Source organism: Ixodes scapularis, unplaced genomic scaffold, assembly GCF_016920785.2.
Source record: "Ixodes scapularis isolate PalLabHiFi unplaced genomic scaffold, ASM1692078v2 PGA_scaffold8__174_contigs__length_109621045, whole genome shotgun sequence".
Taxonomy (NCBI): domain Eukaryota; kingdom Metazoa; phylum Arthropoda; class Arachnida; order Ixodida; family Ixodidae; genus Ixodes; species Ixodes scapularis.
Window position 1 is genome coordinate 6,094,665 of NW_024609883.1, and position 66,201 is coordinate 6,160,865.

Sequence of the window (66,201 nt, forward strand, 5' to 3'; positions counted from 1 at the left end):
TGCAGAGAGAAAACCGAAAAGTCATTTTCACTGGACAACAAAGAGTGAGCTGACAAGTTAGTGCAACTGTCTGCTCACCATGCTAGGTTGCCGAGTGCTTCCCGAACCAGTTGGCGGCTTTGGCCCAATGTCAGTGGCAGCAGTGTGTCGTGGTGACTGTTTTGAGAAAAAGGTGGGCAAGCAATTAACAATGTGCAATATAGGGCAAGACGAGGGGCAAGTGCAAAGGTCCGTTCAACACGCTGGGTAGCCGAGTGGTTCTGAAAACAGTTGGTGCACAAGGCCCGACGTTAGTGACAGCAGTGTATGCTGGCAACTGCTGTGCCGAGCAAAAAACCGAAGTCATTTTCACTAGACAACGAAGCGAGCTGTGAAGTAAGTGCAACTGTCTGATTACCACATTGGATAGCTGAATCGTTCCCAAAACAGTTTGTGAACAAGGGCCAACGTTAGTACCAGCCATGGATTCTGGGGCATGCTACGTCATGAGAAAAGTGGGCAGACAATTGACACCATGCAATGGGGGACAAGATGAGAGGCAAGTGGAAAGGTCTGCTTACCACACTGGATAGCCGCGTGGCTGTCAACAGAGTTGGCGGCTGAGGCCCTACATTTGTGGCAGTGCTTGCCAGTGGTTTCTAACAGAGAGTAACAAAAAAACTTATGTTATCCACCATGCTTGAGCATTTGTGCCTTGTACAGGAAGAATTCAAACAGCTCAAATAAATTATTTAGAAGGGTACCTTCCGAGATAAGGACTCAACTTTAATATGTTTGTACTGCAACGTCCATGCACCTTACCTTGACTCCTCCAAAGCCTGAGGACGAAGACCACCGCGAGTTCTGGTCGAGCTTCTACAAAAAAAAAAAAAGTAACATTACGTAATCAAGCCTGTTACGCATACATGCAAGCTCTCGGTAATTGGTACCTGCAACTTGAGCGGTGGTACATACTCTCGTTCAAGCTGTCTTCGGCCTAGGACAACCTGCAGAACATTCCACAGGTGTGATCAAACAACCCAAAGTACTTGATTAAAAAAAAAAAGTCGGTTTGTGTCTTTATTGACAAACGTTCCCTCGAAGCACGCTTCGTCGGCACTGCACTGTTTCAGCAAAATTTGTTACGAGAACCGCACGCTGTTGCGACGTTTCGTCGACAAATCATTAAACTCGCTAGAACTTGATTGGATAAGCATTGAGGTCACTGGCCTCGAATAAATCTAGCGGCATCTAGGGTGCCGGGCTCGTAGGGACGAACTCAATGGAGCAGTGATTGACGATGAGAGTGGGAAGCGGCCGCCGTAGAAGCCGTAATCGTGCCTGTGGGATCGTGGCGACACACTACGCCTCATAACAGACGGTTACGCAATCGGAAAAGACGGAATTAGGAGGCCGGCGGCCGAGGCAACCGCTCGCCGCTCTCAGCGTCACACTGTCAATTGAGTCTCCCCAATGCTACCAGTGACATTAATGCCACCGCAGAGTCAGTATGCAGGGCTATGGCTCGAAAAAGCTGTCGACGAACCGTCGCAAGCTCTGTTGATGAAATGAACAAGAGTTCGTTTCGTTTCGATTTAATGAATTGATGTGAAACCACGACCGACTTTGGCTGAAACACTGCAGCGTAAAACAACCTGTCGATGAAACGCCGCTCGATGAACCGATTGCTTAAAATGTACTTAAACAAATAGCCCATGCCGTGAAACGATGACATACCTTGCGGTGATATCCCAAACGGAGCATCAGCACTGGGTTGGATACGGTCCGCTTGCCGTCAACGAAGTGATCTGAGCACACCCTTGACGATGCGTTTGGGACAAAGCCTTCACGATTGACGTTCGCAATCCACTGTCGTCTTAACTCGGAATCCGTCGGGAACGCGTGAAGAACAAACATGTTGCAGCCACACTCGCATTGCGGCTTCTTGTGCTCATCGCACCACTTGGCACGGCTGCGCTTCCGTTTGGAAAAATTGTTACTACACTCGAACACTACGCAATGGTAGCCCGACGATCGACAATTTTCTGACATCTTTACACGGTAAAGAGAAACTATTCAAAAGTAGCCCACGGACGAAGCCGCATGCCTTCGAGAAACGTGACGCGCTCGACCACACCGTCAGTAAGCCTACTCGCCCATACCCTGCGCGGTTGCATACCCTGTGCCCGAGTGATGCACCGGGTGTTCACTGGGTCGAGGGTGCGAGTAGGTCAGTTGCGCGCTGGGTTTGGGGTTACACGAAAAAGGTCGGCGCGCTCCTCCTCTCCTTTTTCCTGCGGCCGCGCGCTCTATGGCTCCGTCGTCGATGTGCCAGGCTTTCTCCGTATAGAGGAGGCTAAGCCTCTGTTTGCTTGCGAGCTCCCAACCTACATCGCCAACAACAACACACCAATGGAGTACCGTTTCCCACTATTGAGGGCGCTCGGTAAAGGCTTTTCTGCGACCCAAACGTCACGCACAGACTGCATGTGCGCGATACTGCCTGTGACAAGTTTGAGGCGCATGCCCTGCCGTAGCGAGGCGCCAGCAAAAAGAACGAGGTCGTTTTCATTGTCGCTTAAAATAAATGTTTCTATTTTCTTTTTTTAGAAAAGGAAGCGCATGGACAGCTCTTACTGGTAACAGTTATCTTGAGAGTTCGATTTTGGGTTGCTAAACGGTATGTTTGGCTAGTTTGTTGACAAGCATCTTCGGTTTAAAACCGTGACAAGACAGGGACAAAGGCAGCCGTGACAAGCCAGGGGAGAGGCCCTTGCTACGTGCACAGGCACGTAGCCAGGGCCTCCCCCCTGGCTACGTGCCTGTGCACACCACTGTAGTCAAGTGCAGCCTGTCCTAAAACATATACCGGAAGTTCGCTGCCCTGGGCTTGTCTGCACCATGCTACACTTTTCTGTACCATGCTACACTTTTCGGTACCATTGTGCTGAAAAGTGTAGAATTCATCTGCTAACGGCAAATGAATGTAAATGCTATTGTGGGGTACAAGGAAACAATCGAAAGCAGACGGTGACCCTTAAAATGAAGGAACAATTCCATTTCGTGTCGAAAATGGTGTTTAGTATATTTGGATGAAGAAACACTCACAGAAAATATTTTGTTTATAGACAAAAGAAACACACACAAGAGCAAACAGAAGCAGACAGCACCCCGTGCTTCTGATCCAAAAGTTGATTACAGTACCAGTCCTAACGTGGTAGCAGCAATGCTATCAATGAAACATTCAAACTTACTGTACTTCAGTTAGGGCAGCTAAAATACATTGAACATGATGGACAGCCATACTTGGATGCCTGTGACATGTTCAAGCTATGCTTTCATTCTTTTCAACTAAATTGCATCTCTTTCCCGCTTGACTTTATCTGTATCTGTCTCATGTACTGAGTGCCTTTCTACAGCCTTCTGCATTTCGTATTAGTCATTAGGCTGTTACAATTCATTTGTAATAATAGATGCTAATTCCCCAAGTGTCATGTGCATCGAAGCGTTTTTGAACAAATATGGACTGAATGAAGAGTATAAAAGTATATTTGCTTTTCTGTTATTGTGCAGGCTCTGTGGTGTCCGCAGCTCCAAGGCATGACTATGATCATCTGAGAATGGTGGTGTTCCTATCTGTGCACTTCTGCTGTGATTCTCATTTCTGCAAGTACATTAAAAAATATTGGTAACATTTTTACAATCTTTTGAAATATTGTTCATTTCTGTAGAATAAACTCACTTTCCTACTGCATGCCATATCAGGAGCTACTGTAAACTCCCGAGATGCTCCACCCCGGAAAGGTAACCCACCCCTATTTTTCGCTTGATTGGCTATTCTTTTAAATATCGAAAGTAATCGTAGTGTGGGATATATGATGACCTCGGCGTAAATACATCTTGTTAGCTATAGCGAGATATAAGCGAACATTGCTGACTGGAAAATATAGTCATATTTGCTTCATTGTCCCTTGCTTCGATAACAAGTTTGGCAGAAAAACATAATCTAAAAATAGTTTATTATTTTTTTTCAAGCTTTCTTGATTGCATGCTGAAAGTTGACCCACACTTCATTTTTAGCCAATTCTTTCTCGATTTCAGGAGGTCTATTTCTCGGGATTTTGCGGCAATAGACTGTCATAGTCTACGTGCTGCATACTTTTTTTTTTAAACAGGCATTTGTGTGAAGGGAGGAGAGCAGTTGAATTTTTTTGTAAACTCTCCATTCATGCTGAAAACTTGCTTTTTAAGACTGACACAGCAGTTAAAATCGTTTGTTATCACAAACCGAGGATGTCTTAAAAGTTTTGAAGACATGGTGGGTTGCATCTATTTCCCCTTGGGTGTCATAAGCGGTCCGCGTGCCTCAGTTCAGAGCCGTATATTGGGAGAGTCTGGCCAGTGGGTGTGGCAACGAAGGCGCTGGAGAGGAGAAAGGTGAAGGAAAAGGAGGAGAGTGCAAAGGAGCGAAAGAGAAAGAAGGGAGCAAAGAGGAGACGATCGCCATTTTGACGGAACACTATTGACTCGGAGCACTGTGGAGGCTACGCGTCATCTGCTACGGGCTTATTTCTTTTTTGCCTGAATCCAAGTTTGCGTTCAGACATGCAGAAGCTTAATTCGTTTGCTTTTTAAGCCACGAAGGAATAACACTGCATCATTTTCTTGCCAGAGCCTGCCAAATAAAAGGAAAGAATCCAAATTTGGATGTCGATCCCATGCTTCCGCCGGGCGAATTAATGAAAATGGCGGCCCTCCCCACTGGGCTGGGGTCCACGCGCATGCGCTCACGCCTCTCGCTCTGCGCCGCGAGCTGATTGGCTCACTCGGGAGGGGGACGTTACGGCGGCGAGATCATAGACTGACCAATCACTCGGGAGGGGGACGTTACGGCGGCGAGATCATAGACTGACCAAACTTTCCCCATATACGGCTCTGCCTCAGTTTATTTAGCCGTGGTTCAGACAAGTTTTTGTTTAGCGGCACTCGTTTTAATGCAGACATTGTCGAGATATACTATTAAGAAAGCAGTTTTATTAGTATGAAACTCAAACTAATTATGTAATCATATACACAAGTTGAACAGATTTCGGCTGTTTAAAACAAGATGTCAAGGCGACAACATACAAGTCCATCATTGTACAAGTCGAGGTGGTGATGTGATACCTCGAGTTCGGGACCACATTCTGAGAGTTCAAGCACGCACATGTTGCTGAAAGCAGTCTGTTGCAAGCATTTCAAGTAACAAAAACACATCATTATGAGACACATAAATGTTGTGGATCTGTACGAATGTGGGGAGCTCTCCTTTCACTACCACGAGAATGTCGTCTTCTCTGTAATCTCCTGCATCTAGGGAAACACTTTTCGTTTCCAAGAGGCTCACTTTGTGCTCCAAGCTTTGAGCAGCAGCTGGCAAATTATCTCTGTTGACCTCTCTTGCACGCAGCATTCTTGGACTTGATTTTGCTTCAAAGGAATTCATTTCAAAGCTCTGCGGCAACTGGTGCCGTGATGCAAGCGTCTTGCAGATGTTTCTGAAATTTTTTACCTTTGAAGCCATGGCTTTAAAATACTGATGCTTTGCTTCAAAGCGAAGGCACCTGTATTGGCGCAAAGGTCCAAGGGCAGCTGTCATCCTTGCGTAGTGCACAATGTAGTGGATTTTTGGGAGGATCCTTGCCTCAGGGTACATCTCTGTGAATGCTTGGATGAAGTCTTCCACTAGAACTTCGAGGTATGCAAGCCAGTCCTCGGGAATCTCTTTAGAGAGCACCACATCAACAATCTGTGCAGCTGGAGGAGCACATTCCGGTGTCTGTTTCCTTCCGGAATAGATGTTCCGAATATCAGGGGATAGAGTCTGAACAGGCACCGTTTTTGAGAGGCCGTGCCTTTGAGGCTTGCTCCTCCCTGAATAAATGCAGCTGTCAGTGGTTCTGGACGGTTTTTCCTGTCATTGAACCCGGAAGGAAAAGTCTCCACTCTCTTCAGATCCTCCAGGCTCAGAGTGCCTTCGTCCATTAGACTTTTTGTGACATGCTTAATGATAAATGCAACCGCACCTTCAAAAAGATCGTGCATGACGTCAAGGGCCATTTGCATCATGACATCAAAATAGGTCAACTGTGATATTGGGGATGGGCCGACAACACCATACAGCTTGCAATTGACCTGAGGGTTTATCTTAACTGCAGCTGAGTGGCTGTTGTGGTTATCTCTTGTCTTTATTTGGCAGTGCTCTTCACTTGTCACGGTACGAAGGTCGCGACTTGTCACCATACAGTAGCGGCATACACGCCCTTGCGAAAAACACGCCGAAAACCCTCCTAACTTATGTTTGGAGAGATTGTCGCCACACGCTGCCATCACAATAACCTACACATTTTGTGGAACACAATTTATAGCTGCAGTGAGGCCAGTGCTGCTGAGTTCTTCCAAATCGTCAAGTAGTGGTTTCAGGATGGCACAAAGCCCATGTTTTTCGACATCCTTAAATTTTGCTAGAATGACTAAGTAGACAGACCTCAACCTTGATCTGTACCGTGGGTGGATGTTTAGCAGTGTGAAATACACTGTTGTCAGCTTGTGGACTCCACGTTTGGCCCCGAGGGGGTTGGCAATTTCCACCTCGTCCATGTAGAGTAGCACAAAGAGCGTCATTACAGATGCGTCTGTCACAACATCTCGTAACCTTTCATACACGGATCCATCCCTGAAGTCTTTATAGGTCTTGTACCCATCGTCTGTCAAAGTGGGGACATGCTCATCAATTAAGAGTTCTGGAGCTGCCTTCAACTGGAGGATATTTGTAAGCACTTTTCCAATCGATACATATTGAAATGTGTCACCTTCATCTCCGACTTTCATTTCATCTGGACTCACAAACGGAAACATGTTTCTTGCGAACTGCTCTCGTGCATGCTTTGACCTGACACAGCTGAAAATCTGTTCAACAAAGGTGCAATCAAGTGGAGTTGCTAGTTCTCTGGGCAGTGCGTGGTAGCTGAATAGCAAGGCCTGTTTAACCTGTCCAGCAAATTGTTCTAATACAACCTGATGCATGAACCGCATGTCTGCAAACACCAAGTCTGCTGCACTGTGAGGCACCTTGTGCTCTTCTGTCAACTTAAAGAAACACATGCAGACAGTCTTGGTCATGGTGGAAAGAAACTCTTCAAATGTCTGAGGCTTGGTGGTGCTGGTGGATGGTGGATTGTCACGACTTCCACCTGGGAGAACTAGGTCATCCTGCGCACTTTCATCTGGGAGAACTGGGTCATCCTGCGCACTTTCATCTGGGAGAACTGGGTCATTCTGTGCACTTTCACACTCCATGGGGCTTTCTAGTTGCGGAGGTTCAGGTGGCGAAATGGCATCCTTGTGCTTCCGGTATAGATGTTTTCTGCACGACTCGACGTGCCTGTATGACTTTCCACAACTGTCCACAGCACATGTGACAAGGAAGTTGTGCTCTCCACTGTGCACGACACCGAGATGACTAACGACCACAGTCAATTTTTCATCAAAAAATTTGCAACGGGGGCACTGAAAGAAGTAAATTTTCTCCATGTTGTAACCGCCTCTCAACCGGCGTTAAGTGTTCTGACAAAGTTCTGCTTGCTTGCTTCGATCTAATCACGCCAAAAGAGAAAGGGAAACTCCACGTTTTTCTGTGTTTTTCTTTTTAAAAAGACGCCAGCATTTCTCGTGCTAGCATCTATCGCGAGTTCGGTGCCCCTGATTGGCCTATTCAACGTCCTACTCTTTCGGAAGCAGCAGACGGCTCTTTAGAGGACACAGAGCAGTGAACTCTGCCTGTAGTAAAATTGCGCGAATGTGGTGTTGACGCGACGCACCATAACCGAGCACCCTCAACGCGCGTTGAAGCACACGTGAAGATGGCCGGTTCTGATAGAACCCAAAGACAATCTCCGAAGCGGCATATCTTATTGTACGAAGCATATCTCCGAAGCGGCATCCTTTGTATACGAGTCGGCTGTTTACCTAGTTATAGGGCCCCCCTCTCTATCGCGTAAACCTTAAAATTTGGCGCGATGAACGCTACGAGCTGCCCGAGCCAATTCATAGCCCGTGGCATGTCATGTGACTTCTCTGTTCTGGCGTCACTCCCCCTCCCCCAAGAGGACACGTGACACTCTCCGAGCTATGGACTGGCTCTAGTGGCTCGTAGCGTCCTTTGCGATCCATCGTAGAGGAACAAAGTATAGCTGCGCGCAGCCTTGCCAAAGGTACAGGCCTGAAAGTGTAACCAACTGAGCGTTGGGAGCTACGTGCCCACCGGACCAATAGCCAAGCAGGGGCACCGGATTTCCCCATGGTTACTCCATTACGAAATCTTAATACAAGGCCCGGGCGCCCAGGCTTGCCTGCGAGCGTTTTAGTTTCGCCTGCACCTCTTTTTCTGTACGCACAGCAGCAAATCGCTGCTCTAGAGCTGAGAAAAAATGAGCGTTACTTGTATAGTGAAGTACAAGGAGTCCTGCAAAAAGCTGGTTGTAGGCGGCGAGAAGGCTGCGGCGGATGTGAGAACGGCTCTTCTCACAAGCCCCTTTAGAGATAACCATGTTGAATATACCTGAGACTGGGGTAGAAAAACATAAAAGTCGAAGAAACAGAACGGGACAGGACGACGTCTCAAACTCAGCTAACAGGTTTATTCAGTCCTCCTCCTTATATAGTCCACAAACAGCCCACCACCAACACAAAGGGGCAACTCTAACCAGTTCAACCGCCAAACCCTCCAGACAGTCACTACCAACACAAAGGGACAACCTCTAAACAGTCCAAACGCCAAACCCTGTAATTCCAAACTAGCGCTATGGACGGCCTTCATGCCGATTCACAAAGATAACTCAGCAATCTCCCCCAAAATATAACAAAAGGACCATTACCTCTTCCAAAGTAACAAGGATCCTCAAACACATAAAAAAAAAAAAAAAAGAGAGAGAAAAAAAAAAAAAAAAAAAACTTTTTTTTTTTTTCTTTTTTCCTTTTTTTTTTTTTTACTTAAATTGTTTTCCTTTCCTCCTCGACGAAAGGATGACACGCACTTAACCTAAAACGGTGCAAAGTTGAACAGTACAGCTTTCCCTCTGTCCACCCAAAAAAAGAAAAAAAAATATATATACATATATATATACACATAAATATAACTATATTTTTAAAAAACTTTTGGAATTTTTACCGAACTGTAGCGACGCCTGGCTTATGCAATTACCTAAAGACTTTATTCGCACCGTCTCCCTTACTAGCCTTTTTGTATCATTCCTCTCCTTGTGAATGATTTCTGTCTCCGACCAAATAGCAGTGCAGTTGTTACATTCGTTGACATGTTTTGCGATTTCTGAGTTCGGTGCATTGTTCTTCACGTTTCTTTTGTGTTCACTTAATCTGTCGTTGATGCATCGTGATGTTTGTCCTACATACTTAAACCCGCATTCCAGTGGTATCTCATACACCACACCATTCTCGCAATCTACCGATTTTTCTCGATGGTTCTTTCTGCAATTGTTCGCACCTGTCTGAAATGGCGTCAATCTACTAAGTTTAAAATCTGAGCTGAAGACCGTGTCTACTCCAAACTTTTTCGCACAAGCCTTCAAGTTGTGCGAAATTTCATGAAAATAGGGGATCACGGCGAAACCAGTCCTTTTACCCTGTTCCTTTTCTCTCCTTCCTTTAATAACTATTTCTAACTGCCGTTTGATAAAACTGTCTTTATACCCTACATTGATCAACCTTTTGCATTGTCTTTTAACCGAATCCGTGATGAAATGAACACACGATCTGTCCAGCGCGTTTCTGACCAACGACTTTACAACCCCAGCTTTTACGGTCTTGGAATGACAGCTAATCCTTGGCAACACCGGTTTAGAACTTTCTTTTCCGTATTCCCAACATACCCCTTGATTTACATGTATACGTAAGTCCAGGAACTCTAGGACCCCTCTTTCTGGTTTTTCCGTAGTAAACTTCAATTCCGGAGCCGCTGACCTTATCTCACGTTCCAGACTGCCCGTTAAATCATTTGTTACCGTGCAAATTATGATGTCGTCTACATATCTTCTTACTAACGCCATACCAGGGGACTTCTCCTTTAGTCTGTTATGCACTACTCGATCCAAGGAGTTTAAGTACACTTCCGCCAAAATCGGTGCGACCGACGAACCTATACAAACCCCGTCTTTTTGAACATACTTCCTTCCTTCGTACTCGATTACCGTCGACTTCAGGTAAACCTCAAGGATCGTTAGGAAACTCTCTACGGAAATACCTGAACCTGCTTGGAACTTTACGAGATTCAACTCCAATGCCTCTCTCACTCTCTGCATCAACCGACTCTTTTCTAGCGAGTAATAAAGGTCCTTAATATCCATGGACACAACAGAACATTGCTGTCCATGAAATTTTTCCAACATGTCAATCAGTTCATTTGAATTTTTTAGAGACAAAGAATTATCTAGGCATGCATACATCAACCCTCGCTGGAGAAACTTTGAAACTACTTTCTGCCAGGTTCCGTTCTCGTTGATGACCGCACGAAGAGGCATTTCAGGCTTATGGTCCTTGAGAAAGAACTTGATACTTAATGTCGATTTTGTAGCACTCGTGATACTTTTTGCTACATTCTTAAAGTCGTCTTCATTCAGGATTGCACAAATGTTCCCTCTCAACTTTCCTACATTGCCCGCCCACTCAGAAAACAAAGATTCCATTGCAACTTCTGTTTTTTTCTTGAATACTGCCATTGGCAAGACGGCAAACTTTCCAGACTTATCCGTTTCCAATAGTTTTAGGGACTTCGTTTCTAACTCCTTCTTAACCGCGTTAACTTCTCTGAAATTTCTTTTGTCTTTCGGGTACGCCTCTCCCATGACTTTCTCCATCCTACTAATAGCGTGATCTATAAAAGCGACCTTTTCTTCGGGTCGCTTTCGCTTTTATAGATCACGCTATTAGTAGGATGGAGAAAGTCATGGGAGAGGCGTACCCGAAAGACAAAAGAAATTTCAGAGAAGTTAACGCGGTTAAGAAGGAGTTAGAAACGAAGTCCCTAAAACTATTGGAAACGGATAAGTCTGGAAAGTTTGCCGTCTTGCCAATGGCAGTATTCAAGAAAAAAACAGAAGTTGCAATGGAATCTTTGTTTTCTGAGTGGGCGGGCAATGTAGGAAAGTTGAGAGGGAACATTTGTGCAATCCTGAATGAAGACGACTTTAAGAATGTAGCAAAAAGTATCACGAGTGCTACAAAATCGACATTAAGTATCAAGTTCTTTCTCAAGGACCATAAGCCTGAAATGCCTCTTCGTGCGGTCATCAACGAGAACGGAACCTGGCAGAAAGTAGTTTCAAAGTTTCTCCAGCGAGGGTTGATGTATGCATGCCTAGATAATTCTTTGTCTCTAAAAAATTCAAATGAACTGATTGACATGTTGGAAAAATTTCATGGACAGCAATGTTCTGTTGTGTCCATGGATATTAAGGACCTTTATTACTCGCTAGAAAAGACTCGGTTGATGCAGAGAGTGAGAGAGGCATTGGAGTTGAATCTCGTAAAGTTCCAAGCAGGTTCAGGTATATCCGTAGAGAGTTTCCTAACGATCCTTGAGGTTTACCTGAAGTCGACGGTAATCGAGTACGAAGGAAGGAAGTATGTTCAAAAAGACGGGGTTTGTATAGGTTCGTCGGTCGCACCGATTTTGGCGGAAGTGTACTTAAACTCCTTGGATCGAGTAGTGCATAACAGACTAAAGGAGAAGTCCCCTGGTATGGCGTTAGTAAGAAGATATGTAGACGACATCATAATTTGCACGGTAACAAATGATTTAACGGGCAGTCTGGAACGTGAGATAAGGTCAGCGGCTCCGGAATTGAAGTTTACTACGGAAAAACCAGAAAGAGGGGTCCTAGAGTTCCTGGACTTACGTATACATGTAAATCAAGGGGTATGTTGGGAATACGGAAAAGAAAGTTCTAAACCGGTGTTGCCAAGGATTAGCTGTCATTCCAAGACCGTAAAAGCTGGGGTTGTAAAGTCGTTGGTCAGAAACGCGCTGGACAGATCGTGTGTTCATTTCATCACGGATTCGGTTAAAAGACAATGCAAAAGGTTGATCAATGTAGGGTATAAAGACAGTTTTATCAAACGGCAGTTAGAAATAGTTATTAAAGGAAGGAGAGAAAAGGAACAGGGTAAAAGGACTGGTTTCGCCGTGATCCCCTATTTTCATGAAATTTCGCACAACTTGAAGGCTTGTGCGAAAAAGTTTGGAGTAGACACGGTCTTCAGCTCAGATTTTAAACTTAGTAGATTGACGCCATTTCAGACAGGTGCGAACAATTGCAGAAAGAACCATCGAGAAAAATCGGTAGATTGCGAGAATGGTGTGGTGTATGAGATACCACTGGAATGCGGGTTTAAGTATGTAGGACAAACATCACGATGCATCAACGACAGATTAAGTGAACACAAAAGAAACGTGAAGAACAATGCACCGAACTCAGAAATCGCAAAACATGTCAACGAATGTAACAACTGCACTGCTATTTGGTCGGAGACAGAAATCATTCACAAGGAGAGGAATGATACAAAAAGGCTAGTAAGGGAGACGGTGCGAATAAAGTCTTTAGGTAATTGCATAAGCCAGGCGTCGCTACAGTTCGGTAAAAATTCCAAAAGTTTTTTAAAAATATAGTTATATTTATGTGTATATATACATGTATATATATTTTTTTTTTCTTTTTTTGGGTGGACAGAGGGAAAGCTGTACTGTTCAACTTTGCACCGTTTTAGGTTAAGTGCGTGTCATCCTTTCGTCGAGGAGGAAAGGAAAACAATTTAAGTAAAAAAAAAGGGAAAAAAAAAAAAAAAAAAAAAGTTTTTTTTTTTTTTTTTTTTTTTTATGTGTTTGAGGATCCTTGTTACTTTGGAAGAGGTAATGGTCCTTTTGTTATATTTTGGGGGAGATTGCTGAGTTATCTTTGTGAATCGGCATGAAGGCCGTCCATAGCGCTAGTTTGGAATTACAGGGTTTGGCGTTTGGACTGTTTAGAGGTTGTCCCTTTGTGTTGGTAGTGACTGTCTGGAGGGTTTGGCGGTTGAACTGGTTAGAGTTGCCCCTTTGTGTTGGTGGTGGGCTGTTTGTGGACTATATAAGGAGGAGAACTGAATAAACCTGTTAGCTGAGTTTGAGACGTCGTCCTGTCCCGTTCTGTTTCTTCGACTTTTATGTTTTTCTACCCCAGTCTCAGGTATATTCAACATGGTTAACATCCACCAGCTCGCCTGCACCCTTACTATTGTAACCCTTTAGAGATGTCGTGGACAACATGTTGATACAGGTGAGCGATATGCGCGCACACGTTTTGTGTGGTACTTGCAGAGGCGCGAGAGCGGCTTTCAAGGTTAGGTCACAGAGGTTTTCGATTTCGATAAAATAAATTCTGTTCCGCGTCATTCATGAAGAATTTAGGCTATCGGTGACCCTCTGGAGCGAAACACCCGCTCTGAAACGATGTCGGTAGTCGCTGCAGGAGCGGGTGGCGAGTAATTGCGAGCCGATCGGGCACCGATGCACTTTCTCCTGTTCTTCCAATAAAAAAAGACACGTCTCCCCGTGTAGAATTTCTTTTAGAGCGCAGCTCTTAGGGGCCCGTTTCCGGCTTGAGCGGCGTCGGCGTCGCCGTCGGCGTAACCGCGCGGTGCATCATGGGAAATGTCCCATAATGCACCGCGCGAGCCCCCCACCGGGGTCACGAGACCTCGTGGGGGGCACGTGACCCCCCCGAGGCCACGTGACCCCCCGAAGTCACATGACTCCCCTGAGGTCACGTGACCCCCTCCTCGAGGTCACGTGACCCCCCGAGGTCACGTGACAGCCGCCGATGTCGCGTGGCCCCCCGATGACGTCATCGTCACTGATGATGTCACCGGCATCCACATCGTCATCGTCATCATCACTGATGACGTCACCGGCATCCACATCGTCATCGTCATCATCACTGATGACGTCACCGGCATCCACATCGTCATCGTCATCATCACTGATGACGTCACCGGCATCCGCATCGTCATCGTCATCATCACTGATGACGTTACCGACATCCGCATCGTCATCGTCATCATCACTGATGACGTTACCGACATCCGCATCGTCATCGTCATCATCACTGATGACGTCATCAGTGACGTCACTGATGTCGTCACCGGCATCCGCATCGTCATCGTCATCATCACTGATGACGTCATCAGCGACGTCACTGATGACGTCACCGACATTCGCATCGTCATCGTCGTCATCACTGGTGAAGTCATCAATGACGTCACTAATGACGTCATCGGTACCCGCATCGTCATCGTCACTGATGACGTCATCAGTGACGTCAGTGATGACATCATCGGCCTTGAGGGTCACGTGACCCCCCAAGGTCACGTGACCCCCCTGGTTAATTTAACCCCCCCCCCCCAGTGCCCTTCCCTCCTCCTCCTGAAGAGCTGCGCTCTAATTCGGCGTTACAAGGAATTGTAAGCGGCTTCCACTTTTTTTTTTAGTAGGTTTTGTTTTGTTTTGATGACAGGTTGAGTCTACACATCTCTGATTAGGGTGCGTCGAATAAGGCCAACATTTATATTAAAATTGGTGTGGTTTAACTATAAGTTATGTTATTACTTGCCGCTTACGGCCTGCCCCCCCCCCCTTTTTTTAATAATTGTTTTTCATTGAAGCTAGTTAACTAAGCCCATTGCCCTACATGTCTACAAACCTTTAAAAAAAAGTTTATTACTTTAGATGTGATATGCCGCGGGTGTTCGAATAAAGATCGACTTAAAAAAAGATCCTAAAATATGCTGTACTGGATAGACAGAACCTCTTTCTGGGAACAAATTGACAGCCGCAGTGGGCGTCCGTATTCCGAGAAAATATACTAATTAACAAACCAACTTAAAAAAATATAAACATTCTTTTTTAATCGGCGCAGTTTGGTAGCCACTGCGAGTTCGATGCTGCAGACAGAATGATCCCATATCCTTTTTTAAAACAGAAGTTCTCAAAAACTGTAGCGTGAGAAAATCGCGAGCTTTTTCCGAAGGAAACCGAAACAACACGAGAAGCGCAGGAAACCACGTGCAACGGTACCTTCAGCTGGTGACGTGTTGTGACGTCACCTAATCTTCGACGCGCAGTTCAAAACGTCTACGTCATTTTACCGTCGACCTCGGCACGCAGCACGCGCTTTTTGCCGCATCACTCATGGACAAAAAAATAAAATAAAAAGTTTGCTAATGTTGAAGACCATGGAGCACGGAATGTCCCGCACGAACCACTCTGTGCATCGTTCGCGCAATGTGTTTCAATCTTTTTATATATATTTTCATTTGTTTTGAAATATATATATATATTTATTTTAAGTGTTATTTTGTTTTTATTTTGATATATTTTATTGCATTACATTATTTTTGTGATTTTATTTTTATGTTATCGGAATTTTATTGTATATATTTTTTAATCTTTTTTATATTTGTTGTTGTGTATTTTTATTTGTTTTAGTTATTAGTTTTACCCAAAACCTGCTGCTCTCACTGGCACATTTGCTTTTAAATCAAAATTATTAATCCCTCAAGGCCAGCTGTGTGACTATGATATCCAACTGCCGCCGCACCGACCTAGCTTCGAGCCTCGCCGACGCTCAATCTTTATATATCAACTTTATATGAAATCTTAACATCTGTAATGCTTCCATCATGTATTCAAGACGCTCGCTATGACTGCTATTATGGTACCCGTTCATGACAATTTTCTTGTAGGAAATGCCCCATAAAACACATTCTGTGTTAAAAAGAAAAAAAAATTGAACTGCTACTTGAAATAAATCTGTGCAGGTCTATCTCTTTTGCATGGAGTGATGCGGCCAATGCAAGTGGCCGTCGAATGCCGAGCTGGGGAGTAAAATAATGCAGACACTTTGAACCACGTGCCGTAATTGCGTGACGTTTCAACTCGTCAACACTTCTTTGCACATAATTCCCTGTGCTTCTCATTCACTGTTTCGGTTTCCTGCAGAAAAAAAGCTAGAGATTTTGTCGCGCTGCAGTCCTCGTGAGAAGGAATTTTTTCCGTTTTAGAAATGAATATGTGATCATTGTCTGCATCATCAAACTTGCAATTCGTACAGCCCACCAAACTGCACTAATTTACAAATTAATTCGGTAGATATTTAGTATGTTTCCGCAATCCCAGGCATCTACCGTGCTTAGTTGACAATTTGTTTTCAAAAAGAGTTTCTTTTTATCCCGAACAGCATAATATAGAATACCATGCATCTGCCCATTCCGCACTAAGCGCCCACTCCCAAAACTTTAAACATCTAAAAAACGTGCACAGTACATATATATATATGTAAAATTGATGACCTCACATGCGCCCATCCCGTATTTTTTCTTGATTATCTTCAAAGTTTGAGTTGGCACTTGCTCGGTATTTTATGGTATTTCTTGAGATTTTTAAAGTCATTGTAGAAACACTCGGTATTAACTTACCTTTTTACGTGCAGCTAAGCTGATTTATATTTAATATTTGTTTCAGGTGAAGGACAAAGCACTCAATGAGTTCTTTGATATTGATGACACAACTGTTGTCACGAACGGTGACATTATAAGACTGGTCGAAAACCCATTCCTGAACCTATTCGCCAGAAGTGCACCCTTGGAGCTGTTAGTACATTTATGGAACACTTGATCTATTCGCTTGTTGTGTTGAGTGTGTAAACACTTTCACTTTCAACACGTATAAGAGGATGACAATGATATTACCGCATATGTATAATTTGCTTCATAACCGGGACAGAGCTCTAGCATCTTTGATTTTGTCGTGACAGAAATTGATGACACTGCTTTTTGTACATTCCTAAGAAACTTTCTTATGGTGGAAAGGCCAAGGACAGAATACTTCTCCACTGCAGCGATCCTGATTTCGCATTGAGCCCGGAGAGTCCTACTGTTCCCAGCCTTGCATCCGTACAATCAGCACCTGGACCACTATGGTACAAGTTTCCTGACTTCCCGATCAACATTGCTCAGGAAATTGAAAAGACGGAAGTGGGCAAGGTGATGCCGGATTTGAGGAGGAACATCATCAGACAGATTGTCTCATCTTTATGTATAGAGACTATGTGAGTATCAAACTGCATTCAACATTAGTTCTCCATTGTTTAATATTTAATTATTTTCCAGCTAGCAGTCATGATGAGGCATTGGGAGGGCACACTTTCCAAACGCCAGATTGCCCAAGGCAATCTGGCGTTTTTATGTGGAAAATTAGTTCAAGGCATTTGCAACAGATATGCAGTCATGCCTCCACTTTTTGCAGGGTCTTACATAATTTGTAACCAAACATATGACTTTTATATGCACTACCCATATCCTGAGTCCCATAAATGCTGCTCTATCTGATGTGTATCCTGATAGACGTGAACAATTTCTGCGTGATCAATTCTGGTAGTACAGTTTTAATTTGGGGTGAAGGCTCAGTATTTTTTGCTAGTGAGTTTCTTTTGATGAATGTGGCATCACCACAGTCGAGACTGGAAACTCAAACATTAAAAGAGGGGAAACGTTTGTGATTTAAGCTCCACCCTTTACTATCATTAGCATATTAATCTTCCTTTCTCCTTCAAAAAATGCTTTAAAAAAAAGAAAGAAATTACATGTTCTGGTTTATACAGCGTGAGGCTGCTTCAAGACAAATAGAGTCAAAACGTCCTAGTAGGTGCTGCTCTGCTGCTCAGGGAATTTTCGATTAATGTGCTATGAGCTGAGCTAGTTGGTGCATGATACAAGGATAGGGCCAGCTTAAACAAATAAGAGAAGAAAACGTGAAATTACCGATAGAAAAAGAGTGATATAACTGAACTACCAGCTAGACTACATGAGAAATGCTTAAAACTATGGCCATCGAAGAAAACAAAGCAATGCATGTCAGCGTGCCTTTTATCAAGCTAAACACGAAAAAAAATATTTGCGATGTTTTACGTCCCACCGAAATGTGGGTCCATTTCAAACTAAATTCTATCTATATATCTCTTAGAAGAAGAAAAAGAAGCACATACCGTATTTGCCTGACTATAAGTCGCACCCTTGTATAAGTCGCACCTCTTCGCACGGCTCAAGCGATTAGTTCTTCAGTTTACGCGCATAGGTATCGCGAAATCAGAGTATTGCACAATCGGCTAGATCGCATGTACCGTTTGATGTGCAACATTGCCTTTTTGACTCGCAAGAAATGCCCATAGCACGGAGCTGTCTGGCGGGGGCAGTCAAGTGTTTCTCAGCAAAAAGACGTAAAATGCTCAAAAAAAGACGGTAGTCAGTTTTATTCGAGGTAACTCGTGCCGAGCGAACAAAAGTTTAACAAGCTTGACACTAGTGAACCAAGCTTTGGAGCACTAGCCCTAGCCTAGGCCAAGTCCCGGAGACGACGGGACTTGGCCTAGGCTTTCTGCGCAGGCAGAAAGGGAAACCTTGACATACCTTTTTTCGGTACCTCTAAGAGATCGGCTAGGCACAATTCTTCCTGTTACACGTAGCAACACGGATAGAGCATGGCAAAAAGAAACTGCTCATCAAACGGAAACTAAGAGAGACATGAGAAAATAGTCTGTAATACGTGTATTCCAGCCCACTTACCTTACAGCGTTATTGGACTGAATGAAGCAAAAGAATACTGAATGAAGCAAAAGAATGCCATGGCTGAATTAGACAACGTCGATAACATGCTGTAAAAGCTTTATTCTCACTGCATTGCATATCCACATTGAGCCGCTTTGGGAAACCTAAAAATTTCTCGCTTTCTGAGTCAGTTATGAAAAGTGTAGAAGAGTGCGGTGACAGCAGTGCCTCCTGGAGGGGGCAACACCACCTATGACTACGTAGTTAAGGTGCTCTACAAAAAATGGCGTTCGGCGCATTAAAAAAATGGCATCGGACCGTGAAAAAAAACTCTAAAAACTCGTGTAAGTTGCATTGTTGTATAAGATGCACCAAGAAAAATGTTTGGAAAAAACCACAACTTAAACACCGGAAAATACGGTAGCCAAGGTGCACAAAGAGGAATAAGTTTTAAACCATAGTAGACAATCCAGCTACTATATCTCTGTCTCTTCTTGTATTTTTGTACTTTGACACTTTCCTCTATTAATACTTTATTGTGTACATCGAGTATAGTTTTCACATTTTTCAAGTTAGTCTCCCATGTCTGCAAGAAATTACGTTAAGAAATTGAAGACAGGATGCAAAACTTTAATTGTACAATCAACGTATTATTTTATGGCTTAATTATTTCTGTGCCCATAATGACAGTTAAGATCTGCCTAAAATAAATGATGCCAATTGTCAGTCTCATTTGTAAGTAACCAATTGCTCAAATGCTTCTCACCTGAAATATCTCCTAGGTATCCTGGTGAACACTACCTTACAGCTGCCCAAGAACTCGTCAGGAGGTACCCGCAACTGATAGATAAATCACGAACTCGCTGTGTGAGTATGTATTTATACATCAATGACCTGATCGTAACAACTAACTGTGACACCTTTGGTTGCCATTGTACCCAAAGGTGATAACTCTGAGATTTATCACAATCTGTTAGAGGCTGTTTAACTCATTTTGCTTTAGGGATTGAATTTGCAAATATACAAGTCATGAAGGCTCCATAGTCTCCCCTCCCTTTGACTGCCCTGCCTGTGCCGATTCGGATGAGCATTGTACCTGTGTGGGGTCGCATATCGCTACAGCATGATGCACGTTGAAGACCCCGGCTAGCAGTCATACTGCGCTGGCTATACCACATCTAGAGTACGAAGAAGTGTCGCCATACATCAACGGCAGCCTGGCCTTACGCTGTATAAATACAGACGTTTATTTGAATTTGTTTTAATTTGATTGGTGTTATTTAAGTTGCAGATATGGTTGAGCAATTAAATCACAAGAATTGAGCTGATATGAACAATCTGTATAAGCATATTCTCCACCACCAAGGAGCCCATACTACAAGGAGCCCATACTACAGTTTGTTGTACCGCTGTCACAGCTGTGGCACTGATCGGCTGTAATGGTAGAGCATATTCAAGGATAAAACTGTACATTGCCTATTTCATGGGTTGCATGCTGGAAACAAATTTAGGAACGCTCAACCATAAGCTGATAATGTTCACAGGCACTATACTCGGTGACAACTTTTCTTAGCATTTCTGAAGAGACGTGGAGAGTGCGTGCACAGCTCTAATCAGCGCTCAAAAGGGAAGATGGCATGCATGCCCATACTTTTGACAGCATTGCCAAGAGTTGTCTTCGAGTATAGTCACTTATTTGTTTTATGACAATTTTCGTAAAAAATCAATTACATTTGTGTAGACATGAGGCTGCAGGCTATCATTTGACACCCCTGGGCAGTACAGTGTTTGTAAAATCATCAAATTAATCAGTAAATTCAGCAGATAGGCAAAGTGGATCCAATTTTCCCGAACATCACGTATTGACTCTTGCTAGATATTAGTCTACTTTCATATATCCATCCCTGTAGCATGGCACATGCTCCAAACTAGGGACAGTTGGCCACTGAGGAGAATGGCGAAGCCAGCGGCGTAGACTTTCCATTCTCCTGGGGGGGGGGGGGGGCAGGCTGAGAAGTTCTCCGGGGGGGGGGGTGCGCTTTAACTTCTCGCCAGAACTGGAGATTGAAGCTAACGAAAGGCACGCTGGTATTTAATTTCCCATATATTTTGTCAATAAACGCAAAGTGGGCGTTATTTTGTTTACATGCCACTACTAGAAGCTCGTTACATGGCACGTAAGCAGCGTCTCGGTAAGGATCATGGCCCGGGCCGGGGGGAGCTTGGATTTCACCAGGGGGGGGCACAAGCCCCGATGCCACTCCGTAGTCTACGCGTATGGGTGAAGCCATATATTTTTTGGTTTGGATCAATGTATGAATGCATCGGCACTCCAAATACACATTAAAATGTTAAAAGAGAGCTGAGAAAAATAAGACAAAAACTGCTAAAGATTTGTGATGAGAGACTGAGACGACGAAACTATGCTAACAATCTAAACCAAATCTCCAATAGCCAACTAGTTCCCAGAATCCACTGTGTCGCCCCCGCAGGGGGCACCTGTGAAAGCAGGTGTTTGGAGAGTGGCGTCTCCACGGACCCCGAGCTCCGCAGGGGGCGCCTGCACATTAGGTGCTAGGTGCTTGGTGAGTAGCGTCACCACGGACCCCAGCCACTTTGGCGACACCACAGACCCTGAGTAAAAAGTGGCTAAAACTCACCCACGTCTGGCTGTGCGTGGCGAGCCCGTGTCCGGGGAAAAGGGCATCCTGGTGGTTGAGCCGAACCCGGGGTGGTTTTGGACCCTTCAGGGCCCCCCGGGTGAGGCAACACACCACTTTGGCCCCCGCTTCTCGTAGACGGGAGTCCTGGTAAGGCCCGGCCAGGATGATTCAGTCTAGTCGCCTTTCCTTCTACTATCCCCTCCGATCTTTCACTTTTACCTTTCCTGTTTCTCTTTCTTCTCTCTCATTTCTCTTACTCCCTTTCACCCCTCTTTGGCGGCAAGGGCTAACCTTGGGTGGAAACAGGTCCTGTCCCTGCAACCACACTAGGGTATAGTGCCCGGGCAGCACTGGTAGAGTAATTGTGTCAGCCAAGCCCTTCTTGCTATGGCACATTACCTACCCCCTTGTTGGGCTCCGTGGTGGGCGGTGCACCCGGGCACTGAACTCCCTTTCCCATCTTTATGGGTTCCAAGCTAAACAAAAACTCTGATCGGGCTCTGAAAAGGGCCCGCACCGAGGACAAACTTCTTAAAAATCGTACCACGGCGCCGGAAACTTTTCCAAAATTTTTGGTTATGCACTCAGACAACGAGGACAAACCGCTGGCAAAACTTTCTCCTTTCCTAGTCGCAAAGACTTTGGAGATGGTAGTTGGAAAAAATTTCAAAGCAAAGAAGCTTTTTTCTGGTGACCTGCTTGTTGAAGTCCATACTGCAGAGCAGAGTACTGCATTACTTGCCCTCAACGAAATCCAAGACTATGCCGTGTCTGTTACCATTCACCGCTCTCTCAATAGCACGCAGGGCGTCATCTCCGAGGATGATCTACTTGGAAGCCCGAACGAAGAGATCCTTGAAGGTCTTAAAGATCAGGGAGTCATCACTGTTAGACGGATCACTCTTCGTCGTGATGGCCAGGAAAGGGACACTAAACATATAGTTTTAACGTTCAACTCAACAAGTCTCCCCTCCGCAGTCAAGGCTGGCTACCTTAACTGCAAAGTGAGGCCCTACATCCCCAATCCTAGACGTTGCTTCCGCTGCCAACGTTTTGGCCATGGGTCAACCATGTGCAGAGGAAAAACGACATGTGCCAAATGTGCAAGCAACGATCACCCCACAGACAACTGTTCTAGTGACTCACACACCTGCTTGAATTGCCGAGGACCTCACCCGGCATACTCTCGTTTGTGCCCTAAATTCAAACTGGAAAAGGAAATAATAACTCTAAAGACAAAGGAAAACTTGACTTACCAGGAAGCACGTAAGCGTCTCTCCTTCCTGCAAGGAGGCATGTATGCTGAGGCGGCAGCCAGGGGGGCTGCTCCGCCAAAGACCTCTGTGGGTACACAATACTCCGCTCAGGATATTGTGGCCCCATTTAGCCCCCCTTTCCTTGCAAAACCAAGGGTGGATAACACACCCTTACAGACTCCCATGACGCAAACAACCGACACGTCGGTGCATCTCAGTGGTCTCTCGCAACCCCGACGGCGTGCAGAGGAGGCACCTCGGGGCTCCCCATCCTCCTCTTCTCATCACTCTGGGAGCGCTGCCGGCACATCGGCCACTCCCAACGCCAAGGTTCAGGAGAAGGTGAAATCTAACAAATCACCTTCATTTGGACGCTCCCAAAAGGTTGTGTTCAACCTTCCCATACTACATAAAAAACAACATAGTACACCTCAATCAAATGCTCTGGATGCATCCGAGTGTAATCGTGGTGCATCCTGCTCGCATCATGAAGCCCCATGTGTACAAGGAGGGATGGCTGAATCCTGCACTGATCATGCAGATCAGGCTACCCCTATGGAAGTTGACAAGCAACCAAAAAAGAAACAGCCCTCGCATAACAGGACCGCCCTAGCATAATGCCAGTGAATATTGTGCAGTGGAACTGCAGAGGAGCACGCTCAAACATTGAAGATTTAAAGGATCTGATGCAGGCCCTAGACCCAGAGGTGACCTGTCTTCAGGAAACCTTCCTTTCCGAGTCGGCCTCGTTCAGATTTGGCAGATGCGCAGTATATCGTAAAGACCGTCCTCCGGATGTGAGAGGTGGAGGAGTGGCTCTCATTGTGCAGCCATCGTGTCCTTCAGAGCAGATTCCTTTAACCTCAAACTTGGAAGCGGTTGCTGCACGTATTTACATCGGTATCACGGTAACTGTATGCTCTCTTTATCTTCCACCTAATGAACAGATCACGTTGACAGAGCTAGAACAGCTTGTAAATGAACTCCCAAGCCCTTACCTGCCTCTTGGAGACTTCAATGCTCACAATAGACTATGGGGAAGTCAATTGGATGACTCTAGAGGCAAAGTGGTGGAGAATGTTTTGCTCAAAAATTCACTGAATCTTTTAAATGACAAGTCTCCTACGCATATTACCCTAAGCTTACCTGTAAAATACTCTGCCATAGACTTGTCATTTTGTTCAGCTTCTCTTTTTACGAAATTGTCCTGGCGTGTTCACCACAATCCATATAACAGTGATCACTTTCCCATTGTCATCCAACACTCGTGCGCTACTCCTTGTGTTACGAAAAGAGTACCTCGGTGGGTCATTGAGAAGACAGACTGGACGAAATTCAGTGAACAGGCCCAGATTCCCGAGGATGGTTTCACCGCACTTAATATCGATGAGGCCACGTCTGCTTTGACAACTGTCATAATTGACGCAGCAACAGTTTCAATTCCAAAAACATCACGGTTTCCAAAATACCCAAAACCCTGGTGGTCTCCAGAATGCACAGAAGCCAAGAAAAATAAAAATAAGTATTGGGAAAAGTTCAAGAGGTATCCCACTTCTGAGTGGTTGATCGCCCTTAAAAGAAGCAAGGCTGAGCTCCGCCGCATAATCAGAAGCCAGAAGAAAAACTCCTGGTGCAAGTACACCTCGGAGGTTACCTAGGACACATCAACAAAAGAAATCTGGGACAAAGTCCGGAGGATGGAGGGCTTATATAATGATACCCGACTCTCTATTCTCAAAGATGGAACAGTTAAAGTGTGCTCTCCCATAGACCAGGCAAATCTGCTGGGACATACTTTTTCAGTAGTATCCAGCAAGTCTTCATACCAAAAACCTTTTCTAGCTTATTGCACGCAAGTAGAAAGAAAACCACTGCCAATAAAACTCAGTAGCGAGGAACCTTACAACAAACCTTTATCTTTTCGAGAGCTGGAGCTATTGACCCTGCATTGCCGGAATTCTGCAGTTGGCTTAGGCAACATACCCTATAAAATGATTGCTAACTTATCCCACGATTCCAAACTTGTTCTTCTGAAGTTCTATAACAGAATATGGGAAACGGGGGTGTTCCCAACATCCTGGAGGAAAGCAGTCGTTATAGCCATTCCAAAGCCAGGCAAAGATCACACAAATCCTCAGAACTACAGACCAATAGCTCTCACCAGCTGCCTCTGCAAGGTGCTGGGACGTATGATAAATTCAAGGCTTGTTTTTTGCCTAGAGGCAAAAAAACTTACTATCACGAGCTCAGTGTGGTTTCCGCAAAAACCGCTCCACCCTCGATCATCTTGTGTATCTGGAGATGGAGGTTCGCTCGGCCTTTGTGAGGCGTAAACATCTGGTGGCAGTTTTCTTCGATCTTGCTAAGCCATATGATACAACATGGAGGCATGGTATTCTTAGTAACCTGGTGTCAATGGGTTTTAATGGTAACATGATGGTGTTCATTAAGAACTTCTTAACAGATCGCACTTTTCAGGTGCGCCGGGGAGCTGTTCTTTCTGACGAGTTTATGCAGGAAACGGGCGTTCCCTAGGGCTGCATTTTAAGTGTCACATTATTTTTGGTTCAGATAAATTCACCCTCCCGTGAAATTTCTCGCCCCATCGAACACTCTTTATATGCCGATGACCTTAAAATTTCTATCAGGACTTCATCTCTACGAGTTGCCGAGCGACAACTCCAGCTCTGCATAAACAAACTGGGCAAGTGGTGTTTTCGAAACGGATTTCAGTTCTCGGCAGAAAAAAGTGCCATTGTACATTTCACGCGAAAACGTGGACTGTACCCCAATCCCGAACTGTCACTAAATGGTACACAACTTACTTGTAAGGACTCTCAAAAATTTCTTGGAGTCATTTTTGACCGAAAACTGACATTTGGAGAGCATATTGCCTATCTTCGCAAAAACTGCCTCAAAAAACTAAATATTCTTAAAGTGCTTGCACACACATCTTGGGGAGGACACGTGGAGTCTCTTCTGCATATTTACCGGGCTACAGTGCGTTCAAAACTGGATTATGGTAGCTTTGTTTATGGATCGGCTAGACAAAGCACAATTCGACAGCTTGATCCTGTTCATCACCAGGCAATTCGTTTGTGCACGGGAGCTTTTCGAACATCACCAGTGGAGAGCCTATACATAACAGCCCATGAACAGCCCCTATGTCTTAGGAGAGAATTGCTAGGTCTATTTTATGCAGGTAGAATTTCAATGTACAAGGACAATCCAGCCTACACTCATGTCCTAGCCCCATCTTTCACTGAGCTGTTTGCTCGACGCCCATCAGTCGCCCAACCATTTGGAATTCGTGTGCAGCAAGTTTTGTCGGACACAAGGTTTTCAATAAGCAAGGTTTCAACTTTTCGTCCACCACTCCCCCCTTGGTATGACCCAAGCATTTCCTGTGATCTGCGGTTAACTAAGTTCCAAAAGCCATGTACTGCGCCTCTGGTGTACCAACAGTGCTTTTAGAAATTCTTAAAGAGTTCAAGGACTACCGGGCATTTTACACTGATGGTTCTAAAATGGGCGATGCTGTTGGAGCGGCCTTTGTTTCTGGGACCCCCAGAAATGCTTTCCAGTTGTCTCCAATAGCATCTGTCTTCACATCTGAATTATATGCAATTATTGCTTCGTTTAAGCACATCAGAAAGTCCCGGATCAAGAAATCACTGATATGCTCCGACTCTTTAAGTGCACTTATGTCCATCTGTGCTATAGAGCCTAAGAAACACCCGTTTATTGTAGATATTCATACGCTGTTCCGAGAAATCCAGTCAATAGGCGGACACGTTCGGTTCCTCTGGGTTCCAGGGCATAGTGGCATCACTGGAACTGAGCTTGCCGACAAAACTGCCCGACAAGGTCCGTTCGAAGACAGAACACAGACGCCTTTGCCCTTAAGTGACATTCGCCGTGAGATGTCCAAGAGTGTCACGACAAAATGGTTGCGGCAATGGAAGAAATGTGAAGGTAACAAGCTTCATATCCTTCACCCTACTACAGATAAATTTCAGGACCATCGTCACCTCTCGCGTCATGACAGTGTATTGTTAACACGACTGCGCATTGGACATACACGCTTAACACACTCACATCTCTTAATGGGCAATGAACCTCCTACCTGCGAAATATGTGACTCAGACCTTACAGTAAAGCATCTGTTTGTTTGCAGGAAGCTGGAACCTTTCCTTAAACCACTTTTAGCACCACTAAGAAGATTAAACATTCCATTTCATCCGTGTTTGGTGTTAGGTCCTGAACCTCAGATTCCACTCAAAGACTTATTCACGTTCCTTCAAAAAAGTGGCCTCAAGTCACTTCTCTAGTATACATGAATTTTTGGAGCCCTTTACACTCTAGAGGCCTTATTACCCATTTGTATATTAGCTAAACATAGCACATTAGTTTTACCCATAAGCACTAACATACTCCATATTAAATCAGCTAAACAGGATCTTGGCGCTATTTGGCCCTCGTGTTGCCCTTGCGCCATAAAACACCAACAAACAAACAACCACTGTGTCGCACCTCTCCACCAGGGTCACTTCAATTTTGGGAAAGGTCTATTGTCAATTACGTCGTTAATCAGACTTTTTCTGATGTCACATTTTAGGCCTCCTGGCACGCAGGTATCAAGAACCGAGCCGAAATATTCGCAAAAGGATGCCATTTGGACTCATGGAGGTGGATTCTGCAAGGGCAAAAGCCAAGGCTCGACAACAAAGCGGAAGGGCCGAACTTCCTGGCGACCACCACTCTGTGCCGAACTTCCTGGCGAACACCACTCTGTGCCGAAGAAGGCAGTCAGAAACGTAAGCTCATGAGTAGTTGAGGATTAGAAGCATTTCGTCTGAGCTGCCAAATTATGTAAATATTGAAGTACCTTGTAAAAAATGCACTCTCTTTCCACGGAAAAGGCTGGTCAAACAGCCTTGAGGCAATTGGTTTAATTTTTTACTTGCTTGTTCCACTATGTGAGTACTCTGTGGCTTTGAAACAGGGGAGAAGGGGGGACAGGGGGAGGACCCCTAGGACATTTCTCGTAAAATAATCAGAGGAAGGGAAGAGAAATCCCGCCTTCCTCACCTCCATCTCTTAAACACTTCCCACACCCCTGGTGTGCTTGTAACATCCAAGGAAAGGAAAGGCCCATTTCTTTCGTGGGGTAATGTTTACTTTCTTTGTCAGAGAGAAGCAGAAACAAAAATGTTTTTATTTGTTCATGGTGCATGTGACAAAACTGATTTTTCATGGTGCATGTGACAATTACTATAGAATTGTTAAACTTTTGTGCATGTCCCCGTGAAATCTCAGAAAGAGAAATCATGGAAGCAGTTTCTATCAGTCAGTCATAATACTCATCAGAAAAAACAAGAAAGGAAATGGGAACTAGGGATACAAAAGAATTGCTAAAAGGGCATTGCAATTTTTTTTTTTACTTTCGATAAGTATAGTTTAGAATTATTCCTGGATATTTGTAACGTATGAAACACGGTTTTTTTTTCTCCACACAATGGCAGTCACAAAAAAAAGATTTGAGAAAAACGAAAACCAGGTAAAGCACCCACGTGATCTGGAGCCAAATTAAATGCCTCCAGTGTTTAACATAGCCACACTCTGGGGCTGCAAAAGCACAGGGTGCTGCCTGAGTTCCGTACATTGTTCAAAAGTTCTGCTATTCCCGCCATCGCAGCGATTCGACATGAGTCGCCCCCAAAATGCATCTCGATGCATTGAATGTCATGAGTCCTAATCGAATGCTCATGCAGTGCTTGTTTCCACTGTATGAGCTGTACTAAACATCATCACAGCGAAGATCTCGAAGCTTGGTGACAAAATCCCGGAGATCACATTGTTGGCGTTGTCCTCGCGACTTCGCCATCAAGTTTCGCGAAAAAGAGGCTGGAAGAAAACGCCCATTTTCATCCTTCTAAGTTCACTGCGACGAAGACGCTTCTTGGAAAGTGGCGTTGTGTTAGAGTATTCTTGGGTCCCACTAGTGCCTGGAAGCTTGTGTAAAGTGAGAAACACTCCTACCAATCATTGTTGCACGGCCCCTTCAATGGAGGTACGCAATAAGAATTTACAGAATGAAAACATACCAGGGACAGAAGACTGACACATACAGATCTTTTGAAACGTCTATGTCCGTCTTTTGCCCCTGCTGGGCGTTTATTTTTTTTGTCTTTTACTTCCAGGTTTTCCTGGTAGTAAAAGACAAAAAAGTGAAAGCCGTTTACAACTCCCTGTAACGCCGAATTGGAGCGCAGCTCTTGAGGAGGAGGAGTGAAGGGTACTGAGGGGAGGGTAGACCCCTCCTTCTCCTCCTCCTCCCCTCATTCTTTAATATGCTCCGGGGGGGGGGGTCACGTGACCTCGGGGGGGGGGGGTGTCACGTGACTTCGGGGAGGGGGGTCACGTGACCTCGGGCAGGCGTGACCTGGGGGTCACGTGACCTTGGGTGTCACATGGGGGTCCCCTCAAGGTCACGTGACCCCCACGTGACCTTGGGGGTCACGTGACCTCAGAGGGGTCACGTGACCTGGGGGTGACGTGGAGGTCACCTTGGGGTCACGTGACCTTGAGATGACCTTGGGAGGGGTCACGTGACCTTGGGGGTCACGTGACCTCGGGGGTCACGTGACCTTGGAGAGGAGACCACGTGACCTCGGGGGTCACGTGACCTCAGAGGGGTCACGTGACCTTGGGGGTCACGTGACCTTGAGATGACCTTGGGAGGGGTCACGTGACCTTGAGGGGTCACGTGACCTTGAGGGTCACGTGATCCCAAGATGACCCCACGTGACCTTCAGGGGTCACGTGACCTTGAGATGACCTTGGGAGGGGTCACGTGGCCTGGAGGGGTCACGTGATCTTGGGGGTCACGTGACCTTGGGATGACCTTGGTTACGCCGACGCCGACGGCGACGGCGACGGCGACGGCGACGGCGACGCCGCTCAAGCCGGGAACGGGCCCCTAAGAGCTGCGCTCTAAAAATAAACGCCTCTAAAAAGAATGAGATGCTCCAAGGTCTCGGAAGAGCAGTCACATTAATAGGCTCGTTCTATTTACCTGCACCTGCTGCATTAGTGCAGAAACGTGTAGGGCGGTGTACTTCCGGTCCTATCTCAATACACATACCGGAAGTACACTAGCCTACACTTCTCTGCACCTGTGCAGGAGGTGCACGTAAATCGAACAAGCTTATTGAAGGATAAAAGGTTTATGCTGTGGAACATTGAACTCGTAAAGTGCACTGATATTGTGAGTGTCTTCTTTATTCATTGAACAAAACAATAATATATAAATATATAGACATTGTATTCCTGAAAATATTTAAATATACCACAGCAATGTTCTGACTGTTTCGAAATCGATGTAACACAGCATGCTTTGCATATGCTTGCCATTGTGAGTCATCCTCACATTTCTTGTTGGGCAATTGTTAGTTTGTTGGGTGTCTTGAAGGGGGTCCTCTATAGACCAACAGAGTGTTTACAAACAAGCCCGCTTTGCCCACACCAGGTGTGGGCACTGCGCGTGTGCAGCAACTGAATTCGGAGGAGTACGTAATGTGTTTGCGCATGCGCAGTACTGACAGGAGCGCCACCGCAGTGGCGTGACATCAGTGAGTTGAGTTGGTCTATATTATTTCTGAGAACACTGTTACAAAAAATGAAACATACAATCTATATCTAAAAAAAAAACATGAAAAGCATTGCTTTTAAATTGTTTTTACAATTTCAGATGGTTCAGGCTACAGACTGTGGCCCTGGAGAAGATGAGGAAGCGATCAACGGACAGATTGAGTTTATGAAGAAAGAGATGAAAAAGACGGTGTGGGACAAAAGGAAAGTGCAAGACGCTACGAACCGAACCTACAAAGCCAGGCGGGCATGGTTAAACGGAGCAAATTTGACAGTGACTGCTGTGACAGATCGCTACCCAGCCCTTACGCGGGCACAAGGAGCAAGTATTCATCCTAAACCTATTAGTTTAACTAGGCTACAGATTTCCTGGTGTTTAAGGATGAACAAAATATTTGCAGGTGTTTTTTTGGAGCTTATTTTATGTAAAAAAAATTTGTATTTCGACAATTTGGTTTGTGCAAATGCCAAAAAAGATTATTATATACTCACAAAAACAATTGCAAAAAAAAACTTGTAAAAACTAAGAGCTTAAGTTTAATTGACATCTTGTTGACACCCTTATAATGCCTCTCACTCACAATAATGCAACAGCACTGGCAAACGACAGACAGCGAGTTGGAACCCAGTTCAAGGTGTGGGTACTTTGCAAGTAATGTAAACATCTGGAGCCTTTGGTTTTATTGAGACCTGTCTGTTTTTTGTTACTTCTGCTCTTAAAAAAAACAGTCGCAGGGTAAACGACGAAATGGTTGGTTTTATTTTTTCACAGATTACCTGGCAGTGCCCAAAGGCATTATAACAAGTTAGGAAAAATATGTCCTCATCATGACACCTGTAACAACCGGTTCCACTCTACAATGGTTTTAACCGAAAAAGAATTGGCATACATGCTCATCCTGTCACAGTGCTTCCTCAGTTTAAAAGTGTTTGTTGTGTAAAGAAACAAAATATGGTTACTTTAAGTAGACATCACTGTTAATTCAAGTGTGATTTTTTCTTTAATATTAAGAATAAAATGTTTAATCAAATATTCAGAATAAAAACCAACCTTGAAGCTATCCCGCTACCCTTCTGCTTCATGTAATAGCAAAAATATAAGTGTTCTCAAGCAAAATGTTTCTGTTACAAGGAATGCAAGTAACAACGGCCAGTGTACTTTCGAGCAGTGTTGCCCAGCTCTGGCTTAAAAAGAACAAAAACTTTGTGACCATCCGTGGTGGCTGCCCGACTGACGGTAACTTTCATGCCACTGTCCTTTAAGGATAGTAATTCCAGTAAGAGTATGTGCATGACATATGTCTGAGAGAGGATTTATGAAAATAATACAGTCGCCGACTGATTATTCGGACTCGGAAGGGACCCCCGAAATGGTCCGAACAAGCAGTCCGAAAATTCGGTAGATGAAAAGCTTGCCTTTATTACGCCTAAGCAGGCTTTAAAAAGTCGTCAATAGTGGCTTGCTTCATTTTTTGCCTGCTTGCGATGATGTCTGCTTGCATTTGTGTGAGCGCCGTGTTCTCGTCGTACACAATCAACAGCAATGTTAATGCGTTCATAATGTCTGCTGCCAATGGCTGCGGGCGGTAGTCGTCGTCGAGTCTCATTTTCTGCTGATGCGAAAAACGAGATGAAAGGCGCAAATCCACAAACGCAAAATGGCTACTGGCGACGCGAAAGTGGGGCGGAGGCGCGAAGGGATGGAAGGAAACAAAGCAAAATAATAATAATATTGATGATGATGATGACGTGCAGCTAAATGGAAAAAAAGGGCTAGCGGTAGGACTCAGGAGTAAGTACTCAGGTCGTGCTGCCAAACCAAACCAAGCCAATTCATTTGCAGCGAACATAGAATTAAAAATGGCCACTTCTCGGTGGTGTTTCCCGCTGATCGCTCGCGACGAGTTTGTCCGAATTATCAAACTTTCGTACTTCAAGTTGTCCAAAACATTGGTCGTGAATATACACTATATCTTTGGGATAAGTCACGGTTCCTCCTTTAGGTCCGAACTATCGAACTTTTGTTCTAAGCATGTAAGCCACCGAAAAATCGGTCGGTGACTTACATGCTTAGAACAAAAGTTTCCGGAAATCAGTGGGTTTTTTTCGTTTTAAAGAAGTCTGAATTTCTGACACTGGAGAATGTATCTTGGCATTTTTCGGTGAAAATCCGAAAGTCCGATGTCTAATTATAACTAAAGAGTATCAGCTATGATTTACAGTGCATGTGGTAGATTTTTGCATAATTCCATGCATTAGCTATGCTGCAGAATTCAATTGGACACTAAAAAAAAGTGTACAGTAAACTCTCACTTGAGCAAACTTCAAGGGACCCAAGGAACATTCACTAAACTTAATATATTCACTAGAATATGGAACAGCATAGGGCACAACATACATCGAGTCAAAAGTGTGAAATGCAATTTATTGAGTCACGTATATCGATATACTATACAAAGTGCATAACAGTTACCCTGTTGCTTTTTCATATTGAAAAAAAAATTTAATTTTCATTTGCACCGGTGCTCTTAATGCGCAAGAAGTAGCAAAGCTGTCCAGGGGGTATGTTTTTTTGCACTTCCTCTGGCACAGCCTGTTGCTGTGACGAAGCCATACCGCAACGGCATCGTCCACTGGCTCAAAATATCCCGTGCAGAGTCGTTTCACATTGGGATGCTCCTTCAAGCTTTGACTTTTGCTTCACTATCGTTGACAACGTCGACGGTGGAATCCTGTAGTCCTTTGCAACGTCCACTTGCCTTTAACCGTTGTCCAGGCGCTGAAGGATTTTGAGCTTGTCCGATAGAGACAGCCGTGTCTGTTCTGTTGTACTCATAACGAAAGTGGGCGGACAAACTGCTGTCCTGCCGTTGTTACCCAAAACTAAGATGGCCGAACGGAAGTGATGACAAAGAACAGACACACCACGTGGTTTGTTTTCGTCTACCATACCGCCGCTCTGCCTCGGCGGCACTGTAAACACCAGCGATGATACGCCGCCGCTGTAGAGACAGCGGCAGCGGGGCGGCAGGCATCAGCTACGCCAGCACTGCAGAGCACCCAACTTCGCTGAACTGATTGCAAAAATAATCCTGGGTCCACCGATCAAGTTTGTTGAACTGGAATACTCACTATTCCAAAATTTGTTTTTCGTTGAACTGAAACATGTTTGCACAATGCATAGGAAAACTGCCGGGAATTTTTTTAAAGTTGGTTATTTTGAAATATTTGTTAAACCGACGTTCACTCAATTGAGAGTTTACTGTATACATATGCCAGTAAAACTTAAACCCGGCTGTTAAGGATTGAGGGATGAGTTCCAGACTATGAAAATTATATTATTTAATGTTGACATGCAATTCAGCAAATTACATAGAATTGTCAACCCAGCAAGTAGTCAAGGTAAATGGGTTAAATACGAGGGGTGATCAAAAAGTTCCAGGACTGATTTTGTAGCCTAGAAAGTGAAGGCAGTACAGTGATGCGCGCTCAGCAGTCGAAGAAAGGGACCTTCGTGTCTCGTTATACCAAAGGGCATCTCTCTGTGAACATTTGGAGCTGCGCTACACCAGTTTGTTTGACCACATGCACGAGCATGATGGCGATCTTTCCATACACTGCAAACCAAAGCAAGAACAAACATCAATTTTACGTCAAGCTCAGCAAACATAAAACAGAGACCTCTAAAATGTTTTAGAAAGCTAATGTAAAAAAAAAAGTGAGGTGTGCGAAGTGTTTTGAGTGGCACTCGCACCTCAAGAATGGCAGAAAGTCACCAAAGTCAAGGAGAGGTCGGATAAAGTCGCCCTACCACTCTTCGTCTTCCACTGATGCTCTGCCGTTCCCGAAGCGTGAGTGCCACTTAAAACGCTTTGCAAATTCACTGCTTTTTTACACAAGCCTGCTGAATCAGATCGATTGTCTCTGCTTTATATTTGTCGAGTTTGACGCAAAATTGATGTTCGCTCTCGCTCTGGTTTGTAGTCTATAGTAAAATCGCTATTGTGCCCATGCACGTGGTCACGAAAACTCGTGAAACGCAGCTGCAAATGTTCACAGAGCGGTGCCCTTTGGTATAACGAGACACGAAGGTCCCTTTCTTCGACTGCTGAGCGCGCATCACTGTGCTGCCCTCTCTTTTTTTGCTACAAAATGAGTCCCGGAACTTTCTGATCACACCTCGTATAATGCAGACGAAAATATTAGCTAATCAGAACATGGTCTGTCTCATAGAGCAAAAGGCAGGAGTAGGCACCATCATGACCAAGTGACATAATCGGATTCTTTTTGAGTTTTATTATACTGTTGACATCTCATTCATAAATTGATCACAATTTATTATTTACAGATTCGACAGGAGTTCAAACGGCTGACAGGTCGAAATGCCGAGGAGGGACTTGATGCGTTCTTGAAAGGAAAACTGAAGAACTCTACAAGCTCTTCCTTATGAAGGCTGCCTTCAAACGACGGTCAAAGGAAATTCTGGAGTACTCCAAGGGATGTTCTCAATAAGAAAGTGCAAGTAAGCGCCAAAAGAAAATTGCTTTCCCCTCTGGCATGTTTTTGAAAGCTTTCTAAGGTAGCTAATTTGCTTGTAAGTGCCAACAAAACCAGCAATTATTATGCTGCAAGTATTACGGCCAACAATATGAGCAGACATTTTGAAATCATAATTTTTAGAAAATAAATGATGCCATGGCTACAACAGTAACATACGGCTATGTAAAGTATAGGGAGAACATTTATTATGATTGTAATGCCATGCTAACATTTATTTGCAGGGAAGTATTGTGACTGTCTATATTTTTTAAACTTTTTCTCAAGCGCTTCTTGGCAATGGCGCCCTGCTCCTGCTGCCATGCCTGATGAATGAAAAAAGTACCTCGATTCTGAAGAAATTGGTATGAGCAACTCATCATGCACATCTTAGTTTTCATGCAACATGCAGTCAACCTCCATACAAATATTAATTATAGACAGCAGGGCGACAGATATAGTTTTCTTTGTTAATTAGAAATGTCTAAAAGGATGCACTAATATAATAGCACACAGCATGACACAAAGCGACCAAGTGATCTCTAGTGTTTTTTTTTTTCTTTTTTTGCACAGCTGAAGGACTGGGGTCAAAACTACTAGTATAGTGAGCTGTGCTTATGCTGGGTGTCAACCTATACTCCGTTTCACAATAATTTGGCGAACTGTGAAGGTTGCAGCCAAAATGCGCCCCAGTAAGGGCGTCGGAGCGAGGCACATACAACACTCCATGATTGAGGCCACAGAGGGCTCTTTACTACCACAGCAACGGTGCCGTCCGCGACAAAATGTAGTTCTAGGCTTCTTTATCTTTTAACTGCACTTGAACTCGCAGGAATGCATCTGGCCACATCACATGGAAGAAATAAACGAAGACATGTTACGTTTGAACGATACTTAATTCGGATCAACTCTTTTCAAAGAACAACGTGGCTTTTGAACAATGTTTGAACCAGGGATGGGCAAAATACATGCAAATATGTATCGAAATGCAAATACAAATTACTTCGTCAAAAATGTATTTAATTAAAATCTAATTACATTTCCAAAAAAGCATTTAAATACAAGATACAAATACAACCAAATGTATTTGGTCTCCTCCAAATACTTTTCCAAATACATTCCTCAAAATTTGCGTCAGCCACTTCAGGGCACCTGCAAGAGTTTCTGGGTATCTCATTTTAATTTTGCATCGCACACTCGGGAGTTAGTATGCGAGGCTATAGTAACCTAATAGAAATATAATCACAAAAAATGTAATCAGCTTGGACGTAATAGGTGAAAAAAGTAGAGAGCTTTAAGCAGCTTTTTTTGTCCATTACATTTTGGTATAGGCCAACAAAGAACCGAGACGACCAAGACGCGCAGCACTAGCTAGAGACTTTTTTATTGTTGCAACTCGCACCAGTTACGAAAATCTGGACGACCCGCGCATTTAGAATGTTCCAGGCAAAAATATGGATGGAAATCACGCTGGAAAGTATCACAAGTTGTCACAGGCACTTATTTAGCCAGTCTGCCTGTGAACGTCGATTTCGTCACTATTCTTGCCCTGGACTAGCACGGTCGTAATCACAAAGTCACTAAACGCTTGTGCTTGATTGAGAGACACTGCATTCGGTGCAGAGCGTAGTTTTCTTCCTGCTCTGGACGGTGGCAATAAATTTGAGGGATGTATTTTAGCCCAAAAAATTGTATTTAATTACAATTGTGTTTGAAATACCCACGTTTTATTATTTAAATACACACGTCAAATACATTACCCAATTGGTAATTAAATACAAATGCAAAATACACAAAGTATTTGAAATACTGGCCATCCCTGGTTTGAACGATCGTAGCCCTGTAATCAACCACTTCCGCTCGAAACGTCGCCCTAGCTATAGCACCCGCCACAGATTCGCGGGTACATTAGCCGTATGGTTGCCTTGTGAACTGACCCCGAAGAGCTCACAACTCAAGTGGACGGCATTGTCACAGCGATGGACGTTCATCTAAAGTTGTTTGGTTTCGCAGCAGACGACTTTAGGCTAGCCTGCAGACAACAGTTGGTTCCTCCGTGCTTCGCATTTGCTGCAGCGATACAAACGCTGTAGTGACGTCGTGTCACCTGCCTCGCTCCGACGCCCTTATTGAATCGCGGGGGCTATAGCCTCCACAATTCGCAAAGCTATCGTGAAACAGAGTACAGTAGGTACATCAATCCCTTTTAAAACCCCATTGAGCAACATTGGCAGTCACCATTTTTTGGACATCAAGTGTGTGATTGGATTGGAGTCCTTTCTGGTCGATGACCTTACACATTGTATAAACGAGCCGAGCCGAGTTAATGCAAAGCACTCGTACAGGTCACGCGGCCCTCATGTCTAATACATGCTCAGAATATGTAATGAAGCTATAGTGAACTCGGATACCCTTCATCTCAAATTTTAGTGCGTATCAGAATGTCTAACAGACGTTTCTAAAGGATTGCCAGAAGGTCATTTTGTCAGTTATCTGCCCAGAGCAGTGCCACAGCACAGAAACAAGTAGCGAAGTGTGAATATTCATGTGAGTACAGATGTGGGAGAATTGGAAAGTTAAGAGGAATTATTTAGCCTATGGGTGTTCAAAACTGTCCATGTGCAACATGGTACCACCACTACTGATCAACATTGCTTGCAACCAGGCTAGCAATGGCCATGGTGCTCACATCACAAACGTCCCAAGATGCCTATCTCTCACTTTGATTACTGCTTGATAGAAAAATATAGAGTCATTCAAAATAGATAGTGCACTTATTTTTAATTTGTCATTTATGCTTGCAGTTTCATTTCGGTATCCCTTTAAAAATGTCTGACAACTTGTGAACCTGGAAGCATTGTGTTACCCTAGTGGAAGAAATTTAGTGTAGAAGTTCACCTGTCTGCTTCTGAATAAACAAATAGGTTCAGGGAATTTCTAGATGTTATACATGGCAGTATTCCTTTTCCTTTTTCTACAGGAGCCAGGCACCCAGCACATGAACCCATGTATTGTATACGTTGGGGAAGATGTCTTGACCTCTCCCATGTATGCTGTGAAAGTCGAAGAACTGAGCATTGGCATTCCAAGCCTCAAGCAAGCTTTCTCATTGCTAATAAGCCCCCGCAGGGGGCGCCTACACCTTCGGTGCTAGGTGCTTGGTGAGTAGCGCCACCACGGACCCCAGCCACGCGGGCCACCATACCCGCACGCAGGGGGCACCTGCCTTGGTAGGTGCTTGGTGAGTGGCGCCACCGCGAACCCCGAGCCATGTGGGTTTACCCACCCACGCCTGGCTGTGCGTGGCTTAACCCGTGTCCGGGGAAAAGGGGACCCTGGTGGTTGAGCTGAGCCCGGGGTATGTTTGGACCCTTCGGGGCCCCCCGGGCGAGGCAATACACCGCTTCGACCTCTGCTTCTCGTAGACGGGTGTCCTGGCTTGGCCCGACCAGGATGATTCAGTCAGTCGCCTCTTCTACCCTCTTCTTCCTTCTTTCACTTTTCCTCCCACCTCTTTCTCTTTTCTTCTACACTCTCTTCCTTCCTTTTTCACCTTCTTAGGCGGCAAGGGCTAACCTTGAGTGGAAGCAGGTCCTGTCCCTGCAACCACACTAGGGTATAGTGCCCGGGCAGCACTGGTAGAGTAATTGTGTCAGCCAAGCCCTTCTTGCTATGGCACATTACCTACCCCCTTGTTGGGCTCCGTGGTGGGCGGTGCACCCGGGCACTGAATTTTCCTCCCATCTCAGATGGGTCTGCGCAGCAAAAACTTTCTTGATCGGCCTCTGAAAAGAGGTTGCACCGAAGCTCAAGTCACTCTCGAAACATCCATTGTACCTGAAAAATTTCCAAAATTTCTTGTCTTACATTTCGAAGAGGAAAAATCACTTTCTAAACTGTCTCCTTTCCTGGTCGCCAAGGTACTGGAAGGAACCGTTGGAAAGGATTACTCTGCAAAAAAGATGGCGTCCGGTGACCTTCTAGTTGAGATTAACACCAAAAAGCAAAGTGAGGCCCTTCTTTCTCTCAATGCTGTGTCTGACTATAAAGTAAATGTTACTCCACACCGTAAACTTAATACAGTGCAAGGAGTTATTTCAGAGGACGACCTAATGGACTCATCTGACGAGGAACTTGTCGAAGGCCTTTCAGACCAAGGAGTAGTAGCTGCTCGACGCATCACCCTTCGTCGTGAGGGCGTGGAGCGAAAAACAAGACATGTTATAATGACTTTTGACGCCACTACACTTCCAGAGACCATAAAGGCAGGCTACATCCTATGCCGTGTTCGCCCCTATGTGCCGAGCCCTCAGCGGTGCTTTAAGTGCCAAAGGTTCGGCCATGGGTCACGGAGCTGCCGAGGAAGTGATACTTGTGCGAAGTGCTCCAGTAAAGAGCATGTCGCTGACTGTTGCGAGAACGATCCAAGATGTGTCAACTGTGAAGGTCGTCATCCAGCTTACTCACGCTCTTGTCCGAAATGGAAAGAAGAAAAAGAAATATTGACTCTGAAGACCAGAGAAAACATCTCCTACCATGAGGCGAAAAAACGTTTTTCCTTCTTATCAAAAGGAGGATATGCCGAGGTCGTGCGCAGGGGACCCGCACGGCCTATGATGGCGTCGGCGGGAACACAGACTCCTCCAGAAGGAGTGTGTCTCCCGTCAGTGTCCCATCTAAAACCCACGGGAGCGGTGCCAGCTGCACTGCGCCCCAACCACACGGTGGACGCTGTTCCTTCAACGTCCACCCTGAAGCGGGGGACGGCACCCCCCGCCGCCCCTACCTCACTGCCTCCGAAAGGCCGGGGGCAACCCCGTGTCTTGAGCCAGCAGAGAGCTAGTGAGCCGTTAAGGCTGCCGACCCCAGCGGGTCTCCCCCCGGCTCCCCCTGAGGAGCCTATGGACGAGGGTGGACCCAAGTCCGGCGAAGAAAGTCTCCTCGCGGGATCTGACTCCTCCCTTTCTGCCACCAGTGACTCCACTGGCCAGCAGAAAGAGGCTGTAAAGAAGAAAAATGCACCGCGCAAAAAGATAGATTTTATCCCATAGTCATCTCATTTAACTTTTTACCAATTTTTATATTCACTTCGCACTGGCTAAGCATATAGGTATTATGCAGTGGAACTGTCGCGGCCTTCTACGTAACATAGATGACATCAATTCATTTTTTGATGAGCTCCGCCCTGTTGCTATTTGCCTACAGGAGACTTACCTAACTGACTCGTACACGCAGGTTTTGCGTCATCATCAAGTTTTTAGAAAGGACCGCCATTCCTTAAGCCCTTCGGGTGGTGTAGCAGTGGTGGTTCAGAGTGGTGTGGCATGTGCCAAAGTTCCATTACAAACTTCACTTGAGGCAGTTGCAGTTCGCATCCTTCTTGACCGCCTCATCACTCTAGTGTCACTCTACTTGCCACCTAATGTTTAACTTCATCTTCACGAACTCCAAGCACTCATCAACCAACTCCCCAAACATTTTTTAATCCTTGGTGATTTTAACGCCCACCATCCTTTGTGGAAAAACTCTCGTCAGGACTCCCGAGGTGGAGTTGTTGAACGACTTTTATTATCAACTAGAATCTGCTTACTGAATAAGAAAAAACCTACATTTTTTAGTGCTGCCCACAACACTTTTACATAAATCGACCCATCACTATCATCATCATCTCTGCTTCCATGCTTTTCATGGAATGTTTTAGCCAACCCTTTTGGCAGTGACCATCTACCCATAACTATAGAGAGCGTTTTACCAGTTTCATCGATACCAACTCGACTCCCGCGATGGAAGTTGGAGAAGGCCGACTGGTCTATTTTTGGTTTAGAAGCAGCACTTGATCCCTCCTTGTTTCTTCATATGACTCCCGAGGATGCGATGCTTTACGTTACGGAATGCATTATAAATGCTGCTTCTGCTTCAATTCCACAGACCTCAGGAAATCTTCTCCGGAGGTGCAAGCCCTGGTGGAATGAAGAATGTACTTCCACTCGGAAAAGCCAGAACAAGGCGTGGGGAACTTTTCGTCGCTATCCAACTTTCCGTAATTTGATAGAGTTTAGGAAAAAAAGAGCACAAGCTCGGTGGACGCGAAGACGGGTCAAGTGGGCTTCATGGACAAAGTATGTTTCATCCTTAAATAGTTTTGTTACTGCTAAAGAAGTATGGGATTGTCTCAAAAAAGTTCGTGGGCAGTACCACGCTTTCAGGATTCCACTTTTTCCTTCAATCTCAGCATCTCTAACGGGTAAGCAGACTTCCTCGCAGAACATTTTCAGCATGTCTGTAGCTCTTCCAATTACAGTACGGAGTTTTTGAAGTACCGGTCTACCGCTGAGAAGCAGAAAATCACTATGTCAGGCTTCAACTCTGCTGCATACAATAGACCGTTCACAATGTGTGAACTGGAAGTTGCTCTCAGCCTAAAAGAGCAATCTGCACCTGGGCCAGACAGAATTCACTACGAGATGCTTAAGCACCTGTCTCATGAATCTTTGTCCCACCTGTTGTCCTTTTTCAACTACCTATGGGAAGCTGCTGCTTTCCCACATTCTTGGAGAAGTGCCCATGTTATACTTTTGCTGAAACCTGGAAAAGATCTCTCTCTGGCTACCAGCTACCGCCCCATAGCACTTACAAGCTGCTTGGGGAAAACTTATGAAAGGCTTATAAATCACCGTCTTATGTTCCTTTTGGAAGAAAAAAAACTTTTTTGACACTAAGCAGTGTGGCTTTCGTGCTGGACGGTCCACCATGGACCATCTGGTCCGACTTGAGACCGTCATACGTGAGGCCTTTGTACACCGGCAGCATTGCGTGTCGGTGTTTTTTGATCTAGAGAAGGCATATGACACTACGTGGAGGTATGGTATCCTTCGAGATCTATACAACTGTGGAGTGCGTGGCCGTATGCTTCGTTGCTTGCAGAATTTTTTAAGTGAGCGTACATTTCAAGTCCGATTAGGCTCGACTTTATCCAATGTCTTCTTCCAAGAAAATGGTGTCCCCCAAGGCGGAGTCTTAAGTGCCACCTTATTTGCAGTTAAGATAAACAGTCTGGCTCAAGTTATACCGTCATCTGTTTCATACTCGCTCTACGTGGATGATGTGCATATATCTTTTTCGTCCTGCAACCTCTCCAGTTGTGAACGGCAACTGCAGCTCACAATAAACAGAATGACCAAGTGGGCAAATGAAAATGGATTTAAGTTTTCACCAGAGAAAAGTGTGTGTGTGCCGTTTTCCCTGCGACGAGGTTTGACTTTGGACCCAATCTTACAATTGAATAACATAGAAATATCGGTGAAGCAGGAACATAAATTTTTAGGCGTGGTCTTCGATAAAAAGCTTACATTCAAGTCTCATTTAAAGGAAGTAAAGCAAAAGTGCTTGCGATCCTCAAACATCCTTAAGGTTCTGTCACATATATCTTGGGGGTCTGACAGACGATGCCTCCTACGTTTGTACAATGTTCGGTCACGTCTGGATTATGGAACGATTGTTTATGGTTCAGCACGACCTTCCACTCTAAAGATGTTGGATCCGGTTCATCACCTCGGACTCCGGCTAGCCACTGGGGCATTTCGCACGTCACCCGTATTAAGCTTGTATGTAGACACGCATCAAATGTCTCTGGAAAAACGCCGACAGTACTTGAGCATGTGTTATTATTACAAAGTGCTTTCGGATCCGAAAAATCCTGCTTACAGTATTTTACAAATTCCTCAGTTCTGTAATTTGTTTGAAAACAAGCCAACAATTGTGCGCCCCCTAGGTTTTCGAGTTCAAAGTATTTGTAGCTCTCTCAACCTCCCTGTCCCTTCCACAAGTGGTGTTAACTTGCTAAAATCTATGGAGAGAATTGCCCCTTGGAACGAGCTACCCGTATGTTGTGACTGGTCTTTTAGCAAATACAGTAAGAAGACCGTGGCTCCACAGTTTCTTCAGCAAGAGTTTCTATCTTTGCAAGAAAGGATATCTAGCAGTTGCGCCGAATACTACACCGACGGATCGAAATCTTTATGTTCCGTTGGTTGCGCAGTTTATTCTAGTGGCTTTGGAAGAGCCGTGCAGCTTGACTCAATGGCAAGCATCTTCACTGCAGAACTCTATGGTATTTTATTAGCCATTGAGCATATTCTGGATAACAGTGTATTGAACGCAGTCATTTTTGTCGATTCACAAAGCGTCTTAGCTGCTATCTCTTCCAGAGTTTCCACAAAGAATGTACTTACACAACATGTTCGTTTTAAAGTAAACAGAGCTCTGCGCCTTGGAAGCAATATCAAATTTTGCTGGGTACCAAGTCACGTGGGAATTGCAGGGAATGAGAGTGCGGATCGCTTGGCTGCATCTGCCACAGATTCAATAGCATCTTTTGGCCTGCCCTATCAGAATTTTAAACCACTTTTAAAAAAATCTCTTTTAAAGACTTGGCAGCTAGAATGGGACACTGAAACCAACAACAAACTCCACGTGATTAAACCAATGATAGGCATCTGGGAAAGTTCATTTCACAGAAACCGTCGTCTCGAGGTTATGCTTTGTCGCTTGAGAATCGGCCACTCGCGTCTGACACATACGTACCTCCTCTGTGGCGAAGAAGTTGCACTTTGTGCCCATTGTGGGGAATTACTTACAATTTTACACATTCTATGGGAGTGTAGGTTTTATCATCAACTGCTCGTATCATGTTTTCCTGAACTTTTTAGAGACTGTCTACCCTTTCATCCTATGTTTTTGCTTGGTGAGAGTGCTTTAGTACCACTTAAACGAGTTTTAAATTTTCTTAACAAAACTGGTTATCTACACAAGTTATAAAAATCTTCTCTAGTCTAGCATCTGTTTTGCTGAGTTTTAATACACATTTTGTTTGGCGCATTATGGCCTCCGTTGCTGCTGCGCCATTAAAACCTTAGTCTTACTTACTTATTGCTAATACGCCTATTCAGGACCTTCGGCATTCACTATACTCCGGAGGCCAAGAATATGCTCAACATCCTGGAGCATGCCATTGGTGTTTCTCACACAAAAATGGGCACGGTTGCACTTCAGGTTTGGAGCTCATTGTGAGCTTCAGACCTGCAGATAGACGAGGCAATTTTTCCTGTTGTTCCAAAGATGCTGACAACTTTTCAGATGCTGCAACACAAAAAACAAACTACTCAATTACTTAAATTTAGAAACTTTTGAGGCAGCAGTTAGAAATGAAGAATGCAGTATTTCCACGCCATTCCTTGTGGGGTCAGGATGATCACCGGCACAGGAATAGATTTTTTTGCCTTGATTTTGTGAGCTAATGGTTTCAAGGACATCAGTAGAGGTCATAGAAACATGCTATTACTGCATAATTTGGTGTACATACAGTGTGAGAGTTGCATTTTAATCAGGATTACAACCAAAAGTAGCTCGTCGTTGTAACAGGAGACTGGAATTGCAGCTGTTGCGGCGCCAAGATGTATTAGAGATGTCGGTTACATATCAAGATATTTCTAGGGGTAACTAATTTCTAGGGGTAACATCTTGCATATTTCTATGCAAGATGGCGGGACGAACGGAACGAGACGTCGCCGCCTGCTGTGATTGGTCAGTGCTATGCCGCTGACCAATCGCAGCAGGCGGCGATGTCCCGGCCCCTTCGTCCCGCCTTGTCCCGCAGTCTTACATAGCCCCCCAGGAGGTCGAAAGTAATCTTAAGTTCGTCGTTGGAGTGTGCCAAATGCTCTTTGTTGGCATGTCAGACCCCCAAATTCACCTCTGTCTCGCAAAGTCAAGATGTCGAGAAAGTTTCCTCATGTCAAGCTGACATAAACACAACTCTTTCTTTGCTAAAGCGCAGCAAATTTGTCGTGGTCAATGTGCTGAGAAACGGAGAGAGAGAGAGAGAGAGGAGACAAGAGCGTGCAGGGACGTTGGAACGCCGAGCTCTAGTTGGAACGATTAGTGCGTAGTAGACCTATAGCTAGCTGCCTTTGTCTCAATTGCAAGCGTTGACTCCGTTTGAATGCGAGAGTCAAACGCCCGGTGCCAGCGTTCTGCATTCTAATGCATTCGACGAGTGTAGTGGAAACAAAGGCAGCTAGCTTTAGGTTTACCCACTAACCATTCGAACCAGAGCTCGGCGTTCTGGCATTCCCGCACGCTCTCATCTCCTCTCTATCTCTCTCAACACATTTGTTTTTTGCCAAAAGCTTACATTCATGGAGATGCTATTACAAGAGTTATGTGAGAAAATCTCAGGTATTGCAGTATTCATCTACATTTTGTGTCACAATGACCATTAGTTTGTCAGCAACCCTAGAATTGCATGAAAAATTGCTTTCTCTGGAGTAAACTATGATCAACCAATTGCTTTTTTTTTAACTAAGGGCAACTTTTTTATATTTCTGGCATAGTGAATTATGCTTCTTATTGTTGAAACTGGGTTTTATGGGCTATGCCCACTATATATACTTGTCTGGTTTAAACAATATCCATCTTTGCACATTATACATTCTCAGATGCTTTTCTAAGCCGTGAAATTACTAGTTCCGAGTGCTTTAATTATTTTGTTTGTAATGTTTAAGTTACCTATTTATTTTGATGTAAGTTAATTGCTTTGTTTGATATTGTTCACAGGTGCCAATAGGAAAGCTGCAGGGCTGTTTCTGGCTTTTAACATAAAGTATAATTATTATAATAACTACAGTACATCCAATTGTACAGTGTTATAAAAGACTTTTTTTTCGTTTTTCATTTGCTTTCATTTACTTCAAGAAGTGAGTTGTTTTCAATGATTTTAATTTTTCAAGAAGGAAAAAAGTGTAAATCCCATGTAAAATAGAGAAAAAAACAACTGCCACGTTTACTGTCTTCATTAGAAGCACTTTATACAATTCCAGGATTAATTATATAATGCCCGAAGCTTTCTGCACTGCTTATGTTAAATGCCTCCATGCTTAGCAAGCACACTAAAATTTGGGCTTTAAAAATTCTGAGCTAGGAAGATAAGGTTTCGAAAGCTGCGAAATGCCCAAATTTGATCAAAATGGTATGTATCGGGTCAATACGGTAAACAAACAAACAAACAGCTGTATCTGTCCTCGCAGTACAGCCCGCTCAAGCAAAAAATCTGGAATCCTAGTTTTACTATTAGTATTATGTTTGTTATGCATACATAACATTGTTTTTTGTTGTTTTTTTTTTGGTTAAATGTTTCCTGCTTTCATGTAAGTTTTTTGCTTTGCTTTATAATCGAAGGTGCCAATAAGAAAGCTGCAGGTTGTTTTGGCTTCAGAGAGTAACATTACTATAATTATTATAGTTAGATAGTCCAGCACTGAAACAAAGACTCCTTTTCAGATTTTCATTTCCACAATGTTTCAAGAGTTACCGACAAGGTTGTTTAAGAGGTTCAATTAATTTTTAAAATAAAATATTTTTCAAAATAAAGTTGTATATATCAGACTTGGAAAGTAAGAGAATACAAACAATTGCCACCTGTACTTTTTGTCTCCATTAGATATTATATATATATATATATAGTGTATAGTATAGTTTTGGTTGTAGTACTTTAATGTTTTGAGCTTTCTACACTGCTTACATGAAATGTCCCCATGCTTCGAATGTACCAACCGTTTGTGTCAATAAAAAATAGATTTAAGATAATTTGATAGGGATGTATGTTCTCCGAATGCAGTACATAAAAAAACGGCTATGCTAGTTATTTCGTTTTATCTAATTGCACCTAACTTTTTTTCTTTTTAGTAACTGCTTGATATTTAATCTTGGGGGCTTTTAAAGTGGAGCGAGTGGGGCGACTCATCGGCCACTCGACCAACACGGGAAAGCATCCGCCAGCGCTACTATTAACAGTCACCTATTATCAAGCACTGAATTTAAGGGATGATGATGATTTGGGGTTTTATGGCGCAAGAGCAACTTAGGCCTTATTGCGCTAAACGAAGGTTTTCCCAAAAGGCTTAGAGGTGTGATCTAAAAGTGCTGCAAGTTACAGCTGGTGTAAAAGGCCAGTGTTATGAAGGAAATTTAAAACTCGATCGAATGGTACCAATGGTTCATCGCCAAGCAGGAAATATGGATGAAAGGGGAGGTGATCGCCAAAAAGTTCAGGAAAACATTTTCGGCGCTCTGGGTTTAAAGCTTTGCAATGCCACAAGACGTGCAAAACAGTCATATCTTTGCCACACTTGTCGCAAAGTTTAACATCTTCAGCACAGAGCAGGTGCAAATGAGTCAAACGGGTATGACCAATTCTTAAACAGCAAAGGAGAACCTCAACCCGACGGACTTTATAGAAGGAACTCTCCCATACGCCCAGTTGGGGCTTGATAACATGAAGCTTGTTCTCTTTTTCCAAATCCCAATCCAACTGCCATGACTTCATAATAGATTTCTGTATGATCGGTTTCAGGTCTTGGTGTGGCAGGCCAAGAGGCAGTTTTGGGTACTCTTTTGCAGAGGCAGCAAGCAAGTCTGCTTTTTCATTGCCGGAAATACCCACGTGGCTTGGGACCCAGCAGAATTTAATCTGGTGTCCTAGTTGAAGTGCTCGGTTAAGCCGTACCCGAAGACATTGCACGAGAAGGTTCTTGCTGTCTGCTAAGGACGAAACCGCTAGAAGAACGTCTTGAGAGTCGACAAACAGAATTGCTTTCATGATATTGTTCTCTAATAAGTACTCCACAGCCATTAAAATACCGTACAATTCGGCAGTAAAAATATTTGCAACAGTGTGGAGTTGTCGAACTTTGCTGAAGGTAATGAAATAAACTGCACACCCCACAAAAGTTGATGTTTTCGATCCATCAGTGTAAAAATGAGAGTAGTCTTTGTATTTCTGTTCTAAATCGGCAAACTCCTGCTGAAGAACGAGTGGAGAAACAGCTCCCTTTCTGTACTTAGACAGTGACCAGTCACAAGAAATTGGCAGAAGGTCCCAAGGCAACTCTCTCATTGCCCCTCAACACAGCAGCCTCACTAAAGGGGAGATGGAGCGATGTTACCATGCTCTGCACTCTGAAACTCAGGGGCCGAACAATGCTCGGCTTGTTTTCAAAGAGTCGGAAGGACGTAGAAGGTTGAAGTGAATCAAAAGTGGGATGTTCAGGATAGCTGTATATCTTGTAAGCATAACAAAGACTCAAATACTGCCTTCGTCTTTCCAAAGACATTTGATGTGTATCAGCATACAAGCTAAGCACGGGTGATGTTCGAAATGCTCCCGTGGCGAGCCTGAGCCCCAGATGATGGACGGGGTCCAACATTTTTAGGGCAGACGGACGTGCCGACCCATAGACAATCGCGCCATAGTCCAGACGGGACCGCACCAAGAACTTATAAAGTCGTAAGAGACACCGTCTGTCAGACCCCCAGGATGTGTGTAGGGGTCTACGAATTATTGCCACACTGGGGAAGCTTATCAGACTTGTTTATTCTATCTTACTTCTTCTTTCTTCTCCCCCCAGTTCTAATCGTTGTCGTCTTCTTTCATCCCCAGGCTCACTTCACTTCCCCGTGCTTCAGAAGTTATCCCTCCTGGGATAATACTGAAAAACATTTCCTATTGAGGCAGTCTCCGTCGTCTCGTTAGGGCCCAAGTACCAAATCGTCTTCAATATGCCCTGCTGGGCAGCCGTTTTCACAACGCGGTAAGGCCCCGAAAAACTGGCGCTTGACCCCGGGATTCCTTTCTGACGAGAACAAGGTCATCAACCTTTAGGTTTGGTATTGCGGCGTTGTGTCTTTTATCAAAGTTTTGTTTCATGGTGCCCCTGTACTTCTGTTTTGCGGCGTCTGTTTTGGGTATTTCTGTGAGTCGCAATTTCTCTGTTAACCCCAGCTTATGATCGGCCGATAGAAAGGGAACTTTCCCAGTGGCCGCAAAGATCGGGCTACATCCCAGGCCCTTCGTGTACGATCTGTTGTGGTAAACACAGCTGCTTCGAGACAGCACTTCCAGCCTCCTGGAAAATCTGGGTACATTTTCATGTATTGCTTAATGTCCCGAATTGCTCGTTCCGCAAGGCCGTTGGCTGCAGGATGATACGGTGCAGAAAACTTCAGTAAAATACCTCGCTGCCTTGCCCAATGTTCGAGCTTCTTGCTTCTGAAGGCTGGTCCATTATCGGATTTTATTACCTTGACGTTCTTGAACATCTCTCGGTTGAGCAAAGCTATGACACTGTTCGCATCTTCTCTTCCAGCTCGAGTGGCTACCATTCTTGTGCATTCATCAATACAAATAAGAAACGCTTGCGTCTGTTTTACTCCTTCACTTTTCTTTTTCAACTCTGCGAAGTCCAAGTGGACAACCCCAAATGGTTCCTTGGAGTACTCCGGAGTTGTCATTACGTCAGTAGCTTGCTTGAACTTTGCCTTGTGAAGTTGACATTCGTGACAAGACTGAATGTATTTGCTTGTGTCCTGCTTCATGATTGGCCAGGTGAATCTCTTGGTGAGTTTTTTTGTAGGTTCGCCAAAAGCCATCGTGTCCACCGGATTCTGGGCTATCATGATACTCTTGTAGAACTGTAGGAATCATTGAAGGAGGTACTCGGAACTTTCCCTCTTCAAAGAATATATGTTCGGTTCCCTCCCACAGCTTTGCTCGGTTTACAGTTCCCTGACTTCCGCCACTTAGAGGAATAAGAAGGCGTGAAAGAGCATCGGCGTCCGTCAGCAGTAGACCAGGGCGGTGTATAATGTCAAACTGGAACTGCTGGAGCTCATTGACCCACCTCGCAAGTCGGCCTTTTGGCTGTGTCATTTTAAGAAGGTGAGTCAGGGCTTGGTGGTCTGTGAACAACTTAAACGGAGCCCCTTCCAGGTACGACCGAAAATAATGGACAGCCTTCAGAACTGCCATTGCCTCTTTTTCTGTGGTCGTGTAATTCAACTCTGATTTGTTGAACGTATAGCTGTGGTAGCCCACAACCCGAAGCTGCTTGTGAGCGGGCTGCTTTGCGTCTCGTTGATAAAGCACGGCTCCTGTCCCATAATGAGAGGCGTCCGTGTTTAGTTCGAATTGAAGTGTGAAATCTGGTAATGATAGGATAGGGTCTGAGGAGATAGCTTGAACCATATCTCGGTACGCTCTCTCACACTCTTCCGTCCAATCAAAGATCATATCCTTCTGCGTGAGCCTAGTGAGGCATTTTGTCTTCAGAGCGTAGTTTTTAATAAATGCTCTGAAGTGCCCGGCCAGACCGAGGAACACTCGGAGAGAGTGTACGTCATACGGCTTAACCAGTTGGGAAATCCTTGCCACAGACTCTTCTTTTGTGCTTTTTGTAGAGCCGTTAAACACTCTGCCGAGGAAAACTACCTGGGTCTGGAAGAACTCACTCTTCTTGAAATTAACCTTCAGTTTTGCAGAGCTAAGTGCTGCCAACACTTCTGATAAGTGGTGCCGGTGTTCCTCCTCTGTTTTTGAGTAGACAATGATGTCGTCGATGTATACGTTGCAAAAATTCCCCAGGTACGATTTAAGGACCTGGTTCATCATCTTCGGAAACCACGCAGGGGAATTCTTCCAGCCAAATGGGAGGCGGTTCTACTCGTACAGGTCAAAGGGTGTTGTAAACGCTGTGTACATCTTGGTTTCTTCTTGTAAGGGCACCTGCCAAAATCCTTTGCACAGGTCAATCCGCGAAAAGCATCGGCAACCTCCTGTTTCATCTATGATGGCTTCAATTCGTGGCATTGGGAAAGGGATTAGATCAGTCTGCTTGTTCAAAGCACGGTAGTCTGTGCAGAGCCTGAAGGTCCCGTCCTCTTTGGGTGCGATAGTGATAGGTGACGCAAACGGAGACACTGAAGGCCTTATGATGTCTGCATCTAGCATGTTTTGCAGCTCCTGCTTGAGCCACACCTTCTTCTCTCTGGTCATGTTATAGGGCTTTTTACGCACCACTGTCTTGTCACTGATGTTGAAGGGCACCGTGAATTCGGGGGTAGCCGGAGGGTAGCTGCCAATGCTGAACAATTCAGGGTATAACTTAGGAATGTCTTCAGCTGCAGTAATAAGCTGCAGCTGAGTACCTAGAGGATTGCAGGCCAAACATCTGCGGTCAGCCGTCTTTTCGACTGTGACTTTATCATCCCAGTAGATGTTCATTTTTAGCCGTTTCATGTCTGGCCGTGAGAGTAGGAAGTCATAATCCACTTCACCAATAGAGCAACAACTTCAATACTTTGACCCTCGAAGTTGACGGTGACATTTGTCCATTCCTCATAAAGGTTCTTTCTGCCATCATAACTTTGAACTTGAATTGTTTTTCCTAAGTAGGTCTTTAATACGTCTGTTTTCGTCTTGTTGATGATCGATATTGAGGCGCCGCTATCAAGAAGGGCACGCGTCTTACGACCATCAATATCAACGGTGATATGTAAGAGGCTCGAAGATAAGTACACAGTCTCGTTTGGCATCTTCGGGTGAGACTGACCACCCTCCTTTATTCGTTTTTTGTTTCTTGTCCTGAACCTCCCGACTGCTCCTCGGCATCCGTGAAGCGGACCGCCTGGTTCTGGTTAGAGCTGTAACTTGACTGTTCCCACGGGCGCCTTTGCTGACGCGCATCATTTGGTTTTGTATGCTGCGTTACAGCGTTATGTTGAAGATTTCTATCTATGGCATGGCTGGAGTTTGGCGTCATCGACGCGACAGCTCGAGGTGGAAAACTTCTTTCAATGGGGTTGCTGGAGATGTTGATGTCTTGCAAGCTCTGAAGCACACACTGATTGGGATCTAAAATTCCCTCAGTCTCTAAAAAGTGTACTAATCGTCTATTTATTAGTTTTTCATAAGTTTTCCCAAGGCAACTGGTCATTGCAATGGGACGATAACTTGCTGGTAGAGCAGAGTCTTTACCGGGTTTTAGGAGAGGAATTATATGTGCCCGCTTCCAGCACTGAGGAAAGGCAGAAGCCATCCACAAATGATTAAAAAAGGTTAACAAATGGCCTAGAGATTCAGGAGACAAGTGCCGCAACATCTCATAGTGGATTTTGTCAGGACCCGGTGCCGACTGCTTTTTTGACCCAAGGGCCACCTCGAGTTCGCACATTGTGAAAGGCTGGTTGTATACAAGAGTGTCTGATCCTGACATAGCAATTGGCTGCTTTTCTGCTACAGCTTTGAACTTTTTAAATTTTGCCGAATAATTAGATGAGCTAGACACTTCACAAAAATGTTTCGCGAGAACATTTGCCTGGCCTTTCAAGGTTGGCGAAGCTGAGGGAAAAAGAGGCGTCCTAAAAGAGAGGTAGTTACCCCAAATTTTCCTCATTCGATCCCACACCTCCTTAGTAGCGACAAAACTGTTCACCTTGGAAACGTATTTCATCCATGAGCTTTTCTTAGCTCGTTTCCTTGTCCAACGAGCCTTTGCTTTACATTTTTTAAACTCTATCTTGTTCCAGACCGTTGGGTAGCGGCAGAAAGTGCCCCAGGCCCTGTTCTGACGTTTAAGCGTAACAGAACAGTCTTTGGTCCACCAAGGCTTGCAGCGCTTAGGAATATTTTCAGATGTTTGTGGAATGGAGGCAGAAGCAGCATTTATGATACGGTCAGTAACGTAAAAGGTGGCATTTTCCGGAGTCATAGCTAAAGGTTCAGCTGAGTCAAGCACTGCTTTTAATGCAAAAAGAGCCCAGTCAGCTTTGTCTAATTTCCACCTGGGGATACGTGTTGAAAGTGACGGAGGTGCTACAATACTTTCTAAAAAAACAGGAAAATGGTCGCTCCCAAAAGGGTTATCTAAAACCTTCCAAGAAAAACAGGGAAGTAAAGTTGGCGATGAAAGAGACAAATCGATGGAAGGGAAAGTATTATGAGCTGCACTAAAAAATGTAGGATCATGTCCATTTAAAAGGCAAAGGCAGGATGACAATAAAAATCTTTCAATGACACCATCACGGGAGTCTTGGCGAGCACTACCCCACATGGGGTGGTGGGCGTTAAAATCCCTTAAGATTAAAAAAGGTTGCGGAAGTTGCGCTACAAGTCCATGCAGATCATGTAAATGCAGTGGAATATTTGGTGGCAAGTAAAGTGAAACAAGCGTAATAAGGCGGTCAAGAAGAATACGAACTGCTACTGCTTCTAGAGAGGTTGTAAGAGGAACAGAAGCACAGGCAATACCACTCTGCACAACCACAGCTACTCCGCCAGAGGAGTTGCTATGGGATGCACGGTCCTTTTTGAAAACCTGATGACGACGTTGAACATTTGTTTGTGTGTCCTTGAGATGAGTCTCCTGTAGGCATATAGCGACAGGTCGAAGCTCATCAAGAAAAAAATTTATGTCGTCAAAATTAGGGAAAAGACCACGGCAGTTCCACTGCATAATGCTATAGTTCATTGCCATTTAGAGACGAAAAAAATATATAAAAGTGACCTAAAAGGGAGATCTGTTAAGTTCTAAAATCTATTTTTACACGTGGGATAGTCTGCTTTTTAGGAGGATCTTTCTGTTTACAAGTGGGGTCACTGGCGACAGAAAGAGACGACTCCGATCCTGAGAGGGGAGCATCCTCCTCGGACCTGTGCCCACTTACGTCCATGGGCTCGTCTGTTGCCGCCGGCAGTTGACCCCTGGAGGTCGACTGCTTTGGCGGCTCCCCGGGCTTCCTCTGTGGAGCAGAGGTGCGAGGGGGTAGGCCTCGGCCCTTAGGGGCCAAAGGGCCAGGTGGAGCAGGGGAGGTCAGCCCCTGCCCTGAGGTGGATGCTGAGGAGGCATCATCCACTTTGCGATTCGAAAGCGGTGTCACTGGCACCGCTCCCGAAGACGCCGGAGACCTCGACGGGAGGCGCATATCGTCCGTAGACGTCTGTGTTCCAGTCGAAACCATTGGCCGTACCGGTCCCCTATGTACGGCCTGGGCATAAGAGCCTTTGGAGACAAAGGCAAAACGCTTTTTTGCATCAATGTAGGAAATGTTTTCTTTAACCTTTAAGGTGAGAATTTCTTTTTCTTGCTTCCATAACGGGCAAGATCGGGAGTATGCTGGATGTTTGCCATTACAGTTAGTGCACTGAGCTTCGTTCTCACACACATGAGCGACGTGCTCCTTACTGGAGCATTTGGCGCAGGTCTCGCTACCTCGACAGCTCCGCGACCGATGGCCGAACCTCTAACACTTAAAGCAGCGCTGACGGTTCGGCACATAAGGCCGGACACGGCACTGAAGGTAGCCTGCCTTTACATTAGTGGGTAGAGTCGTAGTGTCGAAAGTGAGAATAACATGCTTTGTTTTGCGCTCTATGCCGTCGCGACGGATGGTGATGCGTCGTGCTGCAACCACTCCCTGTCCTGAGAGACCCTCAACTAGCTCTCTATCTGTCAAGTCGAGCAAGTCATCTTCAGAAATGACCCCTTGGAGAGTGTTCAACTTTCGATGGGGGGTCACACTGACCTTGTAGTCTGAGACCGCGTTCAGGGCTATAAGTGAGTCACTTTGTTTTTTTGTATTTACCTCCACAAGGAGGTCGCCTGATGCCATCTTTTTGGCGTTAAAGTTTGCACCGATAACACCTTCAAGCACTTTGGAAACTAAAAAAGGAGAAAGTTTAGCCAGTGGCTTTTCGTCCTCAGAGTGCAGAACAAGAAACTTAGGAAATTTGAAAAGATCAGGGGTCTTAGTGGAAATGTCAATGACTTCGGTGCGGGTCCTTTTCAGGGCCCGATCAGTTGGTTTAGTTTTGGAACCCATATAGATCGGAAGGAATTTCAGTGCCCGGGTGCACCGCCCACCAAGGAGCCCAACGAGGGGGTAGGTAATATGCCATAACAAGAAAGGCTTGGCTGACACAATTACTCTACCAGTGCTGCCCGGGCACTATAACCGAGTGTGGATGCAGGGACAGGACCTCTTTCCACTCAAGGTTAGCCCTTGCCGCCTAAGAAGGTGAAAAAGGAAGGAAGAGACTGCAGAAGAAAAGAGAAAGAGGTGGAAGGAAAAGTGAAAGACGGAAGAAGAGGGTAGAAGAGGCGACTGACTGAATCATCCTGGTCGGGCCAAGCCAGGACACCCGTCTACGAGAAGCAGGGGTCAAAGCGGTGTATTGCCTCGCCCGGGGGGCCCCGAAGGGTCCAAACATACCCCGGGCTCAGCTCAACCACCAGGGTCCCCTTTTCCCCGGACACGGGTTAAGCCACGCACAGCCAGACGTGGGTGGGCGAACCCACATGGCTCGGGGTTCGTAGTGACGCCACTCACCAAGCACCTACTAAAGTAGGTGCCCCCTGCGTGCGGGTATGGTGGCCCACGTCGCTGGGGTCCGTGGTGACGCTACTCACCAAGCACCTAGCACACAAGGTGCAGGCGCCCCCTGCGGAGCTCGGGGTCCGTGGAGAAGCCACTCTCCAAACACCTGCTTTCACAGGTGCCCCCTGCGGCGAAATTTAAGGGAAAAGAGAACGAATAGAACAACGCATGACTAAGAATCATGTAACCTTTAGCCAATTACTGACCAGAAATGCAGAGAGACTTGTAACTTCTGCTACTATTACACGCGCGGCAGCTTATCCGCTGCGTGAAACTGAAACCGAAACTGATGGGGAGCATGCCGTGCGGTGTTCCTTTAGCCGATTACTTTCATATTATGTTGCCCTCCAAAGTGCTGGATTAAGAGAGGCGTCGAGCCTGCCCTTCTAAATGCACAAAGCACTTGTATACCAATAATATATGTAAATACTCTTTGTATTCTTCTAGTAAACAGTGGCCCTCACTCGAATAATCATTGCCAGAAAATGGTAGGGCATATATACGAATCGGGTCGATAGGGTGGTTAGAGTAGAGAGTCGCGCGGGTGTTGTCGTGTCGGAGTTGGTTGTGCCTTGTTGTACTGCTGTATGTATGTGCCAGTGTTCGGTCTGTTGGTTGGTGTATGTACTGTGTGTGTGCTGGTGTACTAGTGATAATGTGTGTGGTCACACGTAACCGAAACAAAATAAAAACGTATTTTTAGCGCCATTTAGCGATTATTATTACCACACCTTCTAGGTGGCGCAAGCTGCCGCCTAATTCCAGGAACAAAGTGTTGCAGTCATGTGTCTATCGGTTTACAGGCAGCTGGTTGGCCCAGGCTGGCCTGCGGCCGGCTGGCCTTCCTACCTATTAAATCGATAACAGTCGTAATAATTGTGCCACTCAGTCACCTAAATGCTCGTTCTGTGTCCAAGAGCTGCGAAGTGCAAGCACACACGCGCGCGAATGGATAACCACGTCAGTCGAGGTAGGCACTAACAAAAAGAGATCGAAAAAAGAAAAAAATATAGCGGTAGCGTTAGTCCGAGCTTCGCCCCTCGTCGGTCTCGACCACGCTCGACGAAGGTGCCCAGCGATTCATCGTCTCAAACTTCAAGCATACGTTGTGTTCAATAAAATCAGCATGCCCATTCCTCGCGTAATGATCCCTTTTTAAGCGCGCTCCGCCGGCGGTCAAAACACAGTCAATCTAGCGAGATGCTGTCGGGGGCAATCGCTGCGATTCCGACACACACACTGCCGTCCTTCCGGGATATAGGTACAGTACCGGTGTCTGGGGACGGATGTTTAGAGTATCTGACGGCGCTTGGAAGACGTCGAATAGGCGATGCGCCCTATTCTCTCACTCGAACGAAAAGCCGTGCTGTTCGCTAGGCCTTACCGGGGAATTTGAGTCTCGCTAACCGGCCGCCATGTTGCTTTAGGGGGTAGTCAAATTGGACTACCTGCGTTTTGACTACGTGTGAGGTCGTGATTTTTACCCTAGGGGTCGTTATATTTGGGACAACTTTTTACCAGCCCGAAGGTACTCACGTATGACTACCTTTTTTTTTAGAGTGTAGTGTCAAATTAAATCATTGTGGTGCTGGTTCTGAGACGGTGTTGGTCTTGTCCTTTTAGCTCCTTGTCTCTGGGTTTTTGTAATATGATTCGTCACCAGATCGCCTGCGTCCTTACTCTAATTTCCTTGAAACGATAGTGCGTTGAGAAAAACGAGAAAAAGAAAGTTAGACTCTTATCTGCTCCTCGAGCAAACCATACTGCTAGACATTCCTCGAGACCTTGCCGAAGCTCTTTTTAATCTCTGTACAAATATTTACCCAAGGTGTGCTCTTGGCATGGAACGCTACATCGGCAGACCGTTCGGTAGACGGGGTAGACCAAGCTAAAGAGGTAGTGTAGTCACCATACAGTGGCTTAAAGGGGTAGTGTAACGAACGAAACCGGAGAAGCGGCACAGCGTTGGAACATATGGCCGCGGGTGGCGCTGGCGCTTGCAGCCATACCTCGGCAAACCTCACTCATGAGGGCCCTCACTCACCTTCACTCACCCTCATCCTCACAGGTGAGGTGAGGGTGAGTGAGTTTATGAAGCAGGAAAATTCATGAGTGTGAGGGTGAGTGAGGGCCGTGAGGGCTGTGAGGGCGATGAGGGCCATAAGGGCCGTGAGGGCCGTGAGGGGCGTGAGGGCGGTGAGGGCGGTAAGGGGTATGAGGGCCATGAGTGCGTGAGGGGCGTGAGGGCGGTGAGTGGCGTGAGGGCCATGAGCGCGTGAGTGCTGTGAGGGCGGTGAGTGCGTGAGGGGTGTGGGGGCCATGAGTGCGTGAGGGCACTAAAAGGCGTGAGGGCCGTGAGGGCCGTGAGGACGGTGAGTGCATGAGGTGGTGTGAGGGCCATGAATGCGTGAGGGCGGTGAGTGCGTGAGGCCCCCTTCAGATCGAGCATCTTTCTCAGCAATTTTGTTGTTGATGACGGGTTGTTTTCTAGCTTTCACTATAGTCGGTTGCAAGCTAAGAAAAAACCGGAAATGCCTCTCAGAGGAAAATGTAATCCTACGCCGAGAAACGCCAGCCAATCGTTTTCATGACGTCACGACTCCGTGGACCAATCGCGATCCTTTTGAGAAAAAAAAAGCTCAACATGGCTGCTGGCCTTAGCAACGCGACGCTAGTTTCTCGTGACAATTATTCTGCTTTTTTGCACCATGTTTTACGTGCCCGAGGTTACGCCACGAAATCTTAATGGTATCGGCTTGCGTTTGCAGCAGTTTTTGCGCGACAACGTGAGAATCCAGCGACGCTATCGCCAACGAAAATTTCGAAGCGGGCGCAAGGCTTACCACTGCTGAGAGCTGGAAGACGGTATGTTAGACAGTATCTTGGACAGAAAATGAATTGGGAAGACGGTACATTGTACATGACTTTCTTTCTTTACTAAACAGCTATTTCGTTGACAAAAACGTATTCTAACTTATTTAAATGTCCTGAATGAATTAAATAAATATTGTAGTAGTTTAAGACACGTTTCCTGGAGGAAGAAAAAGCAACGTTGCTAGCGAACTACTTTCTCGACGGTGGAGGCACTTCAGATGGGCGCAATGCGCTTGTGGGTGGAGCTAAAAGATTGTTCTTAGCTTGCAACCGACTATAGATCGACACGAATTGCTGAGATCGGGTCCGGCTCGAAATAAGCAAGCAACTCGGAGCAATTCGAATACGTTTGAAGCGGCTGCATCCAATCAGGGACGCAAAATTTTCACGTGATACCTCGTGCCGGTGATGATGACACCGAAAGACTTGGTTCTGGTTTGAAATCGATCGTTTTTTGGAAATAAACTGTTTCAGAAAGGTGCATTAGTATTCTTAACGAGATTTAAATGCATAAAAACACGTTTATAACGCGTAATTGTGTCTAAATAGTGCAAGAAAAATAAAATTTTATGATGACGATGGCTAATTGCAGCAATTGGTTGCTGCGTGTGATCGCGGGCGGCCCGCGTTGCTGGTGTTGCGACGTAAAGTTTCTGGGCGAAATTACCCCGTCTGAAGCTGGCCTGAGTGGCGTGAGGGCCATCAGTGCGTGAGGAGCGTGAGGGGAGTGAGTGCCGCAAGGGCGGTGAGGGGCGTGAGGGCGGTGAGTGGCGTGAGGGCGGTGAGTGGCGTGAGGGCCGTGAGGGCGGTGAGGGCCGTGAGGGCCATGAGGGCGGTGAGGGCGGTGAGTGGCGTGAGGGCTATGAGTGCGTGAGGGCCGTGAGGGCGGTGAGGGCCGTGAGGGCGGTGAGGGCCGTGAGGGCGGTGAGGGCCGTGAGGGCGGTGAGTGGCGTGAGGGCGGTGAGTTTCGTGAGGGCCATGAGTGAGTGAGGGGCGTGAGGGCCGTAAGGGCGGTGAGGGGCGTGAGGGCCGTGAGGGCGGTGAGTGCGTGAGGGTCGTGAGGATCAGTGAGGGTGAGTGAAGGGCTGAAGGTGAGTGTGACTGTGAGGGTGAGGGTGAGTGAGAGGCTGAAAGTGAGTGTAGCTGTGAGGGTGAGTGAGGGGCTTAGGTGAGTGTGGCAGTGAGGGTGAGTGAGGGCGACCTAAAATGCCGACCTCTGCTTGCAGCACCGTCGTTCGGGCTATGGCTCCGGCTTGGCAGCTTGGCGAGCTTGGCTCCAATACAGCTCCGGTCATTCGCAGTTGTCGACTGTGTTGCAAGGTGCGTGGGCGCTTTGTGTGCTTGTCTTTCAACGGTGGGCGGGTTATCTCGATCGCCTGTGATCATCAGGGTGAGCCATGGTCACCGACGCAAAAATGTGTTTCAACGTGATAGCCAACTACTCCTAGAGACGCTAGACCACACGAAACAGATAGGCCTGGATGTGCGATGTGGTGGTAGCGGCCGAATTAGATGGTAGTGCTTTCCATGCTAATTCGACGGGCGTGTCATCAAAATGCCAGTTACGTCTTCGTGGTCAAAATGTCACCACCCGTTTTCTTTTAATCTTGGTATGTCACCTATAAACTGGCCGGTGTTTTTTTGTTTTTTTTTTGTGGTGATTGTTTGTGCGACAATGCCTTGGTGTCTTTGTTCTCGTTATGCTATGAACAAGCCTCTCTGTTCAGTGTTTTGGTGACGGCTCGTGCGACGATATTCGTTGTGTCCTGTGGTTCGGTCGTGAGAGCTTTTTGCTTTTTCGCGCTTGTAGTGGTACGTAAAAGACGAAGTGTTTAAGATAAATGAACGGCAATACATTAGTTCTGAGCACGCGTGAATAAACGCGCCAGCGCGTGGCGCCAGACTCTGCCTGATCACCGCCCTGTCTGGACCGGTGTTGTCTCACGGCCTCGACACTCCCGCACGGGCTCAGCCGTTCCCGGCCTGGACCACCGGCGGCCGCATCCGCCCCGGACTGGCAGGGACACCGTGAATGCCCTCTACGGCCGCAATACGGCTCTACGGCAGCTTTGTGCAGTTTTTGTGCTTTATTCTTTCTCGTTGGACAGCAAAAGCTGCTTTGGTGAAGTGAAAAGGCCCGGGTAATAGTTGCATTTGCCTGGCCCGTGCTAGCGCGATGGCGGATCGTAAGAACGTGAAGCATAGAATGGACAACTTTTGCTTCGCCCCCGGTTGCAAGGCGTGCTACAAATCGAGCAAAGATGAACTTAGCTTCTTTCCAGCCTCAAAAGATGACGAGCTATTCGAGAAGTGGAGGCATCCTGTGCCACGCGCGGACAAAGAGCTCCAAAAACATTCGGCACTGTGTGAACTGCACTTCGATGAAGACAGCATTGTGCGCACATTCACGCACACTATCAACACTGAGACTGTGACATTGGCCCGAGAAAGACCGATCTTGGCTCCGCACGCTGTACCAACAATGTATACCAATCTGCCCAACCTCTCCAAGTCAACAAAGGCAGAACAACAAATTCTCAAGAGGACTGCTGCAGTTGCGGAATGGACAAAAAAAATAGAAGGAAGGAACTCAACAACTGCGACCGCACTATCCCTGAGGCAGACACAGTGTCAATGAAAGTTGCTGAACAACCAAGGAAGGAGATGCCACAACTGGACCTCGGCTGTCTACAACTTCCAGCACCCTATTGGTCAAGTCAAGTCATCCAGAGCACTCCAAACACAGTGGCCTAAAGCCACTGCGACCTCAGCAATACAAAGGCGACACTGTCCGTTAAGAAACTTGTAACTTTCACCTACTCCGAAAAAGTATGCGCACTCTGCAAAGTATTTTTCAGGGAAAAGGAAGTTGATCGCAAGCACACCAAAACAACGAGTGAGACTCAAAGCTTATTAGACGAGAGTGACAAAAGTCATGTCGGCCAGGGTGCTGGCAATGCCAAGCTTTTCGTCTGACTGTTGTCAAATGCAGGGAATGCAGCGCTTCTTAATGCGGAAGTGTTTAGTAAGCAGTGTGCAGGAAAAGTCAACAAAAAACGCTAGAGTTGCGTACGCTGTAAGTATTTGCGCAAGTTACTGATTACACGCAAGCCAACGCTGAAAAGGAAGGAGCTTCGCACACCAGTGCCTTTGAGAAGCAAACTTCGAGCAAGAACAAAGAAAATTAAGCGACTTCGACGGAAGCTTGCTTCCTTGACGAAAACCTTTTCTTCAATGAGAGAGGAGACTGTCGCCATGCATGAGCCACGGCTCGAGGAGAAGAGTGTTACCCTGTCAAAAAAAAAAATAACAGCAGTTGAGCGTCCTGCACTGCTTTAGAGCATCCCAAAGAAAAACCACATATGGCATGGCATATATTGAAGAGTGGATGCTTGAGTGCATCATGATGCGCATGAAAAGCCCCAAATTGTATGAGCACACTCGAAAGCACGAGATACTGATTCTCCCAAGCAGGACATTTATTCAGAAGTATATGAAAGCACACAGAAGTGGCTTTGGGTTCAACCCAAAAGCGTTTGAGGCACTCAGTGCCAAGGCGAAAGACATGGATGTTTTTCACCGCCATGGGGGTATTGTCTTTTATAAAATTAAGCTGTCCGAACATTTTCATGTTCACACATCTGGAAAGATTGAAGGCTTTGTTGACTTGGAGGCCTTCACTCCAGACACTGAAAAACATCAACCCTGTGACCATGGACTTGTCTTCTTGTACCAGGCCTTCGTACAAAAATGGACTCAGGTGGTTGGCGTGTTTGCTTCGAGAGGCAATGTTAAAGCCCTCCCTGCTTAGCAAAATTTTACTTAAGACAATAATGTGCTGCGAAAATGCTGGTCTGTTTGTGGACTACGTCACTTGCGATGGGGCAACATGGAATCGACAAATGTGGAAGCTCTTCAACATCAAGGCTTCCGATGAAAAGACAACCTGCTGAGCACAGCACCCAATGATACACAACGGAAGCTGCACTTCCCCTCAGATTTTCCTCACTTGGTCAAGTGTGTCAGGAACATGTTTGTCAAGACTGGTTTCGACACTTCAGAAGGAAGGGTAGGCAAGCATTGGCGAATGTTTGTTCCACAACTCATCATATCAAAAGCATTGTTATTTTAATATCGCTTAGTTGGTTTCCCGTTACTCATGTTACCTATATCAAAGTAGAAAGCTGGGCTAGTTGGTGTAGGCTAAACATAATGTAGGTAAAACAGCGCAGAACAACCAAGACTAGAAGGAAAAAACAGGTCGGGACAGGCGCTGACTCGCAACGGAAGGTTTTATTACTGAAAACGTAAAAAGTAAACATGTAAGGCAGCCATCTACACTTGCGCCAACCTTCCTGCCACGTCACATAGGGCACCGGTCATTCACGTGACGCCTGCTACCGCCCTCCCCCCCTTTTTTTCCATTGTCGAAGTCAAAAACAACACCACCTTCACAGGTAGCGTCACCGACGGCTCACTGACGCACTGCGCCCCGCTTTCCACTATGTAAAAAGCCTCTATCACCTCCCTCGTCACCTTGTCTGTGTGCCTATCTACAAGCGTGGTCTCCTCAAAGGACGGCTTGCACAAACAGCTCTTACAGTACACCGCCAAATGCCCTTTGACCGTGGCTCTCAGTGAATAGCTGTGCTCCCTGAGCCTGTCATTTAAACACCTCCCCGTCTGTCCAATATAGACTTTACCACGCGAGGGGGAACCTTGTACACCACTCAGGAAACATAGCTCACAAACAACTTTGCGTGTTTTTTTTTTATACATTTGCTTTTTGACAGCCCTTCTGCCTTGGCTCTTACCCTCGAACATATCTGGCTCAACTGCTGAGGAGCGGAAAACACCACAGAGACGTCGCACTAACTTCCGACTTTCTTTAAATTGTGAGAGACATTGGTGCAGGTATTTCATGACGACAGTCTTTCGCCTGTCCACCACTTTTTTAGGGGGAGAGGTTCCTTTTACCTTTTAAACGAGGGTGCCGGCAACATCACACAGCAAAACACGCGGAAACCCAATGTCTCTTAGCCTATTGCACTGCACATGAAAGCTCTCATGTACCTTGTGGACACAAGGCTTATTTAGGGCAGCGTCCAAGCACGACATCGCAATGCCCCTCTTTATAACCTTCGAGTGGGCTGACCTATAGTCTAAGATGGCCTTTCTTGACCGACGGCTCTACGCGCAGCAGATATGACTGCCGCCGAAGCAAAAAGAAAGGTCCAAAAACTGCAGGACTTTTTTCTTGGGGACCTCCGACGTGAACCTGATGCCCCCACCACATTCGCTAAAAATTGTCAAAACGCCAGCCACTGAAGACACAGTGCCGTCAAAACCCTCCAGTAACATTAAATATAATCAACATAGCGAAGCACCTTTTTAACCGTGGTGGAACCTAGAGACTTTTCAATCCCCCGGTCAACTTCACACAAGTAAATATCACTCAATACGGGAGTAACACACGAGCCAATGCAAACACCCGACCTTTGTGCATAGCAATCAATCTTCCACCCTACCACCATCGGCTCTAGGTTAAATAGCAACATGTCCAAATAACCCCTCAAGGGACACACCACACGTATTTCTAAAGGACAGTTCATCATTGTCTTCAACGCACTTCCTCACTCCGGAGAGCCCTCGGTCGAAAAAGGCCATCTTAGACTATAGGTCAGCCCACTCGAAGGGTATGAAACGATGGATTGCGATGTCGTGCTTGGACACGGCCCTAAATAAGTCCTCTGTCCACACGGTACATGAGAGCTTTCAGGCGCAGTGCAATAGGCTGAGAGACATTGGGTTTCCGCGTGCCTTTCTGTGTGATGTTGCCGGCACACCCGTTTAAAAGGTAAAAGGAACCTCTCCCCCTGAGAAACTGGTGGACAGGCGAAAGACTGTCGTCATCAAATACCTGCACAAAGTCCCCCACAATTTAAAGAAAGTAGGAAGTCGGTACGACGTCCGTGTAATGTTTTCCGCCCCTCAGTAGTTGAGCCAGATATGTTCGAGGGTAAGGGTCAAGACAGGAGGGCTGTCAAAAAACAAATGTACAAAAAAAAAAGAACACGCAAAGTTGTTTGTGAGCTATGTTTCGGGAGTAATATACAAGGCTACCCCCCCCCCCCCCTCGTGTGGTAAAGTCTATATTGGACAGACGGGGAGGTGTTTAAATGAAAGGCTCAGGGCATTTTGCGGTGCTCTGGAAGAGCTGTTTCTGCAAGCCGTCCTTTGAGGAGACCACGCTTGTAAATAGGAACAAAGACAAGGTGATGAGGGAGGGGATAGAGGCTCTTTACATAGCAAAAAGCGGGGCGCAGTGCGTCAGCGAGCCGTAGGTGACGCTACCTGTGAATGAGGTGTTGTTTTTGACTTCGACAACGAAAAAAGGAGGGAGGTGAGAAAGCACGCGCCACATGAATGACTGCGGTGCCCTATGTCATGGGGCAGAAAGGTCGGCGCAGGTGTAGATGGCTGCCTTACGTGTTTACTTTTTATGTTTTCTGTAATAAAACCTTCAGTCGCGACTCAGCGCCTGTCCCGTCCTGTTTGTTCTTTCCTTCTAGTCTTGGTCGTCCTGCGCTGTTTTACCTACACTATGTTCATGTTATCTAACAAGCATGCTCTCCCCCGCAAAGATTCTGAGCTGTTCGATAGGCCATTTTGCTTACTTGAAACAAATGCCGATTTCTTTGCAGTTCCAATAATGTCGGCCAATTTTATTTTTTTTTTGCAGGCCATTGTTGAGCATTTTGAAACGGCTTGGAAGCAAGACAGCAACATTACACTCAAGGCTATGCCTCATATCACCAAAGCGCACATTGATCCCAACATATTTGAAAAAAAATGCGTGTAAATCTGACACTTCACCTTTTTAGCGATGAAGTTCTCCGAGGCCTGTTCCTATACAAGAAATAAGTGGAGCGAAAGTATGGATCAGGCTGCACCACACCCACAGAAACCTCCTTGAAGGTGATAAAGGAGCTAATTGCCTGCATGACATCACGCACTGCTAGGGGTGGACTTTGACCAGGCCCTACAAAACGAGTTTCTCGAGAGCTTTCTGCAGTGCTTGTCACGTTGGGAAATCAGGTCAAGAAAAAAAAAAGCGTGCATTTTTCAGCAAAAGCACGGCTGTGGGGCTGTGCATCACCATCGCCAGCACGCTTTCGCTCCTTAGCTATGTCACAGACAAGCTAGGATATCGCTACCTGAGGACCATAATACTCAAGAACGTCTTTGATATCGTGAGACAGTCCTCAGGATGCAACACACACCCCATGCCAACGTAGTTCCTTCTAACTGTAAACTGCCTGAGCTACAACGGCCTTGCTAAGCCGCCCACAACAGGAAACATTTCTGCAGATTTCATTAGCGCACTGCTCCGCGTAGAAGATGCACCACAGAGAAGAACCTTCCAAGACGAGATTGACCATTCCATTGAACTTAAAGCCCTGTCCGAAGCAGATCGACGCTTGTGCAGCTGATCACAACATGGCACAGCAATCGATGGAGCGATGGCAGGCTGGCCTACTATATGACAGGTTACGCAGCTAGGAAATGTATCCTGGCTAGTGGCTGCACATCCTGTCGTCAACAGCTCCTTATCTCCAAGGAACAAGCTGAAAGCAACGGTGCCAGTGCCCTAACAGCAAACTCTGACCAAGGAGGCCTGTTGTATCCCGCGTCAGCCCTACACAAGCTTGTAGACGCCCTAGAAAACATCTTTACAAAGTGCTTCAGCAAGCATAAGCTCCACACCGACAGCATAATTGACATCCTAGCCCTCCTCCCGAATAACAGAATAACCAACGTCGGCTGCGTGGAACACCAGGGAGTGCTAATTAACCGCATTGCGCAATTTTACCCGCTCACAAGATTCCACTTCTACACCAAGTCCGTTAACAAGTCGCGCGAAGAAAAGCGAGAACGAATGAGGCTAGCAAGACTTGGCCTTCTGGAGAGAGTGCTGCAGGCTTTCAAATGAGCTTTGCCATGTTTCAAAGGACTTACTCTTGCATATATTACCCGTGAGATTAGTTTTTGGTCACAATGTGCAAAGAAAGCTTTATTGCCTCACCTTACTCTACATACTACGAGTAGTCAATATTCGCCATGTATGAGCCTCTCACACACATTATTTTGTCACTTTACTGTGTTCATTTTAACTAGTCAAAAGCAGCAGTTCGAGATTCGTGCATACTTTTTTGAATGTGCCGTGCTGTCATCTTCGTTTTTCCTATGCTCAAAAGTAGCAATTACGGCTGAATGATTTTTAA

At 45.6% G+C, this 66,201-nt stretch overlaps 1 protein-coding gene and 1 pseudogene across 1 annotated transcript; one reads left to right on the forward strand and one right to left on the reverse strand.

Annotated features, from left to right (window-relative positions):
- Window positions 1–6,357: 6,357 nt before the first annotated feature.
- LOC120843248 lies at window positions 6,358–7,551 on the reverse strand. The gene has a single exon (XM_040214537.1). The coding sequence runs from the start codon at window positions 7,549–7,551 to the stop codon at window positions 6,358–6,360; it is 1,194 nt and encodes a 397-aa protein (XP_040070471.1).
- Window positions 7,552–13,334: 5,783 nt separating this feature from the next.
- On the forward strand, window positions 13,335–43,987 carry LOC115329645 (annotated as a pseudogene).
- Window positions 43,988–66,201: the final 22,214 nt, after the last annotated feature.

Bases quoted from the DNA above. Each gene is read 5' to 3' on its own strand.
- LOC120843248 (XM_040214537.1), bottom strand. From the start codon at position 7,551: ATGGAGAAAATTTACTTCTTTCAGTGCCCCCGTTGCAAATTTTTTGAT.